Raw genomic sequence first — 72,089 nt, 5'->3', positions numbered from 1 at the left:
AAGCTAGGTTGTAGGTAGTAGAATATCAAAGGTCTGCTCAAGAGGAAAAGGGCTAAATGATGATGGTTTCTATCACAAGAGACCTTGCATATCTATTTAGCTGAAAGAATACACTAAAACAGGAATTGGACAATTTCACTGCAAAATATCGGAGGAGGAAGCCTGAGATTATTTGTCCCTTTCGTCAAAAATAGCCAAACTATGTTACTCTTTACATTGCTCTCTTTGTCATACAGAAGAAGTACTTGTGATTTTTAGACAAAATATCTGTAAAAGTATAGTGTGGACAAAAGAGTGCGTCAAAAATATTAACCGGTTCTGTGCCGAGGACGTAGTGGTTACGTCCTGAGGCACAGTGCTGCTGTGCCGAGGACGTAACCATTACGTCCTCGGCAGACAGCCCAGAGGGAGCGCTCTTGCTCCCTCTGTGTGCTTCACCCCCAACCCCCCAAAGGCAGGGATGGAAGGGGAAGCCCTTCCCCTTCCACCCTCGACCCCCCCACCCCCCGTGACATCAGTGCGCGAGCGCGCGCTGTTTGTCACAGAGCCTCCCCCATCGCATTTCTCTTTCGATCACGTGGGGGAGACCTGGAGAGGCTTCAAAGGGAAGGAAATGTGTTTCCTTCCCTTTGAAGTCTCTCCAAGCATTTCAAAAGCCGGATTGCTTGCAATCCGGCTTTTGAAACGCCCACTAGACACCAGGGATGTTTTTTTTTTTTTTAAGTGGACATAAGGGAGCGACCCCTTGGGCAAGGGTCGCTCCCAGGGGGGGCATTTTTTGGGAAGGCCTTTTCTGCCTATTATTAGGTCGATCTGCCCCCAGGGGGGGCAGAAAGGGGGGCCCCCAGAGGAGCACCAGGGATATTTATTTATTTTTCTTTTGTTTTTGTTTATTTTTTTGTTTTAGGTGTGGGGAGCGACCCCTTAGGCAAGGGTCGCTCCCCTAGGGGGCAAATTATATTTAGGCCATTTCTGCCCCCCTTGGGGGCAGATTGGCCTATTTAGATGAGGCCAATCTGGCCCCAAGGGGGACAGAAACCACTAGACACCAGGGAGTTTTCTTTTTTATGTGAATTTCATGCAAGGGGAGTGACCCCTTAGGCAAGGGTCGCTCCCCTGGGGGGGGAAATTATTTTAGGCCATTTCTGCCCCCCTGGGGGGTAGATCAGCCTATTTTGATTAGGCCGATCTGCCCCCAAGGGGAGCAGAAACCACTAGGCACCAGGGATTTTTTTGTTTTTTGTTTGTTTTACAGACAGGGAGCGACCCCTCGGACAAGGGTCACCTCCCTTGGGCGGAAAATTATATTTAGGCCATTTCTCCCCCCTTTGGGGGCAGATCAGCTGATTTTTGCTACGCTAATCTGCCAATTGGGCCAATGTCACGCAGGGGGAGCGAACCCCTTAGGCAAGGGTCGCTCCCGGAGGGGGGGGGGGGGGGTGTTGGCTGGGTGGGAGGGAAATTTATTTTAGGCCATTTCTGCCCCCGGGGGGGGGGGGGGGCAGAAACCTCTAGTTTTTTTGTGTTTTTTTTTTGTTTGTTTGGTTTTTTAGAGATGGGGAGCGAGCCATTAGGCAAGGGTCGCTCCCCTGGGGGGCAAATTGTATTTAGACCATTTCTGACCCCCTTGGGGGCAGATTGGCCGATTGTAGGCAAGGGTCGCTCCCGGGGAGGGGTTGGGGACAAATTTATTTTAGGCCATTTCTGCCCCCCCTGGGGCCAGCTGAGCTAGAGGCCAAAATCCACAGGCACTGTTTTCTATGAAAAAATGTGATGTGTCCATGTTGTTTTCCTGTCGCGGGCGCTAGGCCTACCCACACAAGTGAAGTATCATTTTTATCGGGAGACTTGGGGGAACGCTGGGTGGAAGGAAATTTGTGGCTCCTCTCTGATTCCAGAACTTTCTGTCACCAAAATTCGAGGAAAATGTGTTTTTTTAGGCAAAGTTTGAGGTTTGCAAAGGATTCTGGGTAACAGAACCTGGTCAGAGCCCCACAAGTCACCCTTATCTTGGATTCCCCTAGGTCTCTAGTTTTAAAAAATGCACAGGTTTGGTAGGTTTCCCTAGGTGCCGGCTGAGCTAGAGGCCAAAATTTACAGGTAGGCACTTTGCAAAAAACACATCTGTTTTCTTTCAAAAAATGTGATGTGTCCACGTTGCGTTTTGGGGCGTTTCCTGTCGCGGGCGCTAGGCCTACCCACACAAGTGAGGTATCATTTTTATCGGGAGACTTGGGGGAACATAGATTAGCAAAACAAGTGTTATTGCCCCTTGTCTTTCTCTACATTTTTTCCTTCCAAATATAAGAGAGTGTGTAAAAAAGACATCTATTTGAGAAATGCCCTGTAATTCACATGCTAGTATGGTCACCCCGGAATTCAGAGATGTGCAAATAACCACTGCTCCTCAACACCTTATTTTGTGCCCATTTTGGAAATAGAAAGGTTTTCTTGATAGCTATTTTTCACTCTTTATATTTCAGCAAATGAATTGCTGTATACCCGGTATAGAATGAAAACGCACTGCAGGGTGCAGCTCATTTATTGTCTCTGTGTACCTAGGGTTCTTGATGAACCTACAAGCCCTATATATCCCCGCAACCAGAGGAGTACAGCAGATGTAACAGTATATTGCTTTAGAAAATCTGACATTGCAGGAAAAAGTCACAGAGTAAAACGTAAAGAAAAATTGATGTTTTTTTCACCTCAATTTCAATATTTTTCTTTTTCAGTTGTTATTTTCTGTAGGAAACCCTTGTAGGATCTACACAAATGACCCCTTGCTGAATTCAGAATTTTGTTTACTTTTCAGAAATGTTTAGGTTTCTGGGATCCAGCATTGGTTTCACACCCATTTCTGTCCCTGACTGGAAGGAGGCTGAAAGCACAAAAAAATTGTAAAAATGGAGTATATCCCAGTAAAATGTCAAATGTTTGTTGAAAAATTTGGTTTTCTGATTCAAGTCTGCCTGTTTCTGAAAGCTGGGAAGCTGGTGACTTTAGCACTGCAAACCCATTGTTGATGCCATTTTCAGGGGAAAAAACACAAGCCTTCTTCTGCAGCCACTTTTCCCCATTTTTTTAAAAAGAACAACATTTTCACTGTATTTGGGCTAATTTCTTGGCCTCCTTCAGGGGAACCCACAAAGTCTGGGTACCTCTAGAATCCCTAGGATGTTGGACAAAAAGGACGCAAATTTGGCTTGGCTAGCTTATGTGGACAAAACGTTATGAGGGCCTAAGCGTGAACTGCCCCAAATAGCCAAAAAAAGGCTCGGCACAGGAGGGGGAAAAGGCCTGGCAGCGAAGGGGTTAAGGACAAAAATATTGCGAATGTACATTTCTACAGGTAAGAAAAGTTGTACTATAGGTAACTCCACATATATATCTATATACACCTTGATGGTATATATCTCTTTAAAGTACACAGATGTTGAATTTAGAATGGTACATTTGTACTTACCTTTTTGCACTTACCTTCTCAAAATTGTGGTTCTCTAAATTTGTGACATGATATTCTGTCCACATGATATTTTTGTTTCCGATATTCTGTCAGAGATCTATTACTGCCTCCCTGAGAGAGGTCTGGTGAGAGCTTTGACTCTACTTCAGCCTTAAAACATTGGTACCACAAAAGTGCTTTAAGAATTAGTGGTGAGTATTTCTTGCTGACTCCTGCTTTAGCCTATGTAACTTCTCTGATGTATTTGGAGCATACTGAAGGCCCTGAGAAGGAAGTATGCACTGTTTGCCTGGTAGACAACCTGCTGATCTGTTCTGCTGAACATTTCTTTGGCCTGTCCCTCTAGACTTCTAGAGAGAGAAAGATAAGAGAGAGAGAGAGAGAAAGATAAAGAGTCAGAGATAAGGAGAGTGAAAGAGCAATTCTTGCTGAAAATATCTTAGAACCACTTGAAAATTGACATTTTGCTCTGGACCTGAAAGTGAGTTGTGGGTAACCCAGTACAGTGGGTCGTTGCTTGTTGTCTTTAAGGACAGTCTTGAAAATTAGAATACATCTTACCTAGGTAAGAAATGTGTGCTGACTAGTTCTGCTGCAAGTGAGCAGACGTTTTTCGGTGGTTCAACACAAATTTACATAAATCATTTCACTTCTCCGAAACAACTACTAAGAGGATATTTTTTGCTAATAGTACAGAAACCAAAATGCACTCTTTGCCCCTGGATGTCTTTAGAAAATAAAATTTGATGCCTTCACAAAGCTGATTCATAACAATTAGCATAGAAGCTCACTTTTGCAATATGTCATACCTACATCAGATACATTTAATTTCTGTAGCACTGTACACAGTAAACTGGCTTCTTTCAACATTCTTTTTTTGGATATTTTGAAATATTTCTTTTCTTAATTGTATTGCTATTTTAGTTAATTGTTTACATGCAGAATGTGCATTTCTTTTATGCAAGTTTGAATCTTAAAACATGCTACCGAAGTAGACAAAGGCGTTCTTCACAGAAAGCAGAATACCTTTGAATAGTCCTATTGTTTCGGTTAAGGCATCTCAGTCACAGCTCATATCAAGGCTTCAGCCGGTCTTCCTGATAGCTTTGACAATCGATATCCGACAAAATCACAATTTTCATACGTGCAAATATTTTTATCTGGATTTCTCCAGGAGAATAGGATTCCAAAATTCATATGCATGCAAATATTTAGGAACGCACGGTCATATTGACTACAACTGCCTAACCTCCAAATCAAAGTATTCAGGGGCATATTTATACTCCGTTTGCGCCGAATTAGCGTCGTTTTTTTCGACGCAAATTCGGCGCAAAACTAACGCCATATTTATACTTTGGCGCTAGACGCGTCTAGCGCCAAAGTATGAGTAAAGAGCGTCATTTTTTAGCGTGAACGCCTTCCTTGCGTTAATGAGATGCAAGGTAGGCGTTCCCGTCCAAAAAAATGACTGCGACGCAAATGCGTCGTATTTATACTCCCGGGCAAAAATCACGCCCGGGAGTTGGCGGGGCAGAAAACCCCGCATTTGCGCCACTTTTTAACGCCTGGGTCAGGGCAGGCGTTAAGGGACCTGTGGGCTCAAAATGAGCCCACAGCTGCCCTCCCATGCCCCCAGGGACCCCCCCTGTCACCCTTGCCCACCCCAGGAGGACATCCAAGGATGGAGGGACCCACCCCAGGGACATTCAGGTAAGTTCAGGTAAGTATAAATTTTTTTTGTTTTAATATTTTTTTGTGGCATAGGGGGGCCTGATTTGTGCCCCCCTACATGCCTCAATGCCCAATGACCATGCCCAGGGGGCATAAGTCCCCTGGGCATGGCCATTGGTCAAGGGGGCATGACTCCTGTCTTTACTAAGACAGGAGTCATATAAATGGTGTCTGGGCGTCGTTAAAAATGGCGCAAATCGGGTGGAGGCGATTTTTTGCGTCAACCTGACTTGCACCATTTTTAAGACGCCCTAGCGCCATTTTTCCCTACGCCGGCGCTGCCTGGTGTACGTGGTTTTTTTCCACGCACACCAGGCAGCGCCGGTCTGCTTGCGCCGGCTAACGCCATTCAATAAATACGGCGCCCGCATGGTGCTTCAGAATGGCGTTAGCCGGCGCAAAATTTTTTGACGCTAAACTGCGTTAGCGCAGTTTAGCGTCAAAAAGTATAAATACGGGCCTCAATATTAATGCCTAAATAATGTAAAAACACGAGGGTGAACTCTAACTCTAAAGAATGCTTATTTTGCTGTTACAATACTGAGATTCACCACATCAAATTCAGGTGGATAATCTACAAAGTAGCACCACTTTTAAATTAAGTACTAATGTATTACTTAGTCACAGCTTCTAGTCTGTAATATTTGCTGCCATTTAATTATTCAGTAAAATAATGCCATGTTCCCATGTTGCTGGTCAGGTATTAATAATTTATGAGGAAGGTCACTCATTTTTGTAGGACAACTAATGGTAGATAGTTCACTGACTTATTTTTGTTTTCTATCAAATTCAGGCCCTCATTATGAGTCTGGCAGAAACTGGTCTGCCATGCCGGCGGTGAGACCGCCACCAGACTGGCAGTGCTGACCACCATATTACAACTACAGTGGTGAACCCAACACAACACGGCCAACTTTCTGCCACTACCGCCAGTGTGGTCGAACCACCACCGGTGGCAGTAGCCATCTCTAGACTGGCAGGAACCAATTCACTGCCCCCCATTTTATGAGTCAGCAGACCGCCAGGATTACCGGGGCGGTCCGACTACCACGAAAAGCCTAGCAGAAACCAAAAGTATAAAAGGAGACACTCACCTCCAGGTACACAGACGCGTTGCCGGCTGCCATGGCAAATGAACTGCAAGTCTTCCCAGAGTTTTATCTTGCCATCCACCTTCAGGATCAGCAACAACAATGAAGATGACAACCGTATGTACCCCCACCTATCAGACACCCGCACACAACACACTCACCTGTCACAGACAGCAAAGGCCACACGCACACACACAAACAAAAGTACCATACCAGCACACACATCTGCACACACACATGCACACACAAAATACACAAACGCAAATGTCAAATACACACACCACACCAGACATGTGCCATACACATAGCACAACGCACACACACACCACCTACACAGTCATACACATCCATACCCAACTCCCCACAATCACACAGCGACAACAACATCACAAACACACAAACGAGTCATAGACAGGCATGTCGAGAAACACTACAAAAACAAAAGCAGTACATAGCAAGAACACACAATCAATATCTCCGAACAGACTTCCAAACAATGACACAGGTGAGAAGCCATGTACAACCAACATACAAATGCATACAGATGCAGCACCATACACACAGACTTACGCACCACTACCATCCAATGCCACAAGCCAGCATACAAACACATCACAACATGCACATTGCACAAGTCATCTACCCAGCGTATGCGAAAACACAGACACAACCCATACACAAACAACACACAACGTAGCACACAGATATCACAACACCATGTAGAAGGAAACCAGGACAAGTACCTCACCTTGACAACCACATTTCTATGGGCAGATGTATTCCAATATAACATGACTATTAACAAAAATGGGCCAACTGGCCAGTCCTCTGCCAAATGTGCCCTAGGCACATAGGGCACATTCCATATCCCCAACTTGACTCCTGACTGCAAATAGGCCCCCACGTGAAAGGGGCATCCGCATCAATGGGGCAGGCAGGCACCTCAGAGGTGGGGGGGGGCTTGGGCTTGGAAGGGGTGTCCTTGGGTCTAGGTTTGGGAGAGGGTGGGCCTTTAGGCTTCGGTCTGTAATTTCTGGGAGGGTGTTTTGACTTTGAGGTAGGAGTAGGGATCTTAGATTTGGGTGGGGCTGGGTGTTTTGCAGAGGGAGGGGCAAGGGAACTAGTAGGGGGGCATGGGAGGACTGGGAGGTGGAAAGGCTGGGTAGGGACAGGGGGGCATGGCATTTAGGGGCAACATGAGGTGGGACAGGAGTAGGGAACAGGACAAGGGAGGCAAGGAAGACTTTCTTAGGGACACAAGGGCAGTCATATGAAAAATATTTAGGAGTAGAGGTAGAGGGAGTGGTTGTATGACGTACTGGTGTGCTGGACGTGGATGTAGGTGTGTGCAATGTGTGCTTGTGTGGGGTGGGTGTATGTTGGGTGGGTGAGTGAGGGCATTTGTGTTTCTTGGGAGGGGAAAGAGATGCAGGGAGAGGGAATGGAAGATGTGTGAGTGTATGTTGGGGTAGTGGCTGCAAGTGAGGTGGGTGTGCTGCATGTGGTAGTGAAGGTGGTCGTGGTGAGTGCGGATCTGGTGTGTGGGGTGGGTGTCTGCATGTCTGCTCTTGTGGTGTCTGAGGGTATGACAGGAATGGTGGCAGGATCAAGGTGTGATGATGCAGGTACAGCAGGTGTGAATGGTGCTGTGACTGTAAGGGAGGAAGTGATTGGGGAGACAGTATAGGAAGTGTCTGTTGTCGTGTTTGCTGATGTGCGTTGTGTGTGTGCATGCTTGTGGTGTTGCTTGTGGTGCCTGTGTTTGTCTTTGCACACCTTGTCTGTTGTAGTAGGTGAATGCTGGTCTATAGGTGTGCTCTGGATGGGTGAAGGGAGAGGGGTCTTGGATTGGGAACAGGTAGCTAGAGGGGGGACAGATGATGAAGGGACACTGGCTGCCATCAAAGAGGAGGCCAGAGCCTGAAACAATCTCTATAGGCAAGCCAAGGCACCATGAATGCCTTCCAGATAGGCATTGCTCTGCTGCATCTGGGGTGCCAGTCCCTGGATGGCATTCATGATGGTTGTCTGTCCCACAGAGATAGATCTCAGGAGGTTAATAGCCTCGTCATTGAGGGCAGCGGGGCTGTCTGGTGCAGGGGCAGACATGCCTGTGGTGAAGGAGATGCCCACCCTCCTGGGTGAACAGGCACAGGCAACTGGGTGGGGAGCTACAGGGAGGGTGGTGCTGGTAAGGGAGGTGGCAGACAAGGATGATGCTGGGCTGGGCTGGTCTCAGAAGGGTGCCACCATCGGAGGACGAATCTGAAGATGATGTTGTAGCTGCTCCAGTCTCCCCGTGGTGCTCCTCTCGCCCTCTGTCCCACTAGTCCCCTCAGGTCAATGGACTATGCCTCCTTGGCGCTGTTGGATGCAGCTTTCCCACTCGCCAGTGCCCCTTCTCCTTCGCCAGATGATGCTAATGCACACATAGATAGAGGTGGAGAGAGAAGGAGGGTGGGAGAGGAAGAAAGGAAGGGTCAATATCTACCCATCTTGTACAAATACCGCCAAGATATCTACTTATCCCAGCCGTGACAAATAGTGACTATTACACAATTACTAGAAACATAGTTCGGGTAGTCATAACCAACTACATAACCTATTACCTCACCTCTCCATCCAAGTGACAATATTGAACATCCTACATGACCGTCATCTGTTGTACTCACATGTCTAATAATCTACTCCATGAATATACTTACCTACATATCAATCATAACACAATGTAACAAAAATAAACTTCAGAGGTACTGTATACACAAACAATTTGACAGGTATGTGTGGAATACATTTTGTGCAGTTGTCCATTTATATTGCAATCAATCCTCTTTCAAGGTAAACTGCACACACTTGGCCTACCCAAATACAGAGCTAACAAGATAACTTTGACTGAGTAAAGTAGACTCAGGGATAGAGAATGAAGTTTGTAGAATGCCTCAACATTGAAGTTTGTCCTAATTGCTGTTGACAGTTTGGTACAGCACCACCACAGCAATGCTTGCATGGTTTTACAAAGCTAATGCACATCACTGCAACACAATTAGAGTGACAACCATGACTGTATACTCCTCTAATTCCATTAGACTTCGTCAATACCTAAGTCCAGTAAGGGACACAGTAGCAAACCATACAAATATCACCTAACAGTCTGCACTTATATCCTTGTGGCTGCGGTGCTGCCCTCAGGTGGCCATCCAACTCTGGGTAGACCACCACCAGTATGCGGGCCACTAGAGGGGTCAGGGTCTGACGGGCAACCCTTCCTCATTGGGAGGACATCCCCAACTGGGCCTTGGTGGTCTTTCGGGCCCAGAATATCAGGTCCCCCCACTGCTTCCTGCAGTAGGTGCTCCGCCGGCTATGGACCCCCTGGGTCCACACTTGTTTGGCAATGGCTCTCCATAACCCTTTCTTCTGATGGGCGCTGACCTGCATGGGAGACATAGTAAAAAGGAGAACATCATATGGATGTTACAAAACATCGTCAGCATTTGCGGACATACAGCATACACAGCACTGCACATACCCAGTATGCTGTACACCACATACATGATTAGCATACAATTCCACCTTACAGCGATCCCATTTCAATGTGCACACACTTTTGCCATCAAACACCACCAAGATGAAAGTAATCAAACCTTGTACTGACCTGTTGCTCTGAAGTCCCATACAATTGTCCAAACAGGGTAGGACCCCTCCCGCCAGTTTATCCATTTTGTCCAGAATGAAGGCTGGGGTCCTAACCCCTGCAGTACGTGTCATTGTGGCTCCCAGATACAGAACATAGCAGCTCACACAGTGGAGGTCTTGCCTGCTTGAGTGCTAGGAGTCAAGTGAGCTGGGCTATACCAAATGGCGGTCATTGCCGCCGCGGTCATGACTGTCACGGCCGGCGGTGATCATCATTGGCCCCAGTTTCCCATAGACATCAATGTTAACCAATGAGGGGTTACACAGCGGTTCCGACTGCCTTCCACCATGACGATTCCCACAGGAGGAATGAGGTCACTTCCATCTGTCCTCTGCATGTAGGACAGGCGGCTGCCATTTTAATTTTTTTAATGAATGTCATGTGATCCCACTGCATCATCACTTGAATATTTGCACAATATGCTTAATTTAAGGTGTCAGCTCATTGACACTCACATATGAAGTGGGCGTCAGCTGGCTATACTTCAGATGTCTGTTCATATCCATGTAAGAACATTCCGTACTGTTTAACATACAGGAAGCTTTTGTTTGTTCATGACTCCAATTCTTGTACACAGCCCTCTTTCACAAGTATGGCAGTATGAGGTACTGCCATAATGTCTGGGTAGGAATGGTGTGTGGATACATGTTTCCATCTGCAACATGCCTGACAACTTACAGGATCTATCCTTTCTGATTGTCCTATGACATTTATCGGTCACAACACTGTAAGAAATATATTGATAATTGATTGTGCCCCTGCCTAGATACCGTCAAATAGGAGTGATGAGGAATGCACCAGTCTACTGGCCACTAGTAGACCTTGAAACCATGAAAGAGAGGCACATTACGATGACCTATTGACTGAACTGTCTGACCATCAGGAAACTGGTTGCCAAGTTGCAGCCAGACCTCCTGCCAGCCTCAAGGAATCCCCATCCCATCTCTCAAACAGTACAGGTGTTGTCTGTCCTGCATTTTGTGGCTAGTGGCTCATTTCAGCTGACTGTAGGACTGGCTGCTGGGATGTTGCAGCCAGTGTTCAGTGTAGTGTTACAGGATGTACTGGATGCCCAACAAAAGCATATGAACAGGTACCTAAGGTTTCCACAACGTTCAGTACTGAACACTGTTAAGGTTGCTTTTTACAACATTGCTCATGTGCACATGTAATAGGGGCCATTGATGGTACTCACATTGCCTTGGTATCTCCGAGGGCCAATGAACAGGTGTACAGAAACCAGAAAAGTACATATTCGATTATTGTTCAAATTGTGTGTCTTGCAGACCAGTACATATCAGATGTGACAGTGAAATTCCCTGGATCGGTACATGATTCCTATGGCTTGAGGAACAGCAGTGTCCCTGCATTGATGTTACATCTAAACCGAGAAAGGGTCTGGCTCCTTGGTAAGTGTACTGCTGTCCATGTCAGACGTCTGGATTACCTTGCTACACAGTCAGCTATATGCCTATCACAGTTCCCTACTGTTCCTATGTTTACACAAGTGACTCCGGATACCCCAACCTGCCCTGGCTCCTGATTCAAGTTAGATATACAACTACAGATGGGGAGGATAGGTACAATGAGGCACATGGCCGGACCAGGTGTGTGATAAAGAGGATTTTTCACCTATTGACAGTAAGATTTTGTTGCTTCCATGTGTCTGGTGGTTCCCTACAGTACTGACCATGGAAAGTCTTCAAGATCGTTGTTGCATGCTGCTTGCTACATAATCTGGTTCTCAGAAGGCACATCCCACTGTTGGAAGAGGGGGACATTGCTGCAGGAGCTGTGGCTGAGGCTGATACTTAAGAGGAGGTAGACGAGGAGGATTCAGCTGACTACACGACTGACCTAATTCGCCAGTACTTTCAATGATTTTCAGGTATGTGTGGTTTTAAGTTTAATGAACAGTTAAACCCTGTCTGGGAGATGCGATTTTGTCCTTCAATGTTGTATGCATCAAGGTGTATGTTTGTTCTCAAACCTGAAGGGATGCTGATTTAACATAAGGGAAAGTATAAATGCAATGTTGCCATTTACATGTGACAAATGCTGGTGCCATTACATCTCATCTGTATAGATGTACTCAAGTTGTCTGGTCTTAAGTCTGAATTGATAAGACAATGGAATGTACACATATTTGAATTGTCCTGTCCAGCAACCCTATCATTTTGTACTCTGAGCTTCTGTCTGGCATCTACCTGTTATTGACAATGCAAGGTGGTGTTCTTTTGTGGATGTCACCTACATGGAATTATACCATTACTTAGCATGTGCGTGACTGACAGTCCTAGCTTGTAGATATGTGGTGACCTACCCACTGCAGTATGTATCCTGTGTATGTGAAATACTGCTTTATGTGTATTATAATGGCCTGCATGGGTTACGTCATCTGACCTTTTCCCTATTTAGTTTGCTATTCAGGTCACATGTGTGTTTACAGTCTGCTTCCGGACATGACTGTTGGCACCCTTGCCATTGGAGGTTACTACCATATGGATGTACTGACAGACCTGCTGGATATCCTTGCAACATCTGTCACACTGACAAACGTGTTGTACAGATATGTGAATTCGATTACTATTTGTTACCAAAGATGTCACTTTAAACAACGAAGCCACATACACCATTACATGTGCTCATTTTTGTATTTTGTGTTTCACATCACACTTCTCAGTAGTGGGGTCATGGTTTCTGAAATCATCAGAGTGGGTGGTCTAGCTGTTGGTTCCACATGTCCTGTATCCATGAACATAGGGATAATGGAGTTTGGCATTGGACAGTCAACAGTGTGTATCAGTGGCACACAAGGGAGAATGTTCAGGAGAGGGATCAATTTCTGGTGGTGTGTTTGGTCTTGGCCTCCGGTCCTGCAGGATGTCTGGATGGACGGCCTCTTTTGTGGGGGATTCCTCGGCTACAGGGTTGCTAGTTGGCTGTGGGTCCACTTGCTGGTCCTTCATTCCAGTAGCTGGGACAGATGTTCAGGGCTCAGGTCTGGAAAGACTACTGGATGGGGCCTGCTGTTGGGTGGAGGATGCACGCTGGATTCTTGTGAGTTCAGTGAGCACCCCTACAATGTAGACCATGTTGGCATTGTGTGCCTACCACTGCTGCATGGCCTCCTGATGGTATTTCCTCTGCAGCCTCTGGTTCGCCTGCAAGGTGGTGAGTACCTAGCCCATCGTGTCCTGGGATTGCTGGTAGGCTCCCAGGACTCTGGAGATGGCCTCCCAGCCAGTCGTGTTGTGTTGCTGCCTCATCCCTTTGCCCACAGTTGCCCTCCCACTGGCCCTTGTCCCCTGTGTCCCTGGCACAGTGTGGCCCCTCCCACAGGGAAGGGGGATTCAGTTGTGGGCAGGGTGAGGCTGGTGGTGGTGGACTGACCAGTCATGCCTGATGGGCCAGGTAAGCTGTCCCTTTCCAGACATCCAGGGTATTCTTCCTTTACTGGACCTACTTCCAGGGGCTGGCTTTCAGTCTATGCTGTGTGGCATTGCTAAGGATACTGTGGAGTGAGAGGAAGTGTGTTACATGATGGTATGGTACTTGTGGTACACATGGTTGTTCACTATAATTGCCTAGAATTGCTGACCAGTAATGGCATTGACAGTTTCATGACAACTGCTAGTTTTTTGGTCTGTTGGAAGTTGCTATTGTATTTGTTTGCTATATAGTTGATGGTGGTCTTGACAGCTGTCATTGCCATGTACTGATGTGCATTCAAATTTTCTTGTTGGAGGAGGGGGGGGGGGTTACATGGTTATGCGTGCAGGTGTCCAAATGTGGAGTGGAATTAGCAGTTCTACAATGGTTGGGATTGTTGCATTGTGGTAGTTGTAGTACTTGCTGCAGTGTGGGAAATCCATGCACTAGGTGGGTTTATGTGGGAATGGTGTTAGTGGGGAGGTGTGGCATCCAAGGGAGGGTATTGGGTTCAGGGCAGATTGGTGCTCGTAAGGATGGTGTGAGGGGGTGACAGGGTGGTGGGGGTACATGCTGTGCAGGAGTACATGGTGCCCATGGAGTGTTGTTGACTTACCAGAGTGCAGTCTGCCTGGTGTTCCCGTCAGGCATTCTGGATGTAGGATGCCCAAGGTCTTTACCTTCCATGATGAGAATTCTGGTAGAGGAGGTGGGGGCCCACTGCCAGTCTTCATTACGGCAATTTGGTGTCTGGATGCCATGGCCCATACCTTTCTCCTTCCCACCTCTTCCTGATGTCGTCCCTTGTACGTGGATGGTTTCCCACCGCGTTCACCCTGTCGACGATCCTCCTTCATGACTCCGTTTTCCGGGCTCTTGATGTCTGCTGGTCCTGTGCTCCTAACAGTTGTAGCTTCACTCTGACGATTTCATGGACCATGACCCTCAACTCCTCGTCAGTGAATTGTGGGTGTTTCTGTGGTGCTATATTGGTTGTGTTGTGAGTTGTGGGGTGTGTGATATGCATGGATGCTGGGTGTGCTGTGTGTTGTGGTGAGGTTGAGGTGCTAGAGTGTGCATGTGGTTTGTGGTGTTTATGTTCAGTGGTGATGTGCATGTTGTGTTGCTGATGCTGTTGTGTGTTGTGTGATGTGTGTTCAGTGTGATGGTGCCTATGATATCCAGGTGCAGTATCTTCTGTTAGTGTGGTCTTCCCTTTCTCTGTCAAAGTTTCTGGATGCAAAGGATTGTGGGGGTCTGGAGGGGTGTGTTAAATAGTGCTGTGATCAGGTGTGTGTGGTGTGTGTATGTGTATCAGGTGTGGAGTATTGGTATTGTCGAATGCAGTGTGTTCTGGTGGAGGTGTGATTTTGACCACAGCGGTTCAGACCACCAATGAATTACCGCTGTGCAAAGACCGTGGTGCTGATTTGTGAGTTGTTATATGGAGAGCAGGACGTTGTCAGTGTGGCGGTGCTGGCGGTGGAACCGCCGCTCTCCCGCTGTTGGTCAGGCCAACGATGTAGGATTTTTGGCTGTGCGATGTTCTATAATGACTCGTAATACGGCGGTCTTCAGAATGCCATCACTGGCGGTCTTTCGGTACCCGCTTAGACGGAGGTCTTAGGAAAATACAGTCAAAGTCGTAGTGAGCACCTCAGTCTGGGCTGCCTAAGTTTACCTATGGAATTAATGTCAAATTGTCTTGAAAGACTTAATGCACTTTTCTCATGACAGCAAAAAATGTCCTCTGACCTTTGAAAATCATGAGAAAAAGGTGATGCTATATGTGCCTCATATTTGTCTCTAAGCACACTAAAAGATTTTCAGTGATCTCCCTGGACTCACATAAAAAGTGATAACAACATCTTATTGTTTTCTTCAAGCACTGCAATTCTGAACTAACTTTTTATAGTGGCTGATCTAGAGTGCAGATGTCTTGTCCGCCATATTACGATGTCCATAGGATATAATGGAATTGTAATATAGCAAACGGGATAGTCATGTTTGTGACAGAGTTACCCCATCCGCCAAACTGTAAATCAGGCCCACAATCATTTATCTAACTCTGGATCTGAATTAGGTGACCATTTTCCAGACCATTGCATCGCTTGCTTTCTAATGTCCCACACTTTGCATCCTGGGTTGTTTATTCCTTTATCTAGAATCACATCATTAAATGTTGATGCACTGTGAGAGATGTTATCTCAGATTTCACTTGTTCTAACCTGATTCGCTAAGTATGGAATTGAAATGTAATCTGTTTTAGAAAATGATGTGTCTTTCTGATGGGAAAAAATATTAACTGCCATTCCTTTGTATTCCACCCAAGTAACTTAGAGATAAATTGTAATTAAAATATCCCTAACCAGCTCTCTGAACAAGGGCAAGTTTGGAGAGCAATTTAAGTCTCATCATTTAAAAAAAATCACTACATATATATATCATAGCTGAAAATTTAGCTAAGTCTATTTCCACTGGCCGACGCCTACACACACTCCCTGGTGCGGGCCACAACCAGTGACCGATACAAGGGAGGGGTTTGAATTTTTTTATTTTTTATTGAAACCACCCCCCCCCGGAGATCTCCACCCACCCCTTTGTGACATCAGTGTGCTGCGATGCGCGTTTACATCACACTTGTTTTCCCCACAGGAGCAGGAAGCAGAAGATAAAGCCACTTCCTACTCCAGTGGGGAAAACGGGCCTGAACGGGCATCCCCACCATTCGGGAAGGCCTTGTTTGAAAGGGGAGATTCTCCCCTATTTTTTCTTGCATTTCTGTCACACAAACTACAGGATCATGCTGGGATCCACCAAATTCCTACCACCCTGTGTTTCCCCACCTGTCCTGATAAAAATGCTACCCCACTTGAGTGCCTGTACCTAGTGTCTGAGTCAGGAATGGCTTATCCCAGGGTCAGCAGTTACCCTTGTGTAAGGAATATCATTAACCGTTGTGTGATCTATTCCTGACACAGGTCAGTTTTCTTTGGGAATATGTGATGTGTCTATGTTGTGTTTTGGGGCATTTCCTGTTGCGGGCACTAAACCTATCAACACAAGTGAGGCACCATTTTTATTGGGAGATGAGGGGGGAGCTGGGTGGAAGGAAATGTGTGGCTTCTCTCAGATTCCAGAACTTTCTAGCACCGAAATGTGAGGAAAAAGTGGGGGTTTTTTGCCAAATTTTGAGGTTTGCAAAGGATTCTGGGTAACAGAACCTGTTTAGAGCCCCACAAGTCACCCCAGTCTGAATTCCCCTAGGTGTCTAGTTTTAAAAAAGGTATAGGTTTCCTAGGTTTTCCTAGGTGCCGGATGAGCTAGAGGACAAAATCCACAGCTAGGCTATTTGCCCCCAGGGGAGCGACCCTTGCCTAAGGGGTCACTCCCCACATGCAAGAAAACCAAAAGAAATTGATCCCTGGTGCTAGTGGGTTCTGCTCCTGGGGTGGCAGAAAAGTCCTAAAAATTAATTGTCCCTCTGAGGAGCAGTCCTTGCCTAAGGGGCCACTCCCCTTATATGTAAACACACACAAAACACATATAAACAAAAAATCCTTGGTGTCTAGTGGGCATTTCTTACTGCCCGAACACTTCACGATCAGGCAGCAGAAATGCTCAGAGAGACATCAAAGGAAAGAAAAGGCCTTTCCTTTCCTTTGATGCCTCTCCTGCCCCAGCCCGTTATCGGAAGAGAATGCAAAGCTTTTCTCTTCTGATCCGCGCTGGAAGCTCAGCTTCCAGCGTGACGGGAGGCGACCTCTGATGAGGTGAGCATGCGATCGCGTGCTGATGTCATCAGATGTCATGGGGGGGTGGAAGGAGGAGCGATTCCCCTTCCATCCCTGCCCTGGTGGGTGGCGGGAGGCCCACGGGGGTTCTAGCACTCCCCCCATGCTCCAGTGCCAGGACGTAATGGCCACGTCCTCGGCACAGGAGCATTTTGCCGCAGGATGTAACCATTACGTCCGCGGCACAGAACCAGTTAAAGTAAGAAAATGCCAACTTCCTAAAATCGCCATTTTTAGTCTTACAGTTTAAACCTGATTTCACCATAATTTGGGATTTTAAATTGTGATTCCAGAGACTCCAAAGTCCAAATGTCTATTATTTCCCAACCGGAGGTTACACTTAAAGGTTGCTTCAAGGTAACCCCAATGTCAACCAAATGGAGAGATAGGCATTGCAGTAGTGAAAAAGACATTTAATAGTCTTTCACCACCAGGACAAGATACACTTAAATGTATGTGTCCAACTTTTTAAATACACTGCACCCTGTCCTTGGGGCAAACCAAGGATTACTTTGGGGTGACATATGTAATAACAAGGAAGGGTTGGGCTTGGCAAGAGGGTGCACTTTCCAGATCAAAATAGTAGTTTAAAACTGCACATAGAGGCTCAGCAATGGCCCCAGACGTGTAAAGGGCTCCTAAAGTGGATGGCACAATCAGTGCTGCAGACGCACCAGTAGCATTTAATTTACAGATGCTGGGCACATATTTTGCACTTTTCTAGGATCGTAGAGGTAAATTAAATATGCCAATTGTTGGTAAGCCAATAATACCATGTTTTAGAGTACAGCATACCTGCACCTTAGCACTGGTTAGCAGTGGTAAAGTGCTCAGAATCCTAAAGCTAGCAAAAATAAAGTCAGAAAAACAGGAGGCCAGAAGGCAAAAAGTTAGGAGAACCATGCAAACAATGCCAGGTCTAGCAAATGATGAAATCTGTCCATGCCTCTCTGGAAATATCAAAACAAACAAACATGTTATGTCCTAATTGGATTACATGAATAAAGAACTTTGGGCCAGATGTAGGAAAATCCTTCCCAGTGACTCGCAATTTGCGAGTCGCAATGAAGGATGCAGAATGGTGTCCCTGACACCATCTGCGAGTCGCAAGGGGGTCGCAAAGGCCCACCTCATTAATATTAACCCCCTTGCGACTCGCAGCACTCACAGGGATGGTGGCCTGCTGGAGACAGCAGACCACCATGTCTGTGACTGCTTTTAAATAAAGCAGTTTTTTGTTGTTGTAATGCAGCCCGTTTTCCTTAAAGGAAAACAAGATGCATTACAAAATGAAAAAATGAAACGGGTCACTCATTTTTTCAGAGCAGGCAGTGGTCCATAGGTGCCTGCTCTGAAAAAATATTTTCAATGCCATTCACAAAGGGGAAGGGGACCCACGGGGACCCCTTCCCTTTTGCGAATGGGTTACCACCAATGGGTTACTGGTGGTAACTGCGATTGCTTTGCGACCGCATTCGCTGTCACAAAGCAATCCTGCATCGCGCTGCGACTCGCAAATAGGAAGGGGAAAACCCCTTCCTATTTGCGACTCGCAGTCCCGTTTTGCGAGTCGGTAACCAAGTTACTGACTCGCAAAATGGGAAAAGGGCATCACAATGTGGGTTTAGCGCATCGCAAACAGCGAAAATCGTTGTTTGCGACGCGTAAAACCGTTGGTACATCTGGCCCTTTGTTCTAGTGAACATTTCCTCCCTTAATACGATATTTTCTATATAAACTACACATAAATAGTAGCGTACAAATAGTTACGTACCAGTAGGTTATTTATTATAAGGGAAACAATGAGCTTTGTATATTTTCTTTCAAAAATCTCACAGCTCAATATCAAGGTAGACCTGGCTAAGACAAAGCTAGCAATAAAGAAGGTGCAATCACCTCTATAGTGCCAAAACCTTTCTAGTTGTTCTCTCAAAGACTGTTTTGTAAGTCTTAATTTTAGATGGGCATTCATTTAAGGGAGAATTTCTGGATAATTCCTTGATATTTCATTTTTCCCTATATCTTTCTTGATTAGCAAATGCCTTTCTCCAATTTTCATGTGTCACAAATATAACATACCATGGGGCATATTAACACTTTTGGTGCAAAGCTGCACTAATGCATTTTTGCACCAAAAAAGTTTAGCACCGGCTTGCGCCATTCCTGAGCACCAGCCTGGTGCCATAATTATGGAATGGCACAAGCCGGTGCAAAAGGTGTGCTAGCGTAAAAAAATGACGGTGGCCGGGTGGAACTGGTGGTATGGGAGAAGGGGATTTTGCACCAAAAAATGAGGTTACGCGGATTAAAGTAAAAAAAGATAACTCTAACCAGCCTGGCATCATTTTTTGACGCAAAACCATCCATACCACATGACTCCTGAAAGGAGTCATGCACACCACCCCAATGGGCAACACAGGGGACCAGGGTCCCCTGGGCATGGCCATTGCACCCTATGCCATGCAGGGTGCCCTAAGTTGGGCCCCCAATGGCACTTTAATAAAAAAAAAAGACTTACCTATACTTACCTGGGATGGGGCCCCATCCTCCGGTGGCCCTCTGGTGTGGTTGTTCCTGGGGCTTGAGGAGGGCAGCTGTGGACCCATTTCATGGTGTTTAACCATGGAAATGGGTCCACAGGTCCCTTAACGCCTGGTCTAACCCAGGGGTTAAATAATGGTGCAAAGCAAGCTTTGCACCTTTATTTAGCCCCTCTTCCCACCGGTAAGTCATTTTAGCACGGGGGGATAAATATGGGGCTATAGGGTTAGCACCACTTTTTAGATGGGAACGCCCACCTTGCATCTCATTGACACAAGGTAGGTTCACACAACTAAAAAATGGTGCAAACTCCAATATTTTGACTTTAGATGGGTCTAATGTCAGAATATAAATATGGAGTTAGTTTTGCGCCATATTTCCTTAAAAAAAAAAAAATGACACCAACTCAACGCAAATGGGATATAAATATGCCCCTTTGTTTGCAGACTGCCGACTTAATAGTTCATAAATTAGATCTAATTTCTCCTGAGATCTAAATGTTTGCACCCTGTTGTTGTCCTACCTGTTTTCTTTCCATTCCAATGTAATCATATAGCCTCTGTTCTCAATATTTTTTTGTTTCATATTAATAGCAGAGAGAATATTGAAATCTCTGAGAGGAAGTTTTATTTTTTTTAATTTTCTTGCCAGATGTTCTAAGATTCGTTTTCAACTCAATCCCATAATTTTGGTTAGAAGGCTAGTGTTGTCTCATACTTCCCTTCGCCCTCCTAGCAAAGAAAATAGTACTTTCAGCATTTGCATTTAATGGGGATCCCAACCACATGCACCCCTCCCAGTATCATTCCTTAATGAGACTGAATCCAACAACATTCTACACACCTCTTCTGTCATGTTTGAATTTTCACTTCCACTAGAAGTTGTTTGCTTACTGGGTGAGCCGTTTGAAATTATGCAGCCTATGCCACTGCTTCACCACGTCAGGCTGGCACCGATGATCAACTGATGCCACCATGCTGCCCTCGCATTACACTATAAAGCGCTTCTTGTATCCCCGCTGCACGGATGAAAAGAAGCAGTTTTGAGCCCTATTGACTGCCCTAAGCATCTCGGACGGGACACGAGGTCCCACAGGCCACTGCTTCACCGTGCAAGGTTGTTTCGATGATCACCTGGTGGAATGGGTAGGACTACCCTTGCACCAGTGCGATATAGCTCTGCTTCTATCCCCACTGAGCAGGACAAAAGGAAAGGGGTGTTGTGCCCTATTGACTGCCCTAAGCATCTCGGAGGGGATGACAAGTCCCACAAGCCACTGCTTCACTGAGCCAGGTTGGTGCTGATGATCACCTGAAGGAAGGGGGCTATACTGCCCTCACATCCATGCTATGATGCGCTACTTTTATCCCTGCTGTGTGGAACGCACCCAGGCAAAGCCTGTGACAAGGGCATGCCCGTCCTGCACCCCTCCGCGCCAGAAAGAGGCAGGACCGGGCTAAACCCAAAGGTCCTCCTACAAAGGCAATGTTTTTATTAACTGTAGGGTGAGTCTACCTGCCTGTTTTTATTCCATGGCTTATCCAGGACTGTGCCATAATGGGAAAGAGAAAAGCTGGATGGCATTCACAACGGCTGACTGACTCACAGAGAGACTTCCCAGGAAGTCAATAGCATCCTCACTGAGGACAACAGGGGTAGCAGAAGCTGGGGTTGAGATGCCTGTGACAAAAGAGATGCCCATCCTATTGGGTGAGCGGGCACGGCCAACTGGATGTGGAGCAACAGGGAGGGAGGTGATAGAATGGAGTGGCGGGCAAAGATGGTAAAGGGGGATGCCTTGATGGGTCCACTGCCACTATGGAGTGGCCACTGGATAGAAATTTGATGATGAGGAGGATGTTCCCTCTCCCTTGTGGCACTTTCCTTATTCTCCAGGCAACTGAGTCCCTCTGTGTCGGTGGTGCCTGGACCCATGGTCCCGTGGCCAGATGCTTCCTCAATTGGCTGCACTCCATCTCCTTTGCTTGCCCGTGCTGATGCTGCAAATATAAAGAGACATTGGGTCATCACATGTCCTTGATCACACTTGAACAACAGCTCTGATCAGCAAACATTGCCATGATAACAAGTAGGCCCCAGCTAAAAACTCCACCTAAGTGCCCATACATGTTACATAAAATATGCATGCATGGCAACTGAACTGTCAACAGTTCCCCACATGAAATTCAGCATCTCAAATGACTACAATTGCATGGCTGAAGTTGTGCAATCACAATAACCATGGAACAAGTAGAAGTCCAATCACCCTCAATTTTTTACCCCCTGGAGCAGATCTCACTTACCTGTTGGCATTAAGTAGTAGGCCTATGCCAAATGCATTTCCACAGATCCTTCACAAGGACATGCACACATCTATTTTTCACATACATAATGACCCAACAATAAGAAATGATGCTCTGAAATCGTGCCATGTTGATGACAAAAGTACAAAATCCTGCAGAAGGTGACATGGAAATACTCATGTCACACTGGAATTAGTTTCACTATGCATACTTCACCAAGTGACATTTGTCCCAATAGAATCATGGAGGTATTATTAATGTTGCTCTGATAGGCCACACGTGTGGTATGGAATTGGACACTGTAGACATCATGTGCAATATGTCAGGAAGCGATGTCTCTAAAATCCACAACACAATGAATCAGCAAGCCTCAGGGAAATCACCACTAATGTCTGCCCCCTTAGAATGACAGACTCTGAGTGCATCAGTAGAAACCATTAACCCCTTGGATGTTGCAGAGGCCCAGAGATTTGCAAGTACTTGTTGAAGGCCCTCAACATGTTGCCCACTAGAAAGCTACATCGTTGTCTCCATTATGGTCATGTAGGCCCAGATGTCTGTTGTGGATCAATGCTTGTACCCAAAATCAAGTGATTCCAACATAACTGCAAGTCGCTCCATGATGCTGGCCAATGGTCAGGTCACAAACCTTACCCATTACACTTGTGCAGTGCACTTTTCCAAATGATGCCACATCAAGGGCATAAATCTATCTATGCCGGGAATATAGACAGATACCGGCACATTGCGGATTAATAACGTTTCTACAAATAGCACATTGTGATACCTCAGTGTTTGATGACTCTCTGCTCGCTGTTCTCCTCCATAGGGCACGTCCGCTGGGGCAGGTGATGAGATGGCGTCATCCTTCGGTGTACAGACCCCTGGTGGACCTTTCGACAATGGAAGAGAGGCACATCCTAGTCACATACAGACTTGATCGTGCAACAATCCAGGAACTGTGTGCCCAGTTGGAGCCGGACCTGATGTCAGCTATCCGCCATTCCACAGGAATCCCCCCTCTAGTGCAGGTCCTGTCTGTACTCCATTTCCTGGCCAGTGGGTCTTTTCAAACAACAGTGGCCATGGCATCAGGGATGTCCCAGCCTAAGTTCTCTAACGTGTTGTCCAGAGTGTTGTCTGCCCTGCTGAAACACATGCGCAGCTACATCGTGTTCCCTCAGGTGGAGGATTTGCCCACAGTGAAAGGTGACTTTTATACCCGGGGACATATCCCCAACATCATTGGTGCCATTGATGGTACACATGTGGCATTTGTACCCCTGCAGGAATGAACAGGTGTACAGAAACCGGAAGAGCTACCATTCTATGAATGTGCAGATGGTGTGTGTGGCAGACCAGTACATCTCCCATGTGAATGCCTAGTATCCTGGCTCAGTCCATGACGCTTACATTTTGAGGAATATCAGCATCCCTTATGTGATGGGCCAACTCCAGAGGCACCGTGTGTGGCTAATAGGTGAGCCTAAAGTCCCCACACAGTTTCATTTGCTGTCTGGGTATGGGGCTGTCCCTAAGGGTTAGTGTGTGTCTAACAGTTGTCCCTCGACATTTTCAGGTGACTCTGGTTACCCCAACCTGTCATGGCTACTGACCCCAGTGAGGAATCCCAGGACAAGGACAGAGGAATGCTACAATGAGGCACATGGGTGAACTAGGAGGGTGATCGAACGCACCTTCGGCCTCCTGAAGGCCAGATTCCGGTGCCTCCATCTGACAGGTGGCTCCCTATACTACTCACCGAAGAAGGTATGCCAGATAATCGTGGTCTGCTGTATGCTGCACAACCTGGCTTTGCGACGCCAGGTGCCTTTTCTGCAGGAGGATGGGCCAGAGGGTGGTCTTGTGGCAGCTGTGGAGCCTGTGGACAGTGAAGAAGAGGAGGCAGAAGAAGAGGATATCGACAACAGAAACAACATCATCATACAATACTTCCAGTGAGACACAGGTAAGAAGATGTCACTGCTTCCCACATCTCGTTCTATTGTTGGAACTAGCATAAGTGTGTCATTTTCATTTAGTGTATGGACCCTGACTTGTCACTTTGACTTTCCATTTCACAGATCTGGGTCACACTTTGTGCCCTCTGCTATGTTTACTGCTGGCCTACAGCTGTGTTACATTGGTATGTGAACAAGTAAATTGACATTGCTATATTCCATAGTTATTGCAATTACACATTTGTGAAAGCACAGACTGACTCCAGATTGTTCCGTGATTGAAGAGTGTTTATTCCTGTGCTAATAAGTGGAGGGGGTTATAAAATGGGCTGGGGGGATGGTGGAGGAATGTCCATGGCAGAGTCCAGTCTATTTGTTTCACAGGTGCATTGTCCAAAGGGGCATAGGAAGTGGAGCAATGGCAGTTTAAGGATGGACAGGGTGACATAGTGGGACAGAAGGGTGACATTCAGGGGGGTCTCATTTCCTGGAGGGGGTCTTGGCAATGTTCTCTGTCTTGTTCCTGGATCTCAGGGACCGTTTGCGGGGTGGTTCTCCATCTGCAGGGGGTGGGGTGCTGGTGTCCTGTTGTTCCTGTGGCAGTGCTTCCTGTCCACTAGTACCGGCGGAGGTGGAGGGCTGTTCATCGTCCAGGCTAGTGTCAGGGGCCCCTTCTTGTGCCACTGTGTCCCTCTTGGTGTTGACAAGGTCTGCCAGCACCCCTGCAATAGTGACCAGGGTGGTGTTAATGGACTTCAAGTCCTACCTGATCCCAAGGTAGTGTGCCTCCTGCAGCCGCTGGGTCTCCTGAAACTTGGCCAGTACCTTTGCCATCGTCTCCTGGGAATGATGGTAAGCTCCCATGATGTTGGAGAGTTCCTCCCCCTGTCGCACAGCAGTTCTCCCAGTTTCCCTGTTATCCTGTGCCTCTGTCCCCTGAACGGTGTGCCCACTGCCACTGCCTCAAGGTCCCTGATTTTCTTGGGTTGGTGGGTTTGCCTGGCTTCTCTGTAGTGGTGGACACACTGCTGATTGACGTGTCCTGGAGACAGAGGGATGGGCCCGACGGGTGGGTGCTGTGCTAGTGTTTCCTGAGGGGGGAGGCTCTGTGGTGGCTTGTGACAGTGTCAGGGGAACCGACTGTCCTGAGGTCCCAGATGGGCCGGGCTGGTCATCTTGATCCAGGCGTGCAGAGCTGCTGTCATTACTGTGGGCCTCTTCTGTGGGGGGACTGGATATGTCTGGCACCTCCTGTCCGGTGACGTTGGGTAGGGGTCCTGTTGGAGTGTAAATGCCTAATTATTGCATCTGTGTGTGCCATCGTGTGCAATGGGTGGTTGACCCTCTACTCCAGTGCTTGCATTATTGGCTTGGTCTTTGTGTGATTGGTGATTTTGGGGCATGAGTGAGTCTCTGTAGTGGACATGCTTGGGTGATGGGTGTCCATGCATTGGTGTTACATGCAGGACTTGGTTTTAGGATGTGTGGTTTGTTTTGGTGGAGTATCTGTGGGTTGTTGAGGTGATGGGTGTGAGGGTAAGAGTGGGAGTATGTGATGGCATGCAGGTGGGGTGGGGGGATAAGGTAGTAAAGATTTGCCTTACTAGAGTCCAGTCCTCCTGCTACTCCTGCAAGGCCCTTAGGATGCAGTATTGCCAAGACTTGCTCCTCCCATGTTGTTAGTTGTGGGGGAGGAGGTGGGGGTCCACCGCCAGTCCTCTGTACAGAACTGGTGTCTGGAGACCACGGAACGCACCTTCCCCGTAGGTCGTTCCACCTCTTTCTGATGTCATCCTGTGTTCCTGGTTGCTGTCCCACTGCGTTTACCCTGTCAACAATTCTGCGCCATAGCTCCATCTTCCTGGCAATGGAGGTCTGCTGCACCTGTGATCCGAATAGCTGTGGCTCTACCCGGATGATTTCCTCCACTATGACCCTGAGCTCCTCCTCAGAAAACCTGGGGTGTCGTTGAGGTGCCATGATGTGGTGTGGGTGATGAGTGAGGTGGTGTCTGTTGTGATGTGTGAGGGGGTGAGTTGGTGTGTGTTGTTTGAGGTGCGTGGATGTTGTGTAAGTGATGTTGTTGTGTGTCTGTGGATGCTGGTGTTGTTTTAGGTAGTGTCTCTCTCTCTGGCCTGCTTTCAAATTTCTGGTAGTAAGGGTTTGTGAGTAATGTGGGTGTGTGCTTTATATTGGATTGGGTGTGTGGGTGTGGTGTGTGTATGTGTATCAGGTGTGTTTATTTCGAATTGTCCAATGTGGTTGTGTTTTGTATATGTGTGTGTATTTTGAGTGCGGCAGTGTGTACCGGCAATGCATTACCGCGGTTAAAAAACCGCTGCGTTGATTCGTGGATCGTGATAGTGTGGACGTATTCCTGTTTGCGTGATGGTGTCGGTTTTGTAGTCGCCAGTTTATCACTGACCTTTGGTATGGCAGACTTGTGTGAGTGTCTGTATTTTGGCGGATTCCGGGCTGTGGGTCGTAATACCTGTAGCGGAATTCCGCGGCCGCAGCGGTATGTTGGTGGTCTTCTGCACGGCGGTAAGTGGGATTTACTGCCAGGGTTGTAATGAGGGCCACAGTCATCCCATCAACATAGATAGACCACACATGAAACAGCAGCTTACAAATGCTTTTCAAAAGAGAAAGGGACACATGCTGACATGAAGGCACAAGGATTGTTGACAAAAGTGATGGCACCTAAATTATGTAAATGGAGATTTACCCAGGCACATGGCTGAGGACAGTGATCCATCACCTACTTACCTTTGGCCTGTAACACTTAGGAAGTAGTGGTCTGTTGCATAGAAATGACACAAACAACAAACAGTAGTTGTTTGATCATTGTACACAGCCATATGTTGTCCTTGCAGAGCAAGTGGTTTGTGGATTCTACCCAGACGTGTCCTAGGTCCCTGGGCCAAAATGCAAGGCACATCAGTATGCACTACATGACATGTCTACACAGACAGTCACTCATCTGCTTGTCAGGGGTAGCTGTCAGAACCTAACTCATTCACTTGCCAATGTGTCAGGCAGGAATATGCCCTGTACTCACCCACTTGTGGCTGCTGTGCTGCTCTCAAATGCCCATCAAGCTCCGGATAGGCCACTGCCAGGATGCGGGCCATTATTGGGGTCATAGTCCGTCCGGCACCCCGCCCACGCTGGGAGGACATCCCCAGATGGACCTCCACGATCTTCCGGGCCCAGCGTCTCAGGTCCTCCAGATCTTTCCTGCAGTTAGTTGTCAGCCAACTATGGACCCCCACTCTCGGCACCTTCTGGGTGCTGGCTCTCTTCTTTTGATGGGCATTGACCTGCATGGATGCAAAAGACAAATTAAGAGATCATGATCACAAGTTTCATCACAAATGGTCATATATGTCAGTAACATCAAGGTAGAACATTCCTATTTGTCAATACTCCTCGAGTGTGACACATACAAGCTAATAAGTATAGGGGCATGACTATAGACATATATGTTTCCATCTGCAGGCTTACCCACTACCCTGCTCAGTCCCTACAATGACTAAGCAAGCTTACTGACATCATGTAGTCCATACTCTGGCAACCTGACTGTGATGTGAGCCACTATGAAACACATCACACCTATGTGGCTTCTGAAGGGTAAACTCCTTAGGCAAGAATAGACCAATACATTCAGACTCTGTGAGAATGACTCTCTGCACAAGGTCCATACAGGGAACTGCCAGAGTACAAACTCAAACATTACACATGAGTAACAATGAAGGGACTGGAATGGTGGGTATAGAAAGTGTGTTCTCTGCCCATGTGTGGACATGTGCAATAACAAATGCATACTCATGCCGCTTCAGGGGGTTGGATTCAGTGCAATGTACCTGTACCACATAACCATCCTTTGGGCATATGTGTCCATTCTACAGAGATGACATCCAACAAACAAAGGCTTGCTTTGTACAGTTTCTGCTATGTGGCCAAGCTACAAATACACATATCATGGTCTCCCAGGAATCAACACACTGTCTGCACTGTGGGACTGTCATTTGTGCAATAAGCCTGCCCAGGGCAAATATGACCCGTGTGAAGGTGACAACAGGGCTGTGGGAGTAAGGGACCTGTCATGAGTCAAAGCCATACATTGACAATGATGCTAAGTGTAAATATGAACTAAATTAATGACTTACCCCTGTACCTTTTCCTCACATAATCAAAGGAATGAGGCATTCTGGGTAGGACTTGTCACCAGAGTCTCATATTGGCCCCATTACAGGATCTGCTGGGGTACAGGGAGAGGGCACAGTGCCACAGTGCCACAGTTGCATAGCCACAGTTACTCTACCCCAGAATAGACTAGGACCCATGCTTGGAGTTACATGTGACAGGCCCTGGCCTCTGTAGGCTGAGCTTACAGAACATACATGACACTTTAGTCCCATCACTTCCATGCATGACATTACATCATGAAGCCAACAGCTATTTGGCATGTGGTGTGTATAGCAATCTGGAGGGCAGAGTGACTCACAATATGCTTTCTAAACAACACTTTAGCATGGGTTGATGTGTTAAGAAATCTCTGTGGCACCATACACATTGCTCACTTGACTCTTAATTGACTCATACAACATGCCTACTCAGCTCAAGCTGCCAAGGACATATTTGTTGTCTGACATTTACAACAGTAATGGGTCTAGAGATGTCAGTGGATGGCATTAATGTCTCCTTAACTATTTATCTGCATCCACCACAAAGATGATCTAGGACCCTAAACTCCACACCAACACAATCTTACTGAACTTTACATATGGCACTGGTCACCAATACCTGAACATTGTACATACCATTGATGCTACACAGACTGCAACACCACACACATGATTAGTCAACCTGGTACATGGCCATATTGTAGCCTGTGAGGAGGGAAAGGATGCTGAAGTACACAGAAAACTGTGCACATGAGGTACTTGCCTGCTTCTCTGGTGCATCTGGTGCACCATAGAGATGTACATACGGGGGTAGGACCTCATCCACTAGCCTCTCCAGCTCCTCTCTAGAAAAGGCAGGTGCCCTATCACCTGCTGGACATGGCATAATTGCTCCAAGAGGTGGTAAACAGCATCTCAGATAGTGGAAGTATTGCTGGCAATAGTATCAGGACTCAAGTGAATGAATCTGCAGAATATGGCAGTCATGTCCGCCACATACGCTGTCATCACCGATGGCAGACACAACCATTGGCTCGCAATTGCCACTGGCAGCAATGTTAGCCTATGGCTGTGCCCGCCACAGTTACAACTGCCTCCCGCCATGACCACTTCAGCTGGAGGTTGCGGGAGGTTCCTAATGTCCAGTGGAGTAGGTCAGACAGCCACCATTTTGGAGGCCTGTAATGCTGTGATGTGTTCCCGTTCCCTTCTCAAATGCCTTACCACATGATATCATTGACATGCATCATGTATGTTGCTGTGTGCATAATTACTTATGTTAGAAATCATGTCTTGTCAAGCATAGGTATCCAGGGAGAGGGAGGATGCGACAACCTCCTGTTTACCGTCCACTGCCAGACCTTCAGACCATGGAAGAATGCCACATAATCCTTTGTTACCATCTGAATAGGCAAACAATAGATCACTGATGTTGTCAGTTGGAGCCAGATCTGATGCCAGCTATTAGTTATCCAACCAGCATACCACCCATTATACAAGTCATGTAAGAATTGCACTTCCTAGACAAGGGGTCCTTCCAACATACAGTGGCCCTGTCAGCTGGCATGTCCCAACCTATTTTCAGTCTGGTGTTGAAGGATGTCCTCTCAGCAATGTTGAAACACCTGGACAGCTACATCCATTTTCCCCGAAATCAGAATTTAGCCAATGTGAAGGCTGACATTTATGATTTTACATGCCTCCCACATGTTGTGGGGGCCATTGATGGCACACTTGTTGGCTTGGTCCCACCGCATGCCAACAAACAAGTATACCACAATAGAAAGAACTTCCATTCTATCAATGTGCAAGTTGTCTATTTGATGGATCCATACATTTCACAGGTCTGTACCCATTATCCGGGCTCAACCATTAATTCCTTCATTATGCAGAACAACACCATACCCCAGTTGATGTCACAACTGTACCCAGAGAGGGCTTAGCTGGTTGGTAAGTCATATCTATCCCGTTTGTCTGTGTGTAATGTCAGGGTCTACTATAATGAAGTGAAAGACTCATTGTTGCACATATGTCCCATTCCTTAATAGGAGACTCCACATATCCGAACCATCCTTATTTGTTGAAGCCAATACGGAATCCAACTACGCCATGGGAAGTCCGCTTGAATGAGGCCCATGAAGGAACAAGGAGGGTAGTGGAGTGGGCTTTTGGGCTCCTGAAGGACAGATTTAGGTGTCTTGACCGTACTGATAGAGCCCTCCTCTACTCACCTGGGAAAGTATGTCAGATCACTGTGACATACTGCATGCTCCACAACATGGCCCTGCAGAGGAATACCCTGTACATCCCAGAGTGGGGGGAGCCTGAAGTGCCACCGAGTGAGACTCATGAATTACCAAGTGAGGATGACAGTGGTGAAGAGGAACGAGCTGACTTGTGGGAAGATCTCATCAATAGCTCCTTTTCATGAGTCTAAGTATGTCATGTGATTTAATGACTGTGACTGTGCGAAGAACTGTAGTTGTGAGAATGTGTTGAGTAGAGTGTTTTTGAAAAAACTAAGTAGTTGATATTTTGTGATGTTCAGCCAAAGGCTGCTTGAAGAGTTAGCCTTTGGCTTATCCTCACCTTGATGTAGCTACATTCCTTGTGTCAGTCTCATTCCAATGTAATTTCCTTTCCAGATGCTTGCTATGTGATTTGTGTAATAGGTATTTTTTCAAGCCTAAACTCCTTGTTTTGTCTTTCTACAGGTACCTTCACCATGGCATCCTCATGTGAACAGCTCAGAATTGTGACATTGGCAGGTCTCTGATGCAGTTCTGACATACAAAGTGGACATGGATTGTTCCAGGTAACGTAGGTCACGGATTTAGTGAGACCTGTGCCAAGGCAGCTTGAACAGTGTTTGGGTGGAAGGTCAGAAGTGCACATTGGACTTGTTTATTGACATGGGGATGGAAGGCTCGGCTGAACCACACCTCCCAGGAGACCAGAGGGAGGAGGCTGCCCATGACGCTCTGACGCACCCAAGGTGCCTTAATTGAGACTCACACTTCCACTGCGCGCATCACTCTGCTCATTGACATGGGGGTGGAAGGCTGGGCTGAAACACACCTCCCAGGAGACCAGAGAGAGGAGGCCGCCCGTGACGTTCTGACGCACTCAAGGTGCTTTAATTGAGACTCGTGCTTCTGACAGAGGCTGGGCTGGGCCTGCCCTCTTGTTTTTTTTTTACCTTTTCTCCTTCCATGCATTATACTCCTATATATTTATTGGCTTTCTGAAAACTCCTCAGTCATTAGCTGGAAGTTTGAGAAGTATAGGCCTGCAATCTGGGGAGATCTGACTCCATAGGCCTAGACTATTAGATAATCCCCCCCAGATAAAAGTTGGCTACCCAAGGAGGTGGTAAATCTAAATCCTAATTATGGGTAAGAGGAAGGTGTGGGGGCAGAAGGCAGACATGGAACCCTGCCATACCACGATTGACTCCTTTTTAGTTAGAGCAGTAGGGGTCATTTCAAAGGAAATTGACCTCGCCGAAAGGCGTTTATACTTGGGGGCAGTAGGATTGGGAGATAGATTAGAGGCAACCCTCATACACCCGGAATATGCACCATATTCATCCCACAACTGATACTGTGGTCATGAACAATAGGGATGCCCAGATAGAGCTTGCGACTCCACCCAGCATGGACCCTACACCAGTAATCCAGTCTCCCATCATAGAAAGGAAAAAAGATGCAGAAGGGGGGCTGATAGTAACCTGGGTCCCACCATGTTTGAAAATATGGTATCTACAGATTGGAAAGATTTCACATCCCTTCTTGATAACTTGCTGAAACCTATTAATGCAAAATTGGACAAATTGGAGGGGGAGGTGGAAAAAATACTGGAAATTTGCCAGAAACTCCCTTGGCCAACGGTGTCCCCCTATCCCCAGAACCCTGTGGCACAAAATACTACTTCTAATGAGTCAGGTCATTCACATATATCACAGGGCACAGATACTTTAGATCTGCCAGGAACTGACTTGAGCACTGGATTTAGGGCCCCTACAGAAGGGCAAGTAAGGGAGGCCTCAAATATAGACCATCACAGGCAAGTAAGGGAGGCCCAAAATATAGATCATCCCAGTGGGTGGCATACAGGGGGTCATTCCTAGATTGGCGGGCGGCGGTCACCGCCCGCCAAGCGGGAACCGCCAGAAGACCGTACCGTGGTCAAAAGACCGCAGCGGTCATTCTGAGTTTCCCGCTGGGCTGGCGGGTGACCGCCAGAAGGCCGCCCGCCCGCCCAGCGGGAAACCCCCTTTCACGAGGATGCCGGCTCCGAATGGAGCCGGCGGAGTGGAAGGGGTGCGACGGGTGCAGTGGCACCCGTCGCGATATTCAGTGTCTGCTATGCAGACACTGAAAATCTCAATGGGGCCCTGTTAGGGGGCCCTTGCACTGCCCATGCCAGTGGCATGGGCAGTGCAGGGGCCCCCAGGGGCCCCACGACACCCGTTACTGCCATCCTGTTCCTGGCGGTGAAAACCGCCAGGAACAGGATGGCGGTAAGGGGGTCGGAATCCCCATGGCGGCGCTGCAAGCAGCGCCGCCGTGGAGGATTTCCTGGGGCAGCGGGAAACCGGCGGGACACCGCCGGTTTCCCGTTTCTGACCGCGGCTTTACCGCCACGGTCAGAATGCCCCCGGAAGCACCGCCAGCCTGTTGGCGGTGCTTCCTCCGTCACCTACCCTGGCGGTCATAGACCACCAGGGTAGGAATGACCCCCATAGTCTCTAAGAAGAGACCATTGGGTCTCGCTCCAGATGGCTTACGACTTATACAAAATCCTGAAGCATCTGAGCAATTTCCCTTGAACTCCCAGAAGAGCGGGTCTGCGCGCATATATATGAGAGAAGAACTGCCTACCGTCAATCTACCACCAGAGTCTTGCCCTTATGGCCTGATCGGAGTGAGCAACAGTGGGACCTGAAGAACAAGGTTATGCACTGGCCAGTGCAGAACGATCTATTCTCAATGGACGATGCCCACCTGATAATTCTAACTCGGAGAGTAGGGTGGGTGGGCCGGGACCCTTAGGGAAAAACCATGGGGGTGATTGCATATTTATCAATTTTAGAAATCCTTGGTTAGTGAGGGGATATCCTGTCCAGGACCTCTTTTCGCCCCCAAGCTAGAAACACCCCAGAATTGTCCCCGCTAGGTGTATTCTATAGACATTTGCAAACTGGTCAGACAGGATTCAGACACTCGCCCCATATGCAGCCATGGTTTACAATGACACACTCAGGCCCCGGACGTACCAATATTTACATTCTAGCTCCCCGCTACCACTAAGTAATAAATAATAGGCATTAAGTTCACTGACAGATAATGACTGACTGTCGTGCTAGGGTTCTGTAGACTGTGAGAGGATGAGGTTATGGACAGAGGGAATAGTCAAATGTAAGATGGTTACGAGCCCCAATAAGTTATTCATTGTTCACCAGGGCACAGATGGTATGGACACTAGGGATACAATTCACAATGGGGATGGGGAACTGACTGAAGTAGTTCCAAAAGCAGCCACCCTCGGTATGGAAGAACCATGGATCCAGGTGCTTTTCGACAACACTAATGGGCACCACTACTTTGCAACATGGAATGTGCAGGGCCTACTTGGTAAAACTGAGACTGAAGAGTGGGGTTCAATAATTAGCAAGATAGATGTGGTTTGCATCCAAGAAACATGGGGGCATATTCATACTCTGTTTGCGCCGAATTTGTGTAATTTGTTTTACGCAAATTCAGCGCAAACTTAACTCCATATTTAATGGAGTGAGAGTCATTTTTTACTGTGAAACCTACCTTGCGTTAATGACATGCAAGGTAGGCATTCCTGGGCAAAAAATGATTCAAAGGCATTTGCTCCTTATTTATACTCCCATGTACAAATGACGCATGGGAGGGGGAGGGCCTAAAAAATTACTCTAAACCGGTTTAGCGCCATTTTTTAACGCCTGGGTCCGGGCAGGCGTTACGGGACCTGTGGGCTCATTCCCATAGTCTCTGACCATGGAAGCGGTCCACAGGTGCCCTTCCCTGCCCCTAGGGACACCCCCAGCCACCATCACCCATGGATGGGGGAACCCATCTACGGTACGTAGAGGTAAGTATTTTTTTTTATGTAGAAGTGGCATAGGGGGGCCTAACCTGGGCCCCCTACATACCACTGTGCCCAATGGCCATGCCCAGGGGACACAAGTCCACTGGGCATGGCCATTGGGCAGGGGGGCATGACTCCTGTCTTTGCTGAGACAGGAGCCATGGGGGTTGTGCATCAAAAAATTACGCTAGTCAAGTTTGAGCCAATATTTTTGACTCTAACCTGACTTGCACCATTCTTTGGCGCACAACCCCCAGTCTTCCCTTCGCCTCCGCTGCCAGGTTACCGTCATTTATTTTGACACTAACCAGGCCGCAGGGCCGGGTACCATCATTCCATAAATAAGGCGCCCGGCTGGTGCTTTGGAATGGCAGTAGCCTGCGTTAAACTTTTTGAGCTAGCGCAGATTTACGCCAAAAGTATAGATATGGGCCCTGGTGTGCTTCACCTGTCTATGTGCATGGATTTACCTCACACCCCCTGCCAGCTACACCATCACAATCTTGGAGGGCCAAGGTGGGGCTCCTGGTGCTTATTTCTAATAAACTCCCTGTAGTGGTTAAAAAGACTTAGATGGAGACCGCACACTTCCGATTGCTGGGGCTAGAATACGGCTGATGTTGTCATAATTAATTACTATAACAACGTTTTTGATGCCACTTGCTTTAGGGTTGCCCACACTCTGGACCAAAGTTTAAATAAGTTTTTACGCCCTAACAGCTCTAATCCCATTATTTTCTGGGCCGGGGACTTTAATATCCATCCTTACCCCCGCACCTCCTCTCGGTCCTGTGGGCTTACCACCCCCGATGGGACAGGGTTTGACCATTTTTGCCAGAATGAGTGTGGGAAGGCCCTTAATTTGATGCTGTCCACATTTGATTTAACGCTTATGGAACGTAAGCACGGAGATAACGGCGAGATCATTCCAACTCATAGGTGCCCCAACTCATGTTCGGTTATAGACCATATTATTTTGTCATCCTTTGCACTAAATCGCTGTGACACACCCTATATGGAGAAGACCCTACTTAGTGATCATGATCCGATCATTCTTCCAACCCTTTTTTGGGGGTCAAGGGATGTGTTTTTTACCACCCCCAATCAGGTTGAAGTACATAGAACCACTGGGGTGAGACGGAAATGGGAAGATGTCAAGCCTGTTGATTTTCTGCAGAATGTCATACGTGGCTGCCCGCAAGAAATTGGTTATTGCTTACAGGAAATTAGCAAGGCACCAATGTTACTAAGATGTTTTAGTATAATTGCTGCTTATATACAGGGGCTCCTGACCCATAACCCACAACGTAGACGACCCATGCATAATAAGAGGTGGTTCAACCATGCCTGTACAAAAGCCAAGGGGAATCTTAAATTAGCCCTGCAGACAACTCCTAGATATTCAATAGTAATTAAGTCACTTCGAGTAAAATATATGAAGGCACAGGAACAAAGGAAAAAAGTACTAAGGGAAGAGGCATGGTCTAAACTAGCCCTGGCGACATAAACTAACAGCGTGAAATTGTTTTGGGAAACAATTAATGCCCCTTCCTCTCAGAATGGGTGCCATCAGATTTGGGATCAAGTGTAGACTGTGCAACATGGGTGGCCCACTACTCAGAGGATTTTAAGAAAGGGACCGGGTCTGTAGATTTAATTGGGCAGATCGAGTTAGGTCAACCCAATTGTCCACAGATTACTATGGATGAGGTTTGCTCTGCCATTCTAGCCAGTGCTGAAGGTAAGACCGCAGGACCTGATGGGGTACCAGTGGATGTTTTTAAATATAACATCAAGTTTTGGGTACCAATTCTGACCAGACTATTCAATTTGGCCGTATCTGGTGACATTCCGTTGCCCTGGTACACCTCCATTATTATACCAAAATATAAGAAGGGAGATAAGGCTGACCCTAAAAACTATCGACTAATATAATTGTTGAATTATTCTCTGAAAACATTTAGTAGAATCATCCTGGTAAGATTAAACGATTGGGTCTTGGGAAACAACATCCTATTCCCTGAACAGTTTTGTTTTAGGAAAGGATTAGGTACCATAGAGCAAGGGGTTAACCTAGACCTAATTATAGGGAAGTACACAAGGGCCAAAAAAGGTGCTTCATATCTATGTTTTGCAGACCTCAGTAGCGCATTCAATCTAGTGGAACATGCCCTCCTATGGCCTATATTATTAGAGATGGGTGCCACAGGGTATATCATCAATTTTTTGGCTCTCCTATATAGAGATTTGACATACAAAGTTTGCTTCGCCAACTGGGAAAATGCACCACCTCTTTCAAGATAGGAAGAGGTATCCATCAAGGTTGCGTCCTTGCCCCATTATTGTTCTCTCTATTTATTAATGGGGTAGATAAACATTTGCAGGGACTACAGGCTGATCCCCCGTATGTGGCCGGACACTCTGTGCCTGCCCTACTTTATGCAGATGATGTTGTCCTGATCTCCAGAACACCCATGGGGCTCCAGAAGTTAATGTGTGGTTTTGAACAGTTTATGTCATCAAGTGGTATGATAATTAACAAATCCAAAACATTTACTATGGCTTGTGGCAAGAAAGTAAAGAAATGCAGAAGTTTATACATTTAGAACATGTAAATTAGTACTGTCAATTGCTATAACTATCTGGGGGCACTGTTCTCTGGTAATGGGCAGTGGGACCTGCTGGTTTGTTCAGGCAGGAACAAACTAAGAAGAAATTCAGGTTCTATATTCAGACTTGCTAGTAAACTGGGGAGTCGTCACATAGGCACCATGTTGAACATTTACAGGGTTAGAGTTGTTTGCACAGTAGCATATGGTGCAGGGGTGTGGGGTTACACTAAAAGCGCTCCCCTACAACTAGAGGGAACTATTTTCTAAAATGCATGCTATGTTTACCCACCTTGCAGTCATGTCACTCCCTGTACTATGCCCACTAACAAACATCATCCTCTCAGGTGAGCACACTTCAATTGAGAGTTAAGACACAAGAGTCCATAGACAAGAGAAGACTGTGCTGGTGATGGAGTTACATATACAGGGCCTGCCGTGAGTTGCAGTCTTGTCACTCTCTGTACTTCCCAACACTTGACAAATGGTATCCTCCCAGGTGAGTAAACTTCATTTGCAGGTTAAAAAACATGGGTATATGGGCAAGTGAACACTGGGATGGTGGTTGGAACAACAGAAACAAGTCCTGCTGGGAGTTGCAGTCATTTCACTCTCCCTAGTATACACACTATACAAATGTTATGCTCCCAGGTGAGTACACTTCCTGTGTGAGTTACCACACAAGGATCTTTGGATAAGTGGACACTGGGCTGGCTGAGCAAAGTAACAGTAACAGTGCCTCCTGGCCCTAGCAGTCATGTCAGCCCTTGTTCATCACACACTTTACAAGTGTTCTCCCTCCAGGTGAGTATAGTTCATTTGTTAGTTGACACACAGGGGTATATGGGCAAGTGACTACTGTGCTGGTGTTTGGAGTTACAGTTACAGAACCTGCTGGGAGTTGTAGACAGGTCACTCTCTTTACGACATACACTATACAAATGTTATCCTCCCAGGTGAGAACACTTCAATTGGGAGTTAACAAACAAGGGTATTTGGACAAGTTACCACTGGTCTGGTGTTGGGAGCTGTAGAGCAGTTGCTGCTGGAAGTTGTGGTCATGCAACTCCCTGTACTACAGACACTAAACACAAATGTTCTCCCTCCAGATGAGTACACTTCAATTGTGAGACAGGGGTATTTAGACTGGTAGTCACTGGGCTGGTGAGTGGAGTGACAGGAAAGGTGGCAAAAGGTGAGCAGTGAACATGCATGACATGAAATTTTGGTGACATTTTTATTGTTGTGACTTACCAGACTCCACACCCCCTGTCAAGCCCTCAGGATGCAGGATGGAAAATACCTTCTCTTCCCAGGGCAGGGAAAGAGATAAAATGGGGGGCTGGGAGGGCCACCACCAGTCTTCTTGGCCTGCAACTGGTGCCTGGAGACCAGAGAACAGACCTTGCCCTTGAGGTTGTTCCACCTCTTTGCAATGTCCTCCTTTGTGAGCAGGGTGGGTGCCTACAGTATTCATTCTGTCAACTATACTAGCCCACATTTCCATTTTCCTTCTGAGAGGAGTGTGCTGGTCTTCTGCTCCAAACAATTGTAGCTTTACTCTTATGATTTCATCAACCCTGGCTCTCAACTCATCCTCAGGAAAACACAGATTTTCCGAAGGTGATGGTGGAATTTGAGAAAAAAAATAAAAAGAGACAGTGACTTACTAAAGAGGGCACATACAAAACTGTGTGAATTGGAGAAAAGTATTTGCTGGGTGTGAAAAGTGATGGTAAGAAAAAAGTGGTGCCTTGTAGCTGTGCTTCTGTGTTGAATAATTAGCTCTGGCTTCTGTGTTTGGCGTTGGTGATGCAGAGGATTGTGGTTTATCTTATTGTCTCCTTTGCAGGTGTGTTCAGTGTGCCAATGTGTGTCAGCTGTGTTGTTTTCAAGTCCATCCAGTGTGCCACAGTGTATTACTTTGCTGACTGCGAACTGCCTTGGTTCAGACCACCATTGGCTGACTGATCACCTTCAAACTCCTCGTCCACACTCACAAAGCTTTCCACAACGCAGGCCCTGCCTACCTCAACGAGCGACTCACCTTCCACACTCACACCGCCAACTCCGCTCCGCCAATCTCGCCCTCGCCACCATCCCTTGCATCCATCGGACTACAGCCAGCGGCAGATCCTTTTCCCACTTCGCTGCCAAGACCTGGAACACCCTCCCTGCCCACCTACGACAGACCCAGGACCTCCTTACCTTCAGGAAACACCTCAAGACCTGGTTATTTGAGCAGCAGCAATCCTCCATCCATCAGTGCCTTGAGACCCTAGCGGGTGAGTAGTGCGCTATACAAATGATTGATTGATTGACTGATGGGTGGCCTCCGCCGCATCTATGGGCTTGACTACGGTCAGTGGTTGGTTGCTGTGCTGTTCAGGGTGGAGGTTAGGCTGCCTATTTATAGGCCACTACGTCACTGCTGGTGTGCCTTTTTTTGGTTGGCGGTCACCTGTATAACTCGTAGTACGTTGGTCTAAGAGACCACCAACATGGCAGTCTTTTTAGGACCGCCAACATGGTGGTCTTTAGGTCTGACCGCCAAACTTGTAATGAGGCCCAAAATCTCCTGATATTTTGAGCATCTTCCCTCATGAGTAAGGATAGCAAGTCAAACCACATGTATAATATCTACAATAGAGGGAGTAGAGGCTCCAGGGAAACTCCTATTTTGAAGCAGTTTATGTAACATAGGGGGTATTTTGATTCACATGCCTCCTTGATTGATACAGGGAATTTCAATATGACATCCGAGCTATTAGGCATGAGGTATCCCTGCTTTAGCGATCCCTCTGGTAAGGCGGCACACAGGCACAGTCTATCAACCGATGTCCTTGGCTTTGCTTTATGCCCTCTGGGCTTGTAATGGCTGCACAAGTTTTGATCCTAAAGCCCTGCACACATATAACCTTGCAGGCCACTCCAGCAGAATAGATTGTGTCCTTGTCTCCATGCCCCTGTGGAGGTTTCTAAAAGACTCGACGTTGATTGGTAGGCAAGATAGTGATCATAATGCTTTACATTGTTCAATGGGAGAATTCATAATACACTTGGAAAATGTCCCAGAATCACTTTCCAGGAACATAATGCCAGCTAATAATAGGCACTCCTTGAAAAGGCTTAAGTGGCTACCAAGTATGACACCCTGGATTTTATAAAAAAGGGTGCTTAACACTGCTCTAGAGAAAGATAGATGAGACTCAACCATGGCCAGGAAATCTGGAACCCCTGATATTAACAGGAACCTTTTCTGTAAAGTGGGCAATTGTTTTCACCAAAATGACAGAAAGGTTGAGGTTAACCTCACAAAGCTCCTCTTGGTTTAACCCCTTGGGTGCAAAGGACGTAATGGTTATGTCCGTGGCTGCGGCGATGAGGTGCCACGGACGTAACCATTATGTCCTAGTACTGGCTCTCGGGGGAAGCGCTAGCTCTCTCCCCAAGGGCTGCGCCCCCACACCCCCATGGCAGGGCTGGAAGGGGAATCGCTTCCCCTCCCACCACAACGCCCCCAAGTGACATCTGATGACGTCAACGCGCGATTATGCTCTGACCTCATCAGAGGCCACCCCAACACGCTGGAAGCTAAGCTTCCAGCGCGGATCGGAAGAGAAATGCAAAAGCAAAAATGCAATGCAAAAATGAAATGCAAAAGCCCTCCTTGGGGGCAGATCAGCCTATTTTTATTAGGCCACTCTGCCTCCAAGGGGGGCAGAAACCACTAGACACCAGGGATTTGTTTTCTGAAGGTCAATTTCACGTAAGGGGAACAACCCCTAAGGCAAGGGTCGCACCCCGGGGGGGATTATATTTTGGCCATTTCTGCCCCCCTTGGGGGTAGATCGGCCTATTTTTATTAGGCCAATTGGGGCAGAAACCACTTGACACCAGGGATTTATTTTTTTTGCAACAATTTCACGCAAGGGGAGTGACCCCTGAGGCAAGATTCTCTCTCCTGGGGGGGGGAAATTCATGTTAGGCCATTTCTGCCACACTTCGGCCTATTTTTCTTAGGGGCAGAAACCACTAGGCCCTGCAGATTTTGTTTTTTGCGCCAATTTCACGCAAGGAAAGCGACCCCTTAGGCAATGGTCGCTCCATTGGGGGGCGGTAAATTTATTATTTCTATTAGGCCAATCTGCCTACGGGGGCACAAACCACTTAGGCACCAGGGATTGGTGTGCATGTGTGTGTGCATGTGTATTGTTTGGGGGGCAACCCCTTGGGCAAGTGTCGCTCCTCATGGGGGCACATTACTGTTGGCTACATCTGCCCCCCTGGGGGGGCGGATTGGCCTATTTTTGGAATGCCTATTTGCCCCCAAGGGGGACAGAAAGCCCACCAGAGACCAGGGAAGGTTTTTTTTTCAAAATGAGAGGGTACCCCCACCCCAAATAAATGGGTCCAAAGTTGGTCTGCCCACAGTGGGCAGATGGGGCAGTTACCCCTGATCCACACCCCGGGGGAGCAAAAAGATGCTAGGGAATTTAAAAAAAAAGAATAGTGGTGTGGTGCCTACCAACCATGGTTAAGCCCCCACCCCAACTGAAGGAAGTAACAGTCTTTCAGCTCTTCCCCCGCACACTAAAACATCTTATCCCATGGCAAGCAAGAGAACATTTGATTATTTTGGGTTTTGGTTTTACATTTCGGCCATGAGAGCTTGTCTAACTCTCAAATTCGTCCTGCTTGGAATGGTGAGGGCTGCACTTTTTGGACTTTGGGACGCTACCATAGAAAAATCCACAAGGCATCAACACATCTGAAAACTAAATATCTGGGTGAGTCCAGGGTGGTGAGCTTCACATGCACCCGGACCATTTTCTTACCCACAATGTCCTGCAAACCTCCAACTTTGCTGGAAATCACATATTTTCCACATTTTTGTGATAGAACCTTCCGGAATCTGCAGGAATCCACAACATTCCTACCACCCAGCATTGTCTCCTTTATAAAATGATAAAAATTCTGCCCCACTTATCAGCCTAAAAATGATTTTTTTCAAACTGCCCATTTAGACCCGCTTTGGCTCCCCCTCAATTACTACATGTTTATGGCTCTTCCCTGTCAAAGGCACTTGCCCCGCCTACACAAGTGAGGTATAATTTTTACTGAGGGAAACTTTGGGTGATAGGAAATTTGTCCTGGTGCAGTGATCCCACACAGAAATGTGGGAAAAATGTGATTTTTTTTTTAGCTAAGTTTGCTGAGGATTCTGGGTAAGAAAACACTGGGGGACCCACGCAAGACACACTTTCCTGGACTCCCTCGGGTTTCTAGTTTTCAGAAATGTCTGGGTTTGGTAAGTTTCCCCGTATGATTGCTGAGCCCAGGACCAAAATCACAGGTGCACCCCCCGCAAAAACAGGTAGTTTTGTATTTTATAATTTTGATGTGTCCAGATAGGGCTTTGGGGCATTTCCTTTTGCAGGCACTAGGCCTACCCACACAAGTGAGGTACCATTTGTATTGGGAGACTTGGAGGAACGCTGAGTGGAAGGACATTTGTGGCTCCTCTCAGATTCTAGAACTTTCTGTCACAGAAATGTGAGGAAAAAGGGTATTTTTGGCAACAATTTGAGGTTTGAAAAGGATTCTGGGTTACAGAACCTGGTGAGAGCTCCACAAGTCACCCCATCGTGGATTCCCCTAGGTGTCTAGTTTTAAAAAATGCACAGGTTTGGTAGGTTTCCCTAGGTGCTGGCTGAGCTAGAGGCCAAAATCCATAGCTTGGCACTTTGCAAAAAACAGCTCTGTTTTCAATGTGAAAATATGATGTGTCCATGTTGCGTTTCCTGTCGCGGGCATTAAGCCTACCCAAGCAAGTGAGGTACCATTTTTATCGGGAGACATGGGGAAACACAGAATAGCAGACAGCATGTATATATAGTATGCTGTGTACAACTACATCATACAGCACAAAACAATACACACCACCCATTGTCACTCACATGACAGGACAAGTACATGATGGCAATATAGACAATTAGTCCCATGCATGTCATGGCCCCCAACATCGCAATCAGGTGTGGGATGTGCTACTCTGTCCAGCATTGTTGAAATGTGTTTGAGAAACAACGTCAAACTCAGTGGGAGTAGACCTACCCATATATGTTGCAACTGGTTAACAAACCCTTCAGCACTGAGATGATGTGACACCTCAATATCAGTCAGTCATGGTAAGAGTTACCTAGGCTGCGCCATGCTAGAAGAAATGCTAACATATGTACAATGAACATACCGGGATGTACTGCTTCCAGACACCTACACATACAACATGGTATGTCAAATGGAGACAACAGAAGTAGTGTGCCAGGAGTGATTTCATGTGTGTGTGGAACTTACAAATACAGACAATGGAACTGTACCTATCAACATGGCAGGAGAAGGAGATGTGAACATCTTCCATGAACACAAGTCACATGTAACATCATGTCCATGTATATATAGTCAATGTTGCATTATGAGATGTGAACAAAGTGCTAACAGACTAAAGAATGGGAGGAATGTTGGTGACAATACATGCCTCACTAGTAGTGCAGGAATACATGGAGAAGGGACACACCTAGACCAACTCTCACTGTATGACACATCAATGTCTACATGTCAATATTACAGATTTGTACAGAGAGGATGACCGGGTCAGTACATTACCCACTCATGTTGTCCACTTGCATGCCATGGTATTTTCCCATTCCATGCCACCATGACAGGAGGCTGCGACAGATAACACCATCTGTAACCTGGCATGTTTCCAATGTTGAAGTCACAACAGAGATACTAGGCCAAAGTAATGCCCAAGGGAAAGGCTACGGACATCAAAACATGTCACATGTACAAAATGTCCATGATCAGAGTGATGTACTTGAGAGGGAAAAGATGACATCAAGTACGGCAGTCGTAAATTGAGATTCAGGACTGTATGACCACAAATGTGCATGTGTCAGCTGGGGGTGTGCATAGTACTGCTGAGTGGCAAACATGAAGCGGCTAGGTCCATGCTCAATGAACCCACACACCACTGCTCTAGCTACATGAACATATCACATCGTGAGGGGCCTGATGCCTGATGCATGTGCACAGGGGTGTGATTAGACAGTGGTTCCATTGACTTACCTCATCACATGCAACCACGTTGTTGCTATAGGAACTCACACTGTTGTGATGATGAGTAGGCTGGCAGCTATGCCAGACTGCAACACTGTGACACAGTGGTATGCCATTGTTTGTGACAGTCATTACATACCTGATGGGGACAAATACGGGTGCTTAGTTGATGGGATGCACACATATGCCACACATGTCAGCACACATGGACCGCTGTATTGGCTCAGCCATGGAAATTTGTATGGATTGAGAGCAAAAGGCAACCTACCACCAAAGTAGGGCATAGGTATCACTAGATAAGTGACTGACAGAAATGAGCTACACATGTGTTCTGACATACGGAAACATATGTATTGTAATTGTATTGTAATAGTATTTATATAGCGCTTACTACCCCTGACGAGGCGTTGAAGCACTTTTCGGCAAGTAGCACGCTACTCTGGAACTCAAAAGGAATTAGTGGTTGATTAGTATAGGGAAATAGGAGTACAGTTTTTAGTATTATTATGAGTTAATTTGAGCCACTGATATGTGAGTCTGTTAGTTGGATTGACTGGAGTAATGGAGGGAAGAATCCAGAAGTGTTGATTGGCAGCTTATAGTAATAGGATGAGGCTTGGGATGAGTAAAGGGGAGAAGGAGGAGGGAAGAGTCTGTGGAAAGGGCTATGGAGATCATAGTAGCAGGAGGGGTTTTAGGTGAGTCAAAGGTGATATAAATGAGGGAGAATTTAGTAGAATTGTTTGGGAGATCATGGTAGTAAACTGAGGTTTGGGTGAGCTAGATGTGGAATGAGGGAAGAGCTTAGGCAGTGCTATTTAGGAGATGAAAGCGGTAGAATGGGTTTAGGATGAGTCTGAGTGGGGATGGAGGATAGATTGATAAAGGCATGCCATATGATGATGGGCAGACAAAGTAAAGCTTACAAGAGAGTACAAATATAATATTTTTATTTATAATTTTATATATATATATATATATATATATATATATATATATATATATATACACACATTTTTTTATAATTTTTTTATTTAATTTATTTATTATTACTATTATTATTGTTATTGTTATTATTATTATTATTCTTATATTATTATTATTATTATTATTATTATTATTAATACAAAATGTAATTTACTTATTTATAATTTGAATTTTATTTATGGATTTTATTTTATTTTTATTACATTTTTCTCTTGTACAGTAGGACTAGAGTAATAAATAAATAGATATGTAAATACATAGTAAGGGAATATATGTTCAATGAATATATTAATGGGTATAACATGAGAAGAAAAGTAGTATTGTATAAACACAGACTTTCAAGATTTATAATATTTGAAGTTAATTAATAAGTTTCATTTTCTAACATATATAATAAAACATTTGATCAGGTTGATATAAATGAGGGCAGGTTTTCATAAGTATCTAACTTATCTAGGAGCTATGCAATAACATATCAACATGTTAAGCATAGAATAACATACACACACATATATATATAAATATATATATATATATACAAACACACATACATACACACATGAATACACACACACATACATATATATATATATATACATACATACTTATACATATATAAACAGTGAGTAAATATACATTAGTTAAACAGGTTTAAAGAGTATGTGTGTGATTTATTGTTATGATATAGCAGTGATACTTATTTCCTAAAGAACTATGCATATCTAGAATATACACATAATCAGATTAAAAATATTTATCAACACAGGCATATGCACTCCATAGCTGTTTGAATATGGTGGTTATGAAGGAAAGAGCCAACTCTTGAGTAGTCTTCTGAAGACAAGATAGTTATCTGTGGATATTATATTTGGGGGTAATGAATTCCATAGTTTGGCTGCTTGAATGGAGAAGGATGTACCACCTATAGGGCCTCATTCCAACCGAGGCGGGCGGCGGTCGCCGCCCGCCTGGCTGGAACCGCCATATGGCCGCTCCGCGGTCGGAAGACCGCTGGGGCCATTCTGACTTTCCCGCTGGGCCGGCGAGCGCTAGCCAATATAGTGCCCGCCGGCCCAGCGGGAAAGCGGCCTGCAACACTGAAGCCGGCTCCGAATGGAGCCGGCGGTGTTGCAGGTGTGCGACGGGTGCAGTTGCACCCGTCGCGCCTTTCACTGTCTGCTAGGCAGACAGTGAAAAGCATACTGGGGCCCTGTTAGGGGGCCCCTGCACTGCCCATGCCAGTGGCATGGGCAGTGCAGGGGCCCCCAGGGGCCCCAGGACACCCGTTCCCGCCAGCCTGTTCCTGGCTGTAAAATCCGCCAGGGACAGGCTGGCGGGAAGGGGGTCAGAATCCCCATGGCGGCGCTGCTTGCAGTGCCGCCATGGAGGATTCGGCCAGCCGGGGTTAATCCGGCGGGAAACCGCCGGACCCGGTTTTCCGACCGCAGCTTACCGCCAGGGTCGGAATGACCCCATAGTCTTTTTCTTGTATGGTGGTGTTCTAAGGTGGGGTGTCAATCTTGAGCAGAGGTTTCTTTGTTGAATGTATTTGGTTATTTTGTTTCTGATAAAGAGTGGTCCTGTTCCATGTATAGCTTTGTGGGTGATACAAAGCAGCTTGAAGGTACATCTTCTGGCAATGGGTAACAAGTGTAGTGCTCTCAAGGCAGGTGAGATGTCGGTTGGTGGTTTTACACTAAATAGTAGCCTGGCAGCAGGGTTCTGAATGCATTGTAGTTTTTCCATATTAGATAGAGATGATCCATGGTAGAGGCCATTGGCATAATCCAGTTTTGGATAGTACAAGAGAGATAGTAACCTGCACCTTGTGTGGAAATCCGAGGTGGGGAAAGATGTGTGGTAGAGTCTTCAAGGTGATGAAGCTTGTTCATGCTAATTTGTCCACTTGGGCATTCATTGTTAGCTTGGTAAGCCATGGTACTTCCAAGGTTTTTAACTTCCTCGGATAATTGAGGAGGTGGCCCGAGATCGTCAGGTCAGACACACAGTGGGTTATAATTTTTCCAGTCACCACATATGAGTATTTCTGTTTTGGAGGCATTTAGTTTGAGATGGTTCCAAGTCATTCACTGATCAACGGCTCTGTGGCAACTAAAGATTTGTGAGTTTTCAATGTTTTTAGGGTATTCTGATTTAAGTGTTATTTGTGTGTCATCTGCATAGTTGTAGCATGTGAGTTGAAAATCATTGATCAGTTCTGGTAATGATATCATGTAGATGTTGAAAAGCAAAGGTGAGAGGATTGATCCTTGTGGGACCCCTGCTTTTGTGAGGTAGGGTTTGGAGGAGAAGGGGGGAGAATAGATGATATTAGTTCTTTTTTGAAGGTAGGATGTAATCCAGTCAAGAGCAGACCCTTCTATGCTGGCTTAGTGGAGTCTTTGAATTAGGGTGTCATGGTCAACCGTATCAAAGGCAGCCGAGAGGTCCAAGAGAAGTAGTGCAGCAACTCCATTGCGGTCGACTGTGTTTTTAAGATCATCCCAGATTGCTAAGTGCCGATTCAGTACCTCTTCCTGTGTGGAATCCAGTTTGGTAGTCTGAAAGTATGGAATTGTCTTCAATGAATTGTGACATCTGGGCGAATGCCTTTCTTTCTATCAGTTTGCCCAGGAAAGGTCCATTTGCGATTGGTCTGTAGTTGTGAAATTGCAAGATGTGTCAATGCAGGAAGAATGTAATGTGAGATTTTGCATCCCATGAACACACCACTGTTGTCACGTGTGACAGAAATCACAAACCATATGTCCATACTCACTCGTCAGATATCAATCTTACACAACACATGTGTACATGACATGTCTTGCACCTACAGTGCCTGGGGCATAAATGGCACGTGTAGCAGAGCAACATGAAGGGAAATCAAACAACACAGCACACATACACAGGCAAATTGGCTGGGGTGTCGTGATGTTAATGCAGTCCAAGTCCACTGAGTACTGTGTGTATAAGTTTACATGGTTGTCACATGCATTACCTTGTGTTGAACATATGCCACCAAACATGTTTGGTGTCGTAGATATGTGAACATCTGTATCTCAGATATAACAATGTAGTCTACACCAAACTTAGCTTAAGTACACATGTTTACCCATATTGCACACACGTGCAAACATATCTGTGGACACAATGATGCTACACATGCACATGTGCATGAGGTATTCAGTAATCACATGCAGCACACTCACAAACGAACCCATAGGTCCAACATCCCATTGTCACTGTAATGACAGTACTGGACATAAACCCACATGTTGCCAATACACATATACACCATTGTTGTACACCCCATGTATTATACCTCGAGTCACTCAGGGTGCCCTCAAGGATCACAATGCAAAAATCCATGCAATATCATCATGTGTGAAAAATGTTCATTCATACGCATTTGCCTACAGTTCCCCTAGGCAAAGCCCCGTGCGTCTATCGCATGTACACAGGCATTTTTCACGTTGATGGTGTGAAAATATGACCAAAAACGTCACCCGTCAAAAAAACAACGCATGACTGAAAAATGTGGTGTACACGCCCAGGAAGTGATATATCAGGACATCCTGCCTGACAACATGCGACAATGAGTGTTGTTTCACATTCACTTTGATGTCTGTTTCCCTGTGACTGTGTGAGGTTGTGCTTTTGTTGCTGGTGGATTTGTGGAGTGTTTGCAGTGTATGTTGTATACATTGTGCTATGTCCTGCATAAAAGTTTTATTATTATTGTGTCAATACTTGTATTTTGTCTATTGAGTGTACTGTAATTCTCTGGTATTGTCAGGAGTTTGTCTGTGGTAGTTAAGTGGTTGGGGTAGTTTGGGCAGTTGGGTTAGGAGTAGGGGTTAAGTTTCATTAATTTTTTATTTGGGTGAACTCCATTCACGACTATTAATCTCTGGGAAAGGGAGGATGAGCCGGATGTCTGCTGATGAGCTGCGGGGGGGTTCATCTGGCTTGTGGCACACTACCTCTCCATGAAGTTGCAACTGGGTGGCCGGCTGATCCAAGGCTACCCCACAGAGGCAAGGTGGCTGTGGTGGAACAAGGTGCTCCATCATCTGACCCAGATTTTCAAAACTGGAAGGAACGACGACCAAATCAAGCACCGCTGGGCAGATCTGGTGTTGAGGGAGCAGGATCTGCTGGACCATCTGGAAGTAGAGATTAGTGAAACAGTTGGTAGGTCATCCATTGCCATACAACCTAATTTTGTTAGCATATGCATGGCAGTTGCTGTTAAGTTTGAGTGCTGCATGCAATGGATGTGGACATGTCATATGCGAACTGTATGAAGAGTCTATGCCCCACGTGAGGGCAGCATTTCAATTGTACAACAAGGAAGCAAATGCAGGACAGATGTATAATTTACCATGCACAAGTGTTATGACGCATGCATATTGTAACTAGGTAACGAGTAGCTACAAATGAGGTCTGCACATTGCAACATCCATGAAAGGGGACCACAAGACATTGTGGTGATTCCAAAGTTTCATCCACTGAATCAGAAAATAATTCCCTAGGTATCATTTTCCAGCACTCAGAACATCTCCTGTGAGAAGCTGTGTAATGTGGGGATACAAATGTATGAGAAGGGCCCTCATTTACTTAGCAGTAGTTTTGATGATCTGTTGCATCTCCTGCTGAGTGCATTGTTGACCTTCACACAAATAGATAATGTTGGAGGACACATGCATTCTGACTACTCCTACACATGGTGGTGAGTAAAGGGTGCACTGAGGGCTACGAGGACAGTACAGATGCAATTAGTAATGCACCACTGTAGTCCTATCGGGCCGTTTGTGTAAATAGCCATGGCCATGTAAGGGTGCTTGAACATGCAATGTTCCAGACTACTGGCAGTTACATGTTCCACTTCATTGTGTATCACAGACAGCCAATACGATATCAATAACCACACACGTGCTGAGTCAGTTCCACTGGCATGCCGCTTGTCACTGACAGTATGGGGCTGCCCTGCATCATCTTCATCATTGGCATACCACTCACTAACCTGCACCATTAGATGAATCCTTTTACCACTGAGCAAATCTGTCCATGTTGAGCCGTATTTCTGTGTTCGTGTACTAATTCTTCACTAGACTAATAAAGGTTTACCATGCAGCAATAGCAGGCCACACACTATTGACACTACATCCATGATTTCAGTCAATGTGCAGGTAACTACCTCAACATCACATGTGTACACTCCCATAGCTATTTTGAAAGTATGTGTGCCTTGAGATTGCACACACAGATGACTTACTTGACTGAAAGATGTATGATGGCATTCCTCGAGATCTTGGAATATTCACACAACCCCAGGGTAGTAGTTTGTCAGTTAGCTGTGACAATGATGTAGATGTTTACAACATCAGATGCAGGCTGAAATGCCATGGGTGTTACAATGGGCCAGGGACTGCAAAAACCCTCGTATGCTCCTGAGACGGAATAAACATTATCAAGCAGTCCCATATGGCAATAGAGGTGCTGTGCTACTTGACAGCTGCATGACAATGTCATGTATAAATGGTGCAGTGAGAAGCACCACAAGAGTGTCAGGGACAGTGATGGGTTGGAGGTGCGTGGGTCTCCCTTATCTGAGAGTATGTGTGATAGAATGATCATAGAAGTTAGTCAGTTACTCGGATCTACCACTAGGATGACTACCTCATTCAGCCTAACAAGTTTACACTGTACAATGTTGTCCATATACTGCAACTTGCCTTTTATACTAAGCAATGTATTCCATTAATGTCTTGAAGGTTGGCCAGCCCCCTACACCATTGGAGAGGTGGCACTTATACAGGACCCCGAAGCATCCAGTAAGTGTCTCATTGTGCGTCCTGTGAGCCAATCCAGGAAATGCTATGAGTCAGTCAGACGTGTGGAATGCAATGGCAGGAGTATTTGGTCCTGACCAATGATCTGATATCATAGGAAGATGGATTGAGACATCAGGGCCCATATTTATACTTTTTGACGCTAAACTGCGCTAACGCAGTTTAGCGTCAAACAATTTAGCGCCGTCTAACGCCATTCCGAAGCGCCATGCGGGCGCCGTATTTATGGAATGGCGTTAGCCGGCGCAAGCAGACCGGCGCTGCCTGGTGTGCGTGGAAAAAAACCACGTAGACCAGGCAGCGCCGGCGTAGGGGGAAAATGGCGCTAGGGCGTCTTAAAATGGCGCAAGTCGGGTTGACGCTAAAAAATCGTCTTAACCCGATTTGCGCCATTTTTTCGACGCCCAGACGCCATTTAAATGACTCCTGTCTTAGTAAAGACAGGAGTCATGCCCCCTTGCCCAATGGCCATGCCCAGGGGACTTATGTCCCCTGGGCATGGCCATTGGGCATAGTGGCATGTAGGGGGGCACAAATAAGGCCCCCCTATGCCACCCAAAAAAAATTGAAAAATATAAAAAATTATACTTACGTGAACTTACCTGAATGTCCCTGGGGTGGGTCCCTCCATCCTTGGGTGTCCTCCTGGGGTGGGCAGGGGTGGCAGGGGGGTCCCTGGGGGCAGGGGAGGGCACCTGTGGGCTCATTTTGAGCCCACAGGCTCCTTAACGCCTACCCTGACCCAGGCGTTAAAAAGTGGCGCAAATGCGGGGTTTTTTGACCCGCCACCTCCCGGGCGTGATTTTTGCCCGGGAGTATAAATATGACGCATTTGCGTCGCCGTCATTTTTTTAGACGGGAACGCCTTCCTTGCATCTCATTAACGCAAGGAAGGCGTTCACGCTAAAAAATGACGCTCTTTGCCCATACTTTGGCGCTAGACGCGTCTAACGCCAAAGTATAAATATGGCGTTAGTTTTGCGCCGAATTTGCGTCGAAAAAAACGACGCTAATTCGGCGCAAACGGAGTATAAATACGGGCCCAGGTATGGTGGAATTGTATGCAATGAGAATGGCCTGCATGTAGTTCAGGGGCCAACGTGTGCTGGAATGGAATTGTGTGTAATAGGAATAGTTATGGCTGACCACATATTCATAGCTGTCTACTATTATGGGTCACAGGGCAGCTGGATATCTACATAGCATGCCTGTTGACAACCACTATGTCACAGCACAATTGTCAGCACTGTGTGTCACACGTAGCATACACTCATTGACATATTGCTCCAGATGCGGGTTCTATCTGCAGAAGTCACTAGGGGGATTATGTAGGAAGCACACACACCACAGTTGCCTAAGTAACCTTCAAACCTAATGTGTTTGTAGGACAGCAGGGAGCCATCATATGCTGTACAACAGTCAGTAGTGTACACAATTTGTGGACAACTCCACTCCAGATGGTTGTGGGAAAAGTCTATGATTCTCCCACACCAGGGGCCATATGTAAGAGCCCCTAGCGCCTCTGGAACATCACTTAACATGACGCCCAAGTCACACTAACCTCAGCTCCATATTTACAAGAAGGTGTAACACAATTTTTAGTGGTGTTACACCTCCTTGGAAATATGGGCCCCCTCAGACGCAGTGTTCATTGTCACAGGGGCATGCAATGGGTGTTGCCGTGGGCGTGCCACAGCTACACCCATTGCATTTTGATGCTGCCTCAGATCTATGAGATTTTGTACACCTGATGCAGCTCCAAAATCAATCGCCATCCCAGGGGTGGTGTTAGCAAGGCGCTACGAGGAGGAATACTTTTGTCCTCCTCATTCTTCCCTTTTCCTATGCGTGCTCCATTCTGCAGCATGCATAGAAAGAGCAAAATTGCCACAAATTATTGTTCATGTGCGGGATAGGACACCTTCCCGCAGATGAACAATAACACCCCTCAACGCAGACATCCATGCACGATGGTGCAAAGATACCTTTGTTGGTGCAGACAGATAAATTTAGGGCCAATGCAGGGGACAAAACAAGTGTGTGCCTTATCCAAACAAATATAGCACAGCCCTGCATTGTGAAACTGAAGGAGGGCAACGGAGCAAATTTTGGCTGTGCATCGTGTCCGTCATTTTCCCATGAATATGGGCCCAGATATCTGTAGTTCTCACACCATGGTCCTGCCACCATGATAATTGTGACTGATGTAGATCACATCACATATGCAAATCATGTGGTTTGTGTGTGTGTAGTTGGTACCTTGATGATGTATGACATGCATGTGCTAATGATGTACCACCTTTCAGGATACAGTTGCAGCACCCAATGCTCTGCCAATATCACTGTGGGCTTAAGGCCATTCATACAGCCACCTTGTGTGTGCCATTTTACACATGTAGGACTGCATAGCACAGCGTAGGGGGATTCAGTTCTGTAATGTTTTGATAACTGATGTTGCAGCTCAGACTTTGCCCAACCGTTCTTCGGCCAGCATTGCATCAGTTGTACATGTGGGCACATAATGGGATATGGGATGGACCCTTGTAACATATACTCAGGACAGGTCTTACACCAGGACACTTGAATGTAGATTTACCTGACCTCATAATAGCAGGTTGGTAGTTAGCAGCCTCAAAATGATATGGGCCACACCTTGACTCCATAATGAGTGGTCAGGCTTTGATGTATCACGAGAGGTGTTGAGGAGGTAGATAGCATGCCCAGGCCCCCTTATGGCCAGTGAGACAGTTAATTCAGGCCTGTAGAGGCACATGATCCTCACAAGATAGATGACACAAATGTTGATGAAAGTTGAATTAGTTCCTGTCAGCTCTGGGCCCTTTAGCTTTTCTATGGATTTCCATCATCTCACTGACATGTACATGATACTGGTGATGTCTGGTTGGTTTTAGACATAGATGAGTATCAAGTCATTGTTGTGGAATGTGTGTGGGACTGTATGTTTTAGTTGCTGTTGCAGTGTAAATTTAAACTCTGTACAAACTCCACCCAATGCTTATATTGATGCTTGCTTGTCCTCATATTTCAGCTGCCAACATGACTCTTGAGCAGAGGTACGTGTTCATGAAGAGGGCAGACCGTTACTGCTACATCCTAGAAGTGGAAGCGGGATACTGCAGGATGGGCAGGCGTTACAGGCATGAGAGAGCTTTAGGGGAATGGTGTGGCTTTCCACATGGTGGTCCTACGATGCCGTCACCTCTGATGTGTGTGGTGCCTCTTGTGCCATTGGTGGTGCTGTTGTAGAGGTAGAGGGGGCCACACACACTTCAGGGGATAAAGATGTAGAATCCAAGTTCCCAGCAGCTCCCAGCAGCTGCCATTTGTGGTAAAACGTAAGGCATCAACATAGCTGTAACATCACGGTGGTAGACAGCCATGTCTCCCCTGAGGGAGGCCACTTTCCCCTGAATGGACTCCAGCCTGTTGTCTGCTATGCTGCTGCCAGTTTGGAAGGGGAATTGTTGTGGCCTCTCCCTCATGGCAGCAGCTATGTCTGCCAGGGACTGCTGGACTCCACGCTGCGGGGAGTGAGTGCTTCGAAAGGCAGCTATGTTTTTATTACCTGTTATGAGGCACGTCCTCACTCCCTCTAGGCTGCGTTCCACGATCTCCATCCCCACCTGCACCTGCTTGCCCAGTTCCTGCTGGACTCCTACCACTGTCCTCTGAAAGGTGGTCTCTTGGTCCTCGGCGTCCAGGGCCATGTGAGTACTGGCAGGTGGTACATTTTGGTTGTTGAGTGGTTCATGTAGAGTCACTGCAACGCTGTGTGTCCTCCTTGCAACTGGAGGTGGTGTCTGGAGGGATCTTAGGACCTCCTGGAGAGTTGATTCATTGATGATTGTTAGCTGGTCGTCCAGGTCATCATTGAAATCCAGGACAGGCAGGTCGGCAGGAGGGAAGCCATCATCCTCTGCAATGAGATATTTTGAAATCAATCTTAGATTGTTGTGGCATTTGACATGGCACATGATGTATTCAGTAGTGGAGGCTTAGGCACATATTTATTCTTTTTTTAGCACCGCATTTGCGTCATATTTTGACGCAAAAGCAGCGCAAACTTACGAAATACAGCTGTATTTTGTAAGTTTGTGCTGATTTTGCGTCAAAAAATGACGCAAGTCCGGCGCTAACAAAATATAAATATGGGCCTTAGTGATTAGTTAAAGGCCCAAGGTTGCTATTGTACATTATGTGGCATATATTTTTAGCCCCTATTGCCACTGGAGTGTCATGTGAACGGATGCTCCAGTGGCGCTATGGGCTGCGTAGTAATTACTAGGTGGCATTAAAACACTTCTTGTTCCTTGACGCCACCATGTAAAAAATCCACCCCTTCCCATGCTGCACTTTGTGTGGAAGCGGCGTGCATTGGCTGTTACTGTGGGTGGCTACCCCAATACACATTGCATTTTTACACAGCCACCAGACTTACGTGTTTTTGTACACCTGAGGCTATGCCAATATCTATCACCACCCCAGCTGTGACATTAGCAGGGTGCAATGTTGACATATACTTTATTTCCTCCTTATGTTTTCCTTTGTCAATGTGTGCTGCATTACACTGCACACATGGACCAAGCAGATTGTCAGTTTCTTGTTGTGAAGAAAGGTCCTCCTTACTACACAACAATATTCTCCCCCTCAACGCAGCCTTTATTGCACTATGGTGCAAGTAATGCAGCATTGGTGCTGGACAGCTAATGTACCACTGTCCCAGGGGTGGACACAGGGATGGCCCAATTGGCTTTAGATTTTTGATCAAGAATGCATATACTGAATGTCAGTGCATGATCCAGCCTAAGTTGGTACACAGGCACCCACCTTCATTTCCAGCTTGATCAGGCCCCCTATCTTGTTTAATAGAGTGATTGCAGCTACTTGTACTACTGCACATCTGGACCCTCATCTTGAGTCCGGCAGTCCTCTGACCACCTGACTTGCAGTGGTATTCGGACCACCGCCAACTGCAGCGGTCCAACAGAGACATTGGGACCATGGTGTGAGTGCCACGGTCCAATAGCCTGGCAGAGCCAGGTTGCCGGCACCCTAGGGGCTGGCGGTGCCACCAGTCTTGATCCTCCAGGCCAGCACTGCGATCAGCGCTGCCCTCCAGATTATTATCCCACTTTCCCACCAGCCTTTGCATGGCAGTCTGTCCACCATGCAACAGCTGGTGTAATGGGGTGTGAGGTGCACCTGGGTGCCGCTGCACTGCCCGTGCACTTGGTATGGACATTGCAGGGCCCCCATGGGCAGCCCCTTTGCCATCTCCACTGCCCAATTTACAGGCAGTGATAAGCACACCCCAAATTTGGCACTGGCTATTTTACAAGCCAGCGTCGATGTTGTTGTGAGTTTCCGACAGAGCTGGGAGCCCTTGACATGTTTTCCACCCAGTGTCCCAGCAAGAGTCTCATAATGCTTACTGCGGAGGGAAGACCGCACTGGCGGTCTTTCTAACACAGGACTTTGGCGGGCAGCCTCTGCTGGCAAGTTTTGTAATGGGTGTAATTATGTTCACAGACCCCCTGCAGATGCACTGATTTGTGCTCCCTGCACGAGACAGGCATTGTTGCTGCATGATGTAGGTGTGGCTGCCTTGAGGCGTTTAATTGTTTCGATGAAGGGTGGTGTCCCTTCCTGAACAAGTATAAGTAATGTTAGCTAAGGTGGCATTTCAATGTGTGCTGCAAGATGTGATACATGTGTACTGGCAATGCTACAAGTAAATAGGGGAGAATTTTTGCAAGATACACCACCCTGAGCGCACTCAATGGTATTGACTTCCGTCCTAGTGTCAGATGTCTACGTTGTGTGGGCACAGGAGGTTTGACAATAACCAAGGGGTGTTGTGATGGCACAGCCCCAGGGAGAAGTATGTACACGTCCCTTCCAGCATCTGTGCTGCATATTTACGTGGTGTAGTATAGCCTGGTGATTGGTATATATCCACATTATGTATATTTTGGGGGGCATGGCACAACCATGGCGTGTGTACATGTGTTGCTTGCAGGGGGATGGGGCATCTGGATTCATGGCGCATGTGTCCCCATGCACTCCTTTAGCATGCATTGGGTGTGTGCTATCTACCTCCCCCTTCTGACATTTGTAAGATTTCCATTAATTCCCCCATGCAACTTACCCTGCATTTGTGGTGGTGGTTTGTAGCCTTCGCTGTCCTGTCCTTGGATTCCTCTGTCCAGTTCTTCCGGGATGACCGCTGCAACCATCTCCTCCAGCTCATCCAGGTCCTCCTGTGGCACAGGACTTCCACCTCCAGTCTGCAGTGCTGTCTTTCTGTTCTTAGCCAATTTCTCCTTAGTTCTACATTTACAATCATGCCAGCACTTCTTGCACTCAGTGACAGTTCCCTTTACTTCTGCCACAAAGTTGATTTCGATGATTATTTGCTGCGATATAGCCTCTCTCTTACCAACTGGCAATTTGGAGGTGACGAAGAATTGGTGTTGGTGCTCTGTCACCTCTCTGACAAGGATGTTGTGCTCCTCCTCACTGAAGCGACACGTGCTCTTTTTCTTCTCCTTCTCCAGAAACTTCTGTGGATCCTCCTGGCTGGTGCTTGGTCAATTGGGTTCTCCCTGTGGTCTCTCCTGGCCTGATTCTCCTGTTTTCAGTTGCACATGCACTTTTTCTGCTTGTGAGTTAAAATTTTGCGCTAATGCGGGCTAAAAATGGATGTAACCCTTTTGCGACATGTTTACGTGCCGCAAACCGGCTTTGCACCACTTATGCAGCATTAACGTAATTTGGGGCATATTTATACTCAGTTTGCACCGAATTAGCGTCATTTTTTTTGCTCTAATTCGGTGCAAAACTAACTCCATAATTATTCTTTGGTGCTAGACCCGTCTAGCGCCAAATTTATGGAGTTAAAGTAATTTTTTTGAAGTGGAGACCTACCTTGCCTTAATGAGATGCAAGGTAGGCATCCCCGTGCAAAAAATGACTCTCTGGCCTTAACGGCATATTTCGGGGCATATTTATACTCTACGGCATATTTATACTTTGTTTGAACCAAATTAGCGTCATTTTTTTTAACTCTAATTCGGAGCAAAACTAACTCCATATTTATACTTCGGTGCTATACCCGTCTTGCACCAAGGCCCTGATTTATACTTTTTTTTGTACTGCATTAATGTCATTTATTGACAAAAAAGTGGTGCAAACTTACAAAATATTGGCCCTTATTTATACTTTTTGCTGCAAAACTGCACTAACTCAGTTTTGCACCCCAAAATTTGGCATTGGCTTGCACCATTTCTGTGACCAGCCGGGCACCATATTTATGGAATGGTGCAAGCCGGTACAATGGGTATGCTACAGTAAAAAAAAAAGACTTTAGTCAGGTGGGGCTGGCAGTATAGAAGAAGATGGATTAGCACCAAAAAATGACTTTAGGCAGGTTAGAGTAAAATAAAATGACTCTAACCAGATTAGCGTCATTTTATGGTGCTAAACCTACCATGCCACATGACTCCTGCCTTAGAAAAGGCAGGAGTCATGCCCACCACCCCAGTGGCCAGCACAGAGGACAAGGGTCCCCTGGGCATGGCCATTGCACCCTGTGCCATGTATGGGGGCCCATTTCAGGGCCCCCTATGGCACTTTCAAAAATAAAATGCAATCTTACCTGTACTTACCTGGGATGGGTTCCCCATCCTCCGCAGTCCCTCTGGTGTGGGTGTGGGTGCCCCTGGGGCCTGGAGAGGGCACCTGTGGGCTATAGGCCCACAGGCCCCCTAACGCCTGCCCTGACCAGGCTTTACGTCTTTTTTTTTTTTACGCTCACCATTCCTTTGCACGCGACTTGCCCCATTCCATAAATATGGCAACCGGCTTGCACTCAGGAATGGCACTAGCAGGCACTAATATTTTTGACGCAAAACTGTGTTAGCGCAGTTTTGCATTAAAAAGTATAAATATGCCAACAAGTGTTCAGATTTCTGACTATAGTTTGAACAGTGGTCATCCAGAAAACCCATTCATACATAACTTTTGTGGACTTACAAATCTCCTTTGGTTTAGTTCCTTGCCATGAGCTCTGGAAGACATTAAGGCAGATTGGGATTCCCTTTCCATTGCTTGATATCTTAATTTGTTTACACTCTGACACATATGCACAGGTGCATTGGGACCAGCAAGGCAAGCTCACTGATGACATTAGAGTTGAGCAAGGGGTTTTGCAGGGGTACATCTTAGCCCCTACCCTCTTCTCCTTTTGATGTAGTGGCGCAGGTGAAACAGTGTAGGAGTGATGCTCTAATGATTGCAGGCTATAAAATACAAATACTTCTTTTTGCGAATGACACCTTTTTGGTGTCCAAGACTATGTCAGGCCTTCAGACCCTGTTGGATAACTTTGCTGCTTTTGTTTAAATTGGGGTCTCAAAATTATTTTGGAGAAAACAGTGTTTGATGGCATGTGTGGCTGTAGATACACATGCTTTGCACATATCTACCATCTAGTGTTGGGTCCGGAGTGTTACAAGTTGTTGTCAAAGAATCTTTCCGGGTCACGAGATCAAGTGACTCCTCCTCCCGGTGATAATGCACATGGGCATTGAGTCCTTTGTTAGATTGTTTTCTCTATGCTATCAAGTTCAGACCTGTATTCCTCTCGCTCCGGTATTCCTCAGCTCGGTCTATTTGGAACTGTTCTCTTCCTTCTTCCAGTCTGCAACTATATTGTAGTTCGATTGCATCTTCTCAATATCTTGTAGTCGACTCAAATTACTACACCCTGAGTCAGTTCACTGCCCTTCAGGGCTCCCGTACCTGTCTTGGAGCTACTCCTCCACATTTTGTCAGGATATGCAGGGCTAATAGAAAGGACTCCATTTTGATTGTGCCCTTGATGCCATTTGGAATTCTCACACATCGACCAACACCTGGTGTGCAACTTGTGTCTCTCACAACAAACACAGCTGTTCCTTTCAGAAAAAGAAGACACTCCGACCTGAAGAGCACATCGATTAGGAATGGTTGCAAAAACATCAGACGACACTCTGGATATCTTCAGGGAAGCGCACACGCAGGAGGAGCGGGAACAGGAGGAGGCCTTCTCCATAGAAGACTCAGCGGTGGACTGCCAATATGACATTGAAAGTCAGCCTGTTACCTCTGCGCAACCTGTGAATAAAACAGCCCAGACTACCCATACAAACACTTCAAAAAAGCCCCATAAGCAGGTCACAGGAGTGTCACTGCCTTTGGGCCATGGCCAGATCTGGAAAATACCTTTGGACGCTCCTACCCGTATCCAGCCCAACACCAAAAAAAGCCAAGACCAAGTTGTCTTCGGCATCGACCTTCGGCTTGGCAATATCCCAGACTGCCTCGGGACTGAGCAGACCCATTAATCTGAGGGTTTCTTCACTGAGCATAAAGCCTATTACATCAGTTTCAGAGCCGAAGGCTTCAACTCGACATAAAGCTTTGACACTGAAAATTTCAGAACTTAAAACTGTGTCTTCCAGAGACTCCAGTTGCTCTTCGGAAGCAGCCTTACCAGTGGAGCCCATCCTAGACATAATGGACACTTGTCAGCACCAGATCCACATTAAAAAAGGAAGAGGAAGAATAAATGCTTCCCCCGTTCCAATCAATAGGAAGTCTACATTTCAGGAAGCCTTCTCCACCACACTCTCCTGTGCTTCTTTCTACCCTCCACCACCTCCCTATTCTACACATATTATTAAACCAAAATGTTCTCCACAGAGTATACCACCACCTCAGAGAGATGATTTAGGGGACATCTCACAAGACATTGATCTATGGAAATCATATGATCCAGATGCCATTCTACCAAATGACCCTGGTCTATATCCAGCACACCTATTACTGCCAGAAGACACAACCTCATATCAGCAGGTCTTAGCAAGGCAACTGCATACCACAACGTCCACCTGCACACTGACCCTATAGAAGAGGATTTCCTCTTTCACACACTGACTACCACACATGAAGAAAGTCAGTTTTTACCTATGCTACCTGGCATGCCCAGACATGCCAATGATAGTTTTGAAGAACCTGTTATATCCAGAGTTATCACCCCAAGGGTAGTTAAAAAAAACACAAAGCTGCACCTACAGACCCTATATTGATTTGTGCACAAATCTGTCCTGACTCAATAGTAGGCAACACAGAACGAAAACGTGCTAACAGCCAATCCACAAGAGATCCATGTCCTCCTGATAAGGAGAGCAAAAAACTAGATGCTGCAGGGAAAAGCGTGGCTGCACAAGCTGCCAATCATTGGTGTATCGCCAATTCACAGGCACTTTTAGCATGATATGACAGGGTCCAGTGGGACAAAATGAAGGATCTTCTCCAATACCTCACAGAGGATCACCGAAAAAGGGCACGAGTTTCTGAGGGTCACACCATCTCAAACAATTCCATCAGGTGTGCAACTGATGCCGCAGATACTGCAGCATGTGGTATTAACACTAGCATTATCATCAGAAGACATGCTTTGGTAGATGTTCAGGGTTCAAGACGGAAATTCAGCAGGCTATTCTGAACATGCCTTTTGATAGAGAACATCTGTTTGGTCCAGAAGTTGACAATACCATAGAAAAGCTCAAGAAAGACTTTGATTCAACAAAGGTTATGTGGGCATTACTCAACGCACCACTGGGTAATTTTTTTCACCCACGATTCAGAGGAAGCTTCAAGCTATCTTCTTCTGAGCCTTCTACCTCGCAAAGTAAGCAAGGCACCCATTTCTATAATAGAGGCTCCTTTAGAGGTTCCTATAGAGGTGCAAACAACAGAGGCAGAGAGAAAGGCATCCACCTCCAGAGGATCTGCCTCCACTGAATGCCAGTGACTACCTACACCTTCCACTGGCCCACACTTCCCCAGTAGGAGTAAGACTGGAAGATTTCTTCCCACAATGGTACAATATCACCACAGACAAATAGGTTCTCTCAATTATCCAACATGGTTACTGTATGGAGCTCACTTCCACCTCTCCATACATTCCCCTTGCGTTCACAGGCTCTCACAAGAACATCTTACTCTTCTAAAAGAAGAGGTGCAATCCCTTCTTCTCAAAGGGGATTCAGAATCAGTTCCACTCTCTTAGCAAGGGTTATGAGTATACTCCCTATACTTCCTCATGCCAAAGAAGGACAGGTCACTCTGGTTTATTCTAGATCTCAGACCACTAAATCTCTAAATTCTCTCAGAGCATTTCCATATGGCCACATTCCAGGATGTCATTCCACTGTTACAAGGAGGCAATTTCATGACGGCTGTAGATCTAAAGGATGCATACTTTCACATTCCCATTTATCCAACACAGAAAAAGTACCTCAGATTTGTCATTGTGGGGAAACATTGTCAGTTCAAAGTTTTACTATTCGAGGTAAATACCCCACCCAGGGTCTTCATAAAATTTCTAGCAGTAAAGGCAGCATACCTCAGATGTCAACACATTCATGTCCTCCCCTACTTGGACAATTGGCTCATCCAAGCCAGTACCATCCAACACTGTCAGCATAACACTCAAGTCATAGTGGACGTCCTTCACACTCCGGGATTCACAATCAACTTCAACAAATTCCATCTCCAACCTTTGCAAATACAACCTTATTTAGGAGCAATTCTCAATGCTCAGTTAGGGTTGGCATATCCAAACCCACTTCAAATCCAACATTTTCAAACTTTCATTTCTCAACTACAGGAAAATCAAAATTACACAGTCAGGAAAATGATGCAACTACTGGGGAGGATGGCATCTTGTATCGCCATTGTTCCCCATGCTAGACTAAACATGTGTCCCCTACAGCAATGTCTGTCTTGTCAGTGGTCTCCGTCACAGGGTTATCTTCAAGATCTAGTGCTGTCGGACAGCCAGACGCAGCACCCTCTGCAATGGTAGAACCCCGCCAACCTTTCCAAGGGGTGGCCCTTTCAGGACCCTGGGCCTCAAATCACTTTGACTACAGATGCATCACAGACAGGTTGGGGAGCTCACCTCACTATACAAGAAATATGGGATCCCATTCAACAAGCCTCCCACATCAATTACTTGGAGTTGCAGGCAGTTTTCCTAGCACTCAAAGCCTTCCTGCCACCACTCTCACGCAAAGTGGTTCTAGTCCATACAGACAACATGACAGCCATGGATTATCTGCACGCTCTTCTCGGTTGTCCCATCTTGCTCAAGCAAGATAATTCACCACTGCATTCATTTAAAGGCAGAGTATCTCCCAGGCATGGACAACCAGTTTGCAGACCTCCTTAGCAGGATGCGGCAACAAGCCCACAAATGGGAACTCCACCGACAAGTCTTTCACCAGCACTTTCAAAAGTAGGGAACACCTCAAAAAGACCTTTTCGCCACCGCAGAAAATGTAAAATGTTAAAACCTCACCTCCAGATATCCTCACCCTGAGTTCAATGGCAATGGTCTATTGATTAAATTGGTCAGAGATATTTGCTTACATGCTTCTGCCTCTCCCACTCATTTCGTCTCCAGTCGGCAAACTGAGACAACCTCACTCACCATGATCCTTGTAGCTCCCACATGGGCACGTCAACCTTGGTTCACAACACTTCAGATCTGTCCCTAGTTCCCCACTAGAAATTCCCCAACAGGCCAGAACTTCTAGCTCAAAATCTTGGTCAGATCAGGCATCCAGACCCCAAAACACTCAATCTTCCAATAAGGCTCCTAAAGTGATAGAGTTTGGTTATTTAAATTTACCGCCAGAATGCATGAACATTCTTAAAGAGGCACATAATCCTACAACCAGACAGTGTTATGTTGTAAAATGGACACGTTGTGTATTCTACTGTATGTGTAAACACATTAACCCACTCAAAACTTCAGTCCAAGACATTGTTTGTTAATTGCTTCATTTGCAAAAGGAAAATCTACCATACTTATCTATTTGTCTTCATTTAGCAGCAATAGTTGCTTAGCTCCAAAACAGACAACATATCTCTTTATTCAGAATTCCAGTTATCAAAGCATTCATGGAAGGCCTCAAAAGGGTAATTCCACCCAGGGTTCCTCCAGCACCACCCTGAAATCTTAATATTGTACTTACTAGGCTCATGGGTCCACCTTTGAGCCTATGCATGCTTGCACCTCACAATTCCTTTCATGGAAAGTAGCTTTTTTAGTGGAGATCACTTCCCTAAGATGTGTCAGTGAACTCTTGGCTCTAACTTTATAAGAACCATTGTTCAAAATATACAGAGATAGGGTAGTTCTCCACACAAACCCTAAATTTCTTCCAAAAGTAGTTTCACAATTTCACATCAATCAATCAATTGAATTATCAGGTTTTTTTCCCACAACCAGACTCGATTGCTGAGAGAGCTCTTCACACACCAGATGTGAAAAGGGCTCTTGTGTATTGTACTGATAGGACCAAGCAGTTTAGGAAATCTAAACAAATTATTTGTAGCATTTTCAAAGACTCATAAAGGTTACCCATTATCAAAAATTGGTATAGTCAGGTGGATAGTCAAATGTATTCAAACTTGCTATGCTAAAGCCAAGCGATAGTTACCTATCACCCATAGAGCACATTTCACCAGAAAGAAAGGTGCGTCTATGACTTTTTTTTAGGTAACATCCCATTAATAGGCATATATAAAGCTGCTAATGGGTCTACACACACATTTACCAAACACTATTGTGTAGTGGTTTTAGCACAACAACAAGCCAATGCTGGCCAAGCAGTGCTCAGAACCCTTTTTCAAGCAACTCCAGCTCCTACAGGCTAGCTACTGCTTACTTAGAGGGACTGCTTTACAGTTCATGCAGAGCATGTGTATCTACAGTCATACATGCCATCGAACAGAAAATGTTGCTTACCCAGTAGACATCTGTTCGTGGCATGTAGTGCTGTAGATTCACATGCACCATTCCTCCTCCCTGGATGCCTGTAGCCATCGCAGTTGCATTCTCATGTACATATTGTATATATGTAAATACACTGCATGGACATCTCTTTTTCTTTACTCTCTATATACTCTTTATCTCACCCACCTGCGGGAAAGCAATCTAACAAAGGGCATGATGCCCATGTGCAGTATCACCGAGAGGAGGAGTCAATCGATCTCGTGACTCAAAAAGATTCTTCAAACAAAAACAACTTATAACACTCCGGACCGAACACTAGATGGTGGACTTATGCAAAGCATGTGAATCTACAGCACTACATACTACGAACAGATGTCTCCTGGGTAACTAACATTTTCCTTATCTGCACAAATCCACATAAAACATTCAGAGGGTCCAGTAACCTTAGTGGCTGTTGCCTGGAGTGGGTATACGACTTTGATTATCTGGGAATCAGGCTGACCTCCAATATGTCCTTGTCTCCCCAAATCAGGAAGAGTGGCCTAAACCTGTGTCATTAAGCATCTGATGTGTCAAGATTATGTAGCTCCTAAAATACGAGACCGACATCCCCAGCACTTCATATTTACCAGATAAAGGCAGTCGCAAGCACCTTATATTGCAGAGCTGTGGGGACATTCGGGGCTAACATCACTGGCAATTGTCCAAAATAATTTTTTAAGATCTCTAGTGAAGTTACCCCAGAGTACCCCTATGCTGCCTCTGCTGCGTGCATTAATCCAATTATGAGCAAGACTATGGTACATCCTGTCCTATTCTGGTAGAGAGTGAGGAACACTCCAGCACTGGAAAACTATTTATGTGTTTTTAAGGAAACTGTCGATTTGGACAAGAGCAGGAAGGTCAAGCAAACTTAAAAGCCTCTCTTACATCCTTGGCACTTGAGGGGTATTGAGGAGTATTGGGATACTGAGACCTAATAAATCCCCTCAACTAGATCGCATTTCAAGGAAGCTTATTGGGCATATATTTGGGCCTCAGAAGTTGGATGACCCAATTTATGGTACCATTACCTCAGACTTAATGGATAATAAGAACTGTAGTAGGTTAAAGGTCTTTCTTGATTACCCCATGCCCCCATTAGCTGTGCATTTATATATTAAGCTTCAGTATGGCACTCTTCCTATTAAGAGGTTTAGCAAAACGTGGAGGGATACTACTGATTGAAGTATTGTTTGTTCAGTCTGTCTCAAAGCTGATGAAACAATCACATATTTCTCCTTTTTTTGTCCGGACCATGAGAGACCGAAGAAACATTGGATTGTTCCAGCTTGCAGGCAACTTGGAATCAGACAATGCATTAAGGCACTTAGGGACAGATTTATGGAAAAGTGGCGCAGCGCGGTGCTGTGCCAAAATTGGCAGCGTTGCATTGCATCGCTTTAGAAACGCAGCGGTGTGCCGTATTTAAGTAAAAACGGCACAGCCCTCTGTTGTCCCATGCGCTGGCACTAAATTTAGCTGCCAGCACCAATGCAGGCATCCTTGCACCATCGTGCAAGGATGTCTGTGTTGAGAGGTGTGATTGTTTATGTGCGGAAAGGTGTCCTTCCTGCACATACACAATCACTAATGGTGCTTTGGCACTTCTGTGTGTGCTGCACAATGCAGCACACACACAGAAGTGCCAAAGCGTCATTTTCAAATAGTTATTTATGTGCAGGAAGGGGCACCTTCCCGCACATAAACAATAATTTCTAGCATTTTGCTCTTTCCATGCATGCTGCAGAATGCAGCACCCATATAAAAAGCAAAAAATGGGGAGGAATTCTAAGTATACCTTCTCATTGTACCCTGCTAAAGCCACCCCAAGGGGTGGCGTTAGATTTTGTCGCTGCCTCAGGTTTAGGAAATTTCATAAATCTGAGGCAGCATCAAAATGCAAAGGGTGTTGCTGTGGCACGCCCACAGCAACACCCATTGCACGCCCCTTCCACGCACAGTGCTGTGTGGGAAGGGGCCGTATTTACAAGGTGACGTTAATCCACAAAAAGTGGCTTAACGCTACCTTGTAAATATGGCACAGTGCTTAGCGCCACAGGAGTGTCACGAAATGTGACGCTCCTGTGGCGCTAGGAGCCTATAAAAACGCCCCTTAGATTTTGGCATCCAGAGAGCACTGAGATGCATGTTTGTGCTGTTGCTAAATTTCTACATCAATGTTGTTGCATTACAGCAAAAATTATGAGCCAACTCTAACAGGCCCTGCCATTTTGTATTGTAACTTACACTATATACTTACTTACTGAGGTATTTCTGCCTCTTGGCTTAATTCCATTGCCTTTTTGATCACTTCTTTGGGAAGTCACCTGATGGTTCCAATTTGTCATGTATGGCTCAATGAGGGGTACATTTTATTTCTTGTATTTTATACATATTTTTCTGATGGCATCCAAATGTAGTTGGGCTCTCTGAAAGTTAATCAACTGGGGTAAATCTCAATCCCATTTGAAGCATTTCATGACCCTGGTACTGCTGCCATTAGCATGGGTTTTATACTGTATGTATATCACGGAATTTCTATATATGTTATCATTTGCCATAAGTTACACTATGAATTTTAAATTCTTTCTTTTTCCATGAATTTTAAATTCTTTCTTTTCCCATGTATTATGTGCTGGATTTTTTAATTTCACTGGCTTTATTTGTACTTTTATGGTTTCAATCGAAATACATTTTATTATATATGTACCAGAAAAGATACTTCATTATTCGCCTAGTGGCTGGCTAAATAGCAGACAGTACACACAACTTGGCCAGTAGCTGTGGTTAACGAGAAAGGTGATTAAAAACTTTGCAACACTAGTTGAAGCTGTTTACTCTTCCAAAGACATGCTTCAGGTGATGTATTACAAAATCGGTACTTTCTATTGTTAATTGCGAAATTTGACCAGGTACCTTCAAACTGTAATAAGGGAATGTAAAGCAGCATATGTCTTAAAAATGCCTTTTAGTCCAAGTACCCAAATTGGAATCTAGATTTACTTGTCTTCTGTTTGAAATGTGTTAATCATGTAGCACAAATTCCCTTGTTTAAGGACTCTTAATCAGTATTACAGAATGTGAATGTCATGTTTTTTTTATTAAAAACTTTCTTGCTGGCTTTGGAAGTGAAAAGAAGGGTAGATATTGGAAGCAAATTGCAGTTTTCCAGTAAGGACTTTAGCTCTGCTTTTGTGACTACAACTCAAATTCTAGAATATATCCTGAAGTCGTCTATGATTAAAACCTTCAATCTTGTTAGTGGAGCATTTTAAAAACACATAACCAATTAATTAAATTGATTTTATTTAAGACCGCTAAATTATTAAGACCCAATTCAAATCTGATAAGGGCATGAAGTATTGATGTTTTTAGGTTGAAGATCCTTCAAACAATTTTAACAAAAGTAGATTTCATTGTGTCTATCATTTTTATTTTAAGTATTGCTCCATATTAAAGAACATGGCAGGTTTTCATGGTCAAAACATTGACTTTAATGCCAATTGCCTCCTTTCCACATAATGACAAACAATGTGTGCAATGGATTGAGATGTCATCAACATGTTTGTGATCTGTTCTTTATATGAAGACCAAATTAATTTTGAAACAAATATTACTCCAGGATAGGTGTGTTTTGTGAGTGTCTCTATTTCCTTGTTCAATTTACAGAGTAATCTTTATTTTGAATTCCCAAATGGAATTATGTTATTATAGTTTAGGAATAATCCATTTTCCAAGATATATTCTCATAGATGTTTTAATTGTGTTTGGAGATCACTCTGGATGGTAGATATTAAAACACAATTGTCAGCATAAATTAAGTGAGAAATCCTTCACTGTCTTAATTTGGGTTGTTACCATTGTCTTCATTAACAATTGGGGTGAGGTCAGCGATATGAGGGTTGGCAGAAGAGAGACTATCGCTATTTAAGGCTTCATAGGTATCAATCTTTGGTGTTAGGCCTTTACCCTTAGTGAATTTGGTTTGAATTCAGGTACTCATAGGAAACTCTATTATAATAGGAGAAAAAGTTCACAATCTATGCCAATTGATATAGTTTTGGTCAAAACTTGTGTCTGATAACCTTTTCAAAGGTGGTGGAAAAGCCTACAAAGCACATTAACAGTTTATTTATTTTTATTTCCAGTGAGTGAGTGTCCCGGCTTCCTAATACAAGCATTCTGTACACTTTTGAGCAATTAGGTTTAAAGCTGGCCTGACTGATTAGAACTTTTTCTCCTACATTGATCCAATTCATTAAGTATGACAGGAGGTGCCTGGCAAATATCTTGCCATCAGTATCCAACTTATTGATAAGGAGATTGCTACTTGACTCTGCTTTTGGTCCTTTTTGGTAAAGGGGTTGAGTGTAGGAGCCTTTCCACGATTGCAAAATCTGACGAGAGAAAATCAATATAAAGGAAGCTAGAGGTTACAGCTTACATTTTTTGACTATAATTTGATAACTATTACTGGTATGTTGTTCAGGTTAGAGGCACAGGAAATCAACGTAGAAACAATTGCATACTGTTCTTTTAGAAGTCACTAACACAGTATAATTTAGTGGCTTCAGTCCAATCTCATGACAGAAGGAATTAAAACTATGAGCCCTATTTAGAGTTTATGGGTTTGCATTAACCACGCTGTGATGATGGACGACAATACCTCTGTCATCCTGATTGGCCTCCACCCTCCAAATAAATTTACATTTGTTCACCTGCCCTGTTGTCAGAAACTGCTATTAAGGGCAGGTCCTTCCTATGTGGGAAAAGTTTGACAAACTGTAATTTCAGACATGATGGCCAGCTCATGAACTTTTAAAAAGAGTTTCGTTTTTCAGAAATACACTCCCAAATCAGAAGTTTGTTTTTGAAAAAAAAAAACTAATGACCCCTAAATAGTTTTCTCCCTCAGTTCCAGGGTCCTTATTTTTTATCATGTTCCTTATAGCTAGGTTTTAAACTAAATTGGGTGGGTGGTGCAAGGTCCTTCCTGTTATGGCCCCTACTCTCTCAGGCCTTCAGAGAAAGTACTCCGTCAAAGAGCCATGAACCATGAACCATGAGCAAAGGAATGTGACTATAATTAATTGAACTGAATATCATTGGAATGTCATTGGAATATGAATTATGTTTCTCAGTAACTCAGGGACAGGCATACAGGCATCAAAGACACAGAAGAAAAGAAATTCACAGAAATATTTTCTTCATTGTCTTTATTAAAAAATATTGTAAGAAATACGATTCTGAATAACGGAGATGTTTGGTTACATCCATTCTTGTGACCTAAGGATCCAATATATCACAGTTCCAATTTTATAATCATTTTCCAGATAAGGGATATGGATCTGTAGCCCAAATCCAGCCATCTTATTAGGTTATGGCTCTCAAAAAAGTAGCAATAGGTCTGGCACTATGAGGGAATATCCTAAAGAAGGACAAAATGATTCATGAAATCTCAGCACCTGTCTTCAGCCTTCCCGAGCAGTCATCTGGCACAGACAAAAGGCAGTCCTTATTAGAAACATTGTCTCATTTAATAAGAGAAACCTCTAACCAACCCCTGACTCCTAACAAGGACCTCACAGATTTTCTGAGGGTAGCCTTTGCTCAATCCGTCCTCATTTCAGTTCTTAGCCTCCACCCTCAGTCCATAGGTATACAGTTACTACACTTACTACACTTCCACTTCTCAGAGAAGCGGTATCTACTTTCAATCACAATGTGATAAATGTATCCCACTGGTCCATGCACATAGACTATCAGGATGCAAGGAGCCTTACTACTAAACACTTGCTGCATACCATGGAATGTTAGCCCAAATGTCTGGGGGTCACAAAAACTACTCTACCAGTCTTAATATTCAGTGCTTCTTTGCTGACCTTCCAAACACTTCTGTTACATATGAATCATTATAATTCTTCATCTAGCCCTCAGAGCTTCACTGGCCATTTGTCTGGTGCTGAAGTTATCACTGTTGGCTATGGTTCCCAGTGCTATCACATATGGCAATCAGCAATTTGTTACTCAGAATCCCTCTTTGAGCCTTCTGAGACTATCTATCTGGAGCCTTCATCACCCCCTCTTCTGTTCATCAAGCCTTCCTATGACCATGAGCTCCCCTTTTCTAATTGTCGTAGCCCTTTAACTCTCTTCATGAGCCATTAGCCATTTTTGCTGAATTCAAACATCCTTAACAGACCACACTTCTTTTTACCTATTCACCATTCAACTCCTCAATCTAGTTTCTGTCCCTCTGGTCTCTGATCCACCCTCAGATCAGATTGCCAGAATCAGACAGTGTTTGCTATCACTCAGAGGTCAGAGTGTAACAGTTTTAGATTTTTATTCACTTTGCATGCTCGGTTTTATCAGCAAACACTTTCTTGCTCAATATGTGTGCTGAAAAGGTGGGGAGTTCTAAGGGTTGACACCATAAGAAGCATAACTAAGAATTGTTTGCAAAGAAGATATCCTATGTGTCCTCCTGCTCTTAGTCTTCATCTTTCTTTGCTCTCTGGTGTTAGCCCTCCTGGGCCTATTCCAAGTCCTCCTTTCCTGGGTTATTTAGGTCATCCTGATACTCATCCCGGCCTGGTCTAACTAGTTGTGGCCACCTTAGTACTGGTTTTACTAAATCTGTTTTTCTTAGTTCTGGTCCTTTCTGATCCTGGTCTTCCAGGCCCTGCTTCTGGCCCATACTTGCATGAACCCTTTCCGGGCCGCCTGATCCTGGTATCAATGATACTCACCCTTATCCTGTGTGTCTGCTGGGTCCTTGCCCACTTAGCCCTCATGCCCTGGTTCTCCTAGTAGAAGCCATCTTGAGCCTTTTTCCCCTGTGCCCTACCATCTTGGTCCACCTGGTACTACACCAACTGGTCCTGGATTTCCTTATTAGGTCCTCCTGGACTGAGACTGCTAAATGTGTTCCTGATCTGGTTGCCTTGGTCCTTGTGGCTCTGATTATCATGGTCCCCCTAATCATCACCAGCCTGGTTGTGATACCTAGGTCCCTGGTCCTCCTGCTCCACTTGGTACTTCATGGCCAGGTCTCTTGAATACTGACAACTCTGGTCCTCCAAGGACTGTACCTAGTCTTGCTTATTCTGATTCTTGCTTATTCTGATCCCTTTATTCTCCCTAGTCCTTCCCCATCTGGTCCCTTGTCTTAATGGCCCTAACCCACTTGCTCTTGACCTGACTAATTCTCCTGGGCCACCTTTAATGAGTCATGATACTCCTAGTCTGAATCTTCTGTTCTTTTCCATCCTGGTTCTGTAT

Source organism: Pleurodeles waltl, chromosome 1_2 (genome assembly GCF_031143425.1).
Source record: "Pleurodeles waltl isolate 20211129_DDA chromosome 1_2, aPleWal1.hap1.20221129, whole genome shotgun sequence".
Classification (NCBI taxonomy): Eukaryota; Metazoa; Chordata; class Amphibia; order Caudata; family Salamandridae; genus Pleurodeles; species Pleurodeles waltl.
This window is presented reverse-complemented; position numbering follows the sequence as displayed.